Source organism: Oenanthe melanoleuca, linkage group LGE22, assembly GCF_029582105.1.
Source record: "Oenanthe melanoleuca isolate GR-GAL-2019-014 linkage group LGE22, OMel1.0, whole genome shotgun sequence".
Taxonomy (NCBI): Eukaryota; Metazoa; Chordata; class Aves; order Passeriformes; family Muscicapidae; genus Oenanthe; species Oenanthe melanoleuca.
The window spans coordinates 2823475-2889877 of NC_079363.1; the positions used below are offsets into that span (position 1 = coordinate 2823475).

The 66403-nt window shown below is 56.8% G+C and overlaps 5 protein-coding genes and 2 long non-coding RNA genes across 8 annotated transcripts in view; 3 read left to right on the plus strand and 4 right to left on the minus strand.

The window, feature by feature from the left end:
• Positions 1 to 9603: 9603 nt before the first annotated feature.
• LOC130265792 (keratin, type II cytoskeletal 80-like) lies at positions 9604 to 22087 on the minus strand. Its single transcript, XM_056515109.1, has 9 exons — positions 21304 to 22087; positions 17972 to 18186; positions 15168 to 15228; positions 14096 to 14191; positions 13164 to 13328; positions 12561 to 12686; positions 11818 to 12038; positions 11332 to 11387; positions 9604 to 10868 (listed from the first exon to the last, which is right to left on the minus strand). Exons 1-9 carry the CDS (start codon positions 21622 to 21624, stop codon positions 10759 to 10761), a joined length of 1371 nt encoding a protein of 456 aa, XP_056371084.1. The 5' UTR covers positions 21625 to 22087; the 3' UTR covers positions 9604 to 10758.
• Positions 22088 to 33412: 11325 nt separating this feature from the next.
• Positions 33413 to 44804, plus strand: LOC130265790 (keratin, type II cytoskeletal cochleal). Its single transcript, XM_056515107.1, has 9 exons — positions 33413 to 34015; positions 34859 to 35067; positions 38059 to 38119; positions 38642 to 38737; positions 39347 to 39511; positions 40546 to 40671; positions 41933 to 42153; positions 42786 to 42820; positions 43635 to 44804. Exons 1-9 carry the CDS (start codon positions 33662 to 33664, stop codon positions 43820 to 43822), a joined length of 1455 nt encoding a protein of 484 aa, XP_056371082.1. The 5' UTR covers positions 33413 to 33661; the 3' UTR covers positions 43823 to 44804.
• Positions 35113 to 36536, plus strand: LOC130265819 (uncharacterized). Of its 2 annotated transcripts, XR_008842682.1 has the most exons (4): positions 35113 to 35131; positions 35335 to 35507; positions 35588 to 35621; positions 35745 to 36536. It is a non-coding gene; the product is annotated as an uncharacterized LOC130265819 (long non-coding RNA). The 2 variants fall into 2 exon arrangements; XR_008842681.1 differs by lacking the exon at positions 35113 to 35131 and having other exon boundaries at positions 35294 to 35507.
• Positions 44805 to 45937: 1133 nt separating the features above from the next.
• Positions 45938 to 50133, minus strand: LOC130265789 (keratin, type II cytoskeletal 5-like). The gene is made up of 9 exons (XM_056515106.1): positions 49654 to 50133; positions 49064 to 49278; positions 48747 to 48807; positions 48560 to 48655; positions 48156 to 48320; positions 47801 to 47926; positions 46498 to 46718; positions 46231 to 46265; positions 45938 to 46128 (listed from the first exon to the last, which is right to left on the minus strand). Exons 1-9 carry the CDS (start codon positions 50131 to 50133, stop codon positions 45938 to 45940), a joined length of 1590 nt encoding a protein of 529 aa, XP_056371081.1.
• Positions 50134 to 53324: 3191 nt separating this feature from the next.
• Positions 53325 to 58444, minus strand: LOC130265903 (keratin, type II cytoskeletal 75-like). The gene is made up of 9 exons (XM_056515240.1): positions 57959 to 58444; positions 56862 to 57076; positions 56293 to 56353; positions 55994 to 56089; positions 55588 to 55752; positions 55285 to 55410; positions 54275 to 54495; positions 54008 to 54039; positions 53325 to 53916 (listed from the first exon to the last, which is right to left on the minus strand). The coding sequence occupies exons 1-9, from the start codon at positions 58442 to 58444 to the stop codon at positions 53720 to 53722; spliced, it is 1599 nt and encodes a 532-aa protein (XP_056371215.1). The 3' UTR covers positions 53325 to 53719.
• Positions 55615 to 66403, plus strand: part of LOC130265905 (uncharacterized) — a 24193-nt gene continuing 13404 nt past the window's right edge. Inside the window, exon 1 of the long non-coding RNA XR_008842706.1 lies at positions 55615 to 55683. This is a non-coding gene — a long non-coding RNA (uncharacterized LOC130265905). The remainder of the gene's footprint in view (positions 55684 to 66403) is intronic.
• LOC130265899 (keratin, type II cytoskeletal 5-like) overlaps positions 65834 to 66403 on the minus strand; it is a 17269-nt gene continuing 16699 nt past the window's right edge. Inside the window, 1 exon segment of the mRNA XM_056515235.1 lies at positions 65834 to 66403. This exon segment is cut by the window's right edge and continues 297 nt beyond it. The gene's annotated coding sequence lies outside the window, so the exon portion shown is untranslated.

Here is a 66403-nt window from a genome sequence, read left to right on the forward strand (position 1 = left end):
ATGGGAGCAGGAATTCCTGGGTCCTGAGCTCCCCTCTGGATGAGGCTTGGGAATGAACCAGGAATTCCTGGGGTCCTGAGCTCCCTTCTGGATGAGGCTTGGGAATGAACCAGGAATTCCTGGGGTCCTGAGCTCCCCTCTGGATGAGGCTTGGGAATGAACCAGGAATTCCTGGGTCCTGAGCTCCCTTCTGGATGAGGCTTGGGAATGAACCAGGAATTCCTGGGGTCCTGAGCTCCCTTCTGGATGAGGCTTGGGAATGAACCAGGAATTCCTGGGGTCCTGAGCTCCCCTCTGGATGAGGCTTGGGAATGAACCAGGAATTCCTGGGGTCCTGAGCTCCCTTCTGGATGAGGCTTGGGAATGAACCAGGAATTCCTGGGGTCCTGAGCTCCCCTCTGGATGAGGCTTGGGAATGAACCAGGAATTCCTGGGGTCCTGAGCTCCCTTCTGGATGAGGCTTGGGAATGAACCAGGAATTCCTGGGGTCCTGAGCTCCCTCCTGCCGAGGGCTGTGCTCTGGTGCTGGGGTGGGGTCTCACCTGGCCTGGATAACTGAGGAGCTCTCCCTGGGCTGCAGGAGAAGGGGAGGCCAGGTGTGGGCTGGCTCCAGGTTTCCCAGGAGATCCAACGTGTCCCAAACAGGGCCCTGTGCCTGGGGGGGAGGCAGAGCTGCTCCCTGCTCGCCCTGGCTGCGTTCCTCTGTCAGCAGCACGTTCCCAGAGCTGTGCCAGCCCAGCAGGTCCCAGCAGGTCCCTCTGGGGATGTGGCTGCTTTTTCCAGGCCCGGCTCCAGCTGCTTTGTGGGAAGTGCTGACTCGGGCGTTGTGCAGAGCTGACTCACAGGGACGGGCTCAGCCAGGAGAGGCTTTGCAAGGCTCAGCCAGGAGAGGCTGTGTGAGGATTGTAGGATCTGGACTCCATGGGGGAGCTGGGCTGGCTCCCCTTTAGGCTCCAAAGGAAGAGTTGTATGGATTTTTAAGGATTTAGGGATGTTTAGGATGGAGAGTTGGAAGGTGGAGGAATGTTTTCCTGAGTGGAAATGCCCATAAAGCCTCTGATCCAGTGGGGTTGTGGGCAGAGGATGGGACAGGGCACCCAGAGAGCCCTGGAACCTGCCAGGTCCCTCCCAGCCCAATCCCTCCTGGGATTCCCTGATGTCCCCCTGGGAAATTCCCGAGGATGGCCCCAGCTGGGTGATGCAGAACTTGGGCTCTGGTTCTGGGTGCAGGGCTGGGGGCTCTGAACCCACTGATCCCCGAGGGAGCACCTTGGGCAGGAGCATCCCGAGGGCTGCAAGGCTTGGGAAGCCCAGGGGTCCCTTGGGGGATCCCAGAGTGCCCCATCCCAGCCCCTGCCTGTGATTCCCATCACAGAAATCCAGGTTTTGGTGGGGACAGAGCAGGGAAAGGTCTCCCCATGACAGGAGCTGCTTTCCCTGGCATCTGAACCGGCTGGAAGAGCAGCTGGAGTGGGGACTGGAGGTGGCTGGGCCAGGGGGAAGGGGATCGTGGGATCCCCAAAATTGGGAGACACGCTCTGGATGATCCAGCCCCACCCCAGCAGCACCAGCGGGGGGACCCGGGCAGGGCTGGGCAGGGGTGGGCAGGGGTGGGGCAGAGCTGGGGCAGGGCTGGGCATCTCCCCAGGCTGCAGGAGCCCCCTGCCCCCCTGCCCTCGGTGTTTCTGTTCTGGGGCAGGGCTGGGGCAAGGTTGGGCACTTCCCCAGGCTGCAGGAGCCCCCTGCCCTCGGTGTTCCTGTTCTGGGGCAGGGCTGGGGCAGGGGTGGGCAGGGGTGGGCACCTCCCCAGGCTGCAGGAGCCCCCTGCCCTCCTGCCCCTCCTGCCCTCCGTGTTCCTGTTCTGGGGCAGGGCTGGGGCAGGGCTGGGCACCTCCCCAGGCTGCAGGAGCCCCCTGCCCCCCTGCCCCCCTGCCCTCAGTGTTTCTGTTCTGGGGCAGGGCTGGGCAGGGCTGGGGCAGGGCTGGGCAGCTCCCCAGGCTGCAGGAGCCCCCTGCCCCTCCTGCCCCTCCTGCCCTCGGTGTTTCTGGCCGCGGAGGCTCCGCTGCTGCCGGCGCTGCTGCGGCAGCTTCGCACGGCCGGGACTCGCCGGCTGAGCAGGACCTGAGCAGAGCCTGCCCAGGGCAGGACGCGGGAGGATCAGAGGATCGGGAGGGACCGGGACGCGCCCACGGCGGCTCCAGAAGCGCCCCCGGGCCGGGCGGAGCCTCCGCAGCGCCCTCGCAGCCGGGCACGGGCGGCTGGAGCCCGGATCGTGCTGGACACGGGGATGGGCGCCCCGAGATTCGGGGATGGGCGCCCCGATTTTTATGGATGTGGCCCCCAATTTTCAGAGATGTGCACCCCGAGTTTCGGGGATGTGCACCCGGGGTCTCAGGGATGTGTACGCATGTTTTCTGGAATGCGCACCCCGGTTTTTAGGGTTGTGCACCCCCGTTTTCAGGGATGTGCACCAAGGGTTTTCTGGGATGCGCACCCCGGTTTTTAGGGTTGTGCACCCCCGTTTTCAGGGTTGTGCACCCGAATTTTCACGGATGTGCACCAGGGGTTTTCTGGGATGTGCACCTCGAGTTTCAGGGATGTGCACTCCGAGTTTCGGGGATATGCACCCGATTTTTCAGGGATGTGCACCCCCGTCTTTAGGGATGTGCACCCCAATTTTCAGGGATGTGCACTCGAATTTTCATGGATGTGCACCCCGGGTTTCAGGGATGGGCACCCCCGTTTTTAGGGATGTGCACCAGGTTTTTAGGGATGCTCCCACACAGAGATGCTCCCCAAGATTTGTTTTACAGATGCAGGTTTAGCCCCAGAAATTCCATTCCCACACGTGTGTGTGATCCTGGGTCTGATACCCCTGGATTCCCCCTGCTAGGGCAGTGTTTGCTCCCTGAGCCTGTTTTCTCTCAAATTCCAGTCCCTTGACACTCGGAGCCAAGCACATCAGGAGCAGGGAGAGGTGAGGGGAGGGAGCTGGGTGGGATCTGGACGTGATCCAGGACTCCCTGTCAAAACATCCCCACCCCATTCCTGGCGTGGTTGGGATGGTTGGTGAAAAACTCCCAGTTCAGAGTAAAAAACACAGGAACTGGCACAGGGGAACTGTTAAAGGGGCCCAGCTCCCACAGAATCCACAGGGATTCACCCCGTGTGTGCTGGAGCTGGAGTTCTGGGTTTCAGCTGGCAGGGAAGGGCAGCTCTGTCAGGGTCCACCTGGATTAGTCCCAGAATCTCAGGATGGTTTGGGTGGGAAAGGACCTGAAACCCATCCCATTCCTGACACCTTCCACAGCCCAGGCTGCTCTGAGCCCTTGGCATGGGGATTTTGGGGGACTCAGGAGCACCACGGGGATGTCTGTGCTGCCCTGGCCTTTTCCCTGGAGCACCCAGCACAGGGGGAGAATTTGGGGCTGGGGGAGAGTCTGGGGCTGTTTCCTGGCTGGAGCAGCTCAGCCCTTTGGGAAGAAGCGGGGATGCTGCCCCTCCCCAGGAGCAGGGGGAGCAGTGCCCAGGCAGCTCCTGGACTGGACTGGGTTTGGTCCGGGGCAGGGGCTGCAGCCCCTGTGATAGAGCCAGGCACGGGACCCTGAGCTGCTCCCTGCTCCCCTCGGCGGGCTGAGCTCTGGGGACCCTGGGCCAGCCTGTCTGGGACCCCCCGCTCCTGCCCGGGCGGGCGAGGCGCTGCCAGGGCGGGTCCGTCCCGCTCAGGTCCCAGCCTGTCCCCGGGTGGGGCCGTGCCGGGAACTGCCGGGGATGGGGAGAGCCCAGCTCCATCCCGGGCTCCAGCTGCTCCCCGAAATCAGCTGCGGGAGCTCGGACAGGGCTGGGAATGAGGGGAACACTCAGCACTGCTCAGCTGCCCCTTCCCAAAGGGCAATTCCTGCACACCTGGGCGCCCAGTTTCCCTGCACCCCTGATTCCAGAGGGATCTTTGTGGTGCTCCTTTATTCCCAGAGCAATTTCCCTGGGAGATCCAAATCAGACCAGGCTCCCCGAGGTGCTGGAGGAGCCAAATTTGGGAGCAGCTTTGCTGTTTGCTGCTCACCTGGGAGACAGTCTGCCCTTGCAGGGTCAGCTTCCCCTCCCCAAACTGCTCCTGCCCCTCTCCAAAGGGAATTCCTGCACACCCGGGCCAGCTCCATCCTGGGCACCCCCATTTCCCTGCAGCCCTTCATTCCACAGGGCCCCTTTTGGGTCACAGGTGTTTCCTGGTCCCCTGGGAGATCCAAAGCAGCCCAGGGCCACCCAGGTGCCACAGGAGCCAAATTTGGGAGCAGCTCTCTGGGCCCAGGGCAGGGGATGGCAGAGGATGTTCCCATCTGAAGAGGGAAATGTCTCATGCTCCTGAATTTCACATTCCCAGGCCAAATCCAGGGCTAGATGAACTCTGGGATTTTTTGAGTGTCTTGTGCTCCACAGAACTGGATTTATTTCCCTGGTTTAGTCTGGGTTTGGGTCCCAGCTTTTGAGGGTTTTCCATTGCTGGTTTGAAGCAGGAGAGCAGCTGGGATCCCATGAGCTGCTCACTGCAGGAGCTGGGACTGAACTGGTGTCAGCACTGGGGATGAGCTGGTGCAGAATGAGCCAGGGAATGCTGAGGGAGTGCTGGATTTACCCATTCTGGGGCAGGGGTGTCAATCCCCAGTGGGGCTGTTTGACTCCTCCACTCACAATTCCAAACCCCAAACCCCCAAACCTCCTCATGTCAGTGCTGGCTCCTCATCCCTGGAAGTGTCAGACCCACGACAAGGCTCTGGAAGCGCTGGAAATGGAGCTGCAGGTGGATTTTATCCCCTGTTCTCAGGGGTGAATTGCCTCTCTGGGGCAGGGGCTGCTCCTGCTGCTGCACTGGGGTTGCCCCAGCACGGGGAGCGCTGGGACAGAGGAGAATTTGGGGTTGAGGTTGGTTGTGAGGAGGTAAAGTGGGTGTTGGGAAGTGCTTGGAGCAGCTTTGCTGCAGCTGCAAACCCCCCATGGGCTGTGCTGGTCCCAGCCTGGGCCCAGTCTGGGATGGAGGGGATGGGAAGGACACTCCAGGGGAGGAAAGAGCTCAGTGCAGCTTCCCAGCCCGGCAGGATGGGGATGGGGACTGTGGTCCCAGACTGGGATGGAGGGGATGGGAAGGACATTCCAGGGCAGAGGAAAGAGCTCAGTGCAGCTCCCCAGCCCGGCAGGATGGGGATGGGAACTGTGATCCCAGTCTGGGATGGAGGGGATGGGAAGGACATTCCAGGGCACAGGAAAGAGCTCAGTGCAGCTCCCCAGCCCAGCAGGATGGGGATGGGGACTGTGGTCCCGGTCTGGGCCCGGGGGCAGAGGGGCTGCCTGGCCCCGGCCCCCGCCCCATCCCCAGCGCTGTTTGCTTCCTGCGTCAGAGCCTGACTCACCGGGATTCCTCCCCTGCCCAGGTGCTGAGGGTTTTTTCCGAAGCGCTGAATTTCTGGGTGTGCCCCGCAAACACGGCAGGTCCCGGCAGGAGCTGCTCCGCTCCTTCCATTGACAATTCCTGGCGTGGCTCCCGGGGCTGTGCCGGGAGGTGGCCCCAGGGCCACCTTGTCACTGGTCCAGGAGGGTCTGGGGGGAGCGAATCCCGATCCCAGCCGGGTTTAGGGAGTGAATCCCGATCCCAGCCGGGTTTAGAGGGTGAATCTGGATCCCAGCTGGGTTTAGGGGGAGTGAATCCCAATTCCAGCCGGGTTTAGGGGGAGTGAATCCCAATTCCAGGCAGGTTTAGGGGGGTGAATCCCAATCCCAGGTGGGTTTAGGGAGTGAATCCCAATTCCAGTCAGGCTCAGTGGGGGGAATCCCAATTCCAGGTAGGTTGAAGGGAGTGAATCCCAATCCCAGACAGGTTTAGGGGGAGTGAATCCAAATCCCAGGTGCATTTAGGGGGTGAATCCCAATTCCAGGCAGGTTTAGGGGGGTGAATCCCAATTCCAGGCAGGTTTAGGGGGGTGAATCCCAATCTCAGGTGGGTTTAGGGGGTGAATCCCGACCCCAGCCGGGCTCAGGGGGTGAATCCCAGCACTGGGATGGCCGCAGGACACAGGGAGAACTGTTCACCTCCCATGCTGGGGAGAATGGCTGGGAACGGGGAGGGGAAGGAGCCACCCGGCCTTAGAGCTGAGCCAGCGTGGCCACTTTGGGGTCTCTGGGTCTCTGTTCCCAGGGCGGAATTCCCAGCGCGCCCGGGCCCGGGTCCGTGCCAGGCGGGGAGGGGCGGCGGGGCGGGCTGAGCTCACCTGGGCGGGGCTGAGCTCACCTGGGCGGGGCTGAGCTCACCTGGGCGGGGCTGGGCTCACCTGGGCGGGGCTGGGCGGGGCTGGGCTCACCTGGGCGGGGCTGGGCTCACCTGGGCAGGGCTGAGCTCACCTGGGCTTGGCTGGGCTCACCTGGGCGGGGCTGGGCTCACCTGGGCGGGGCTGAGCTCACCTGGGCGAGCTGAGCTCACCTGGGCGGGGCTAAGCTCACCTGGGCGGGACTGAGCTCACCTGGGCGGGGCTGGGCTCACCTGGGCGGGGCTGGGCTCACCTGGGCGGGGCTGGGCTCACCTGGGCGGGCTGAGCTCACCTGGGCGGGGCTGGGCTCACCTGGGCGAGCTGAGCTCACCTGGGCGGGGCTGGGCTCACCTGGGCGGGGCTGGGCTCAGGTGCTGCCGTTCCTGGCCTTATACGGGCACGGAGCAGCGGAGCCGCTCCCCGGGATGGGCTGGCGGGGCCGGGCTCCCCCCTCCCTCCCTGGACACAATCCAGGGGTTTGTTCGCAGCCAGCCCCGGGATCTGGGGCTCCCGGAGGGGTTTGGGCACCCGGGTGGGGCTGGGGGTTCCCTCGAGCCCGGGGAGGGGGACAGGGACAAATCCCTGCTGAGCCCTTCCCTGCTCTGTCCTGGTTTCATTAGGAAAAGGAAATTATTCCCCCTGAATTCCACCCTCCCCAAGCTGCAGGTGAAAAACCGGGAGCTGAGGCAGGGTTTGGGCCAGGATGGTGCAGGAAAGGGAAATCCAACCCTTGTCTTCTCCCAATGGCTGATTCGTGGGATGAGCCACTTCCATCCCTGCAAACAGCCGTGCCAGGCCAGGGCAGGGCCTGGGGCGTCCCCCGTGTCCCCCTGCGGTCACTCAGGTGCTGCTGGCGGGGGACAGCTGGAGAGGAGCCCAGGCCACCATTCCCAGCCCAGGGTGCTCCCACCTCCCTTCCCACACGTTTGTCCCCAGTGAGGGGGGTGGGTTTGGCTCTCAGCTGTGCTGGTTTCTCCAGGCTCTGTGCACTGGGAGGGACTGGGAAAGGCCTGGCTGCTCCAGCCCTGGAGTGCATCCCTGATCTGCTGGGGAGGGAAGGAGAGGGGGAGAAGCAGCAGGAGTGCCCCAGCTGCAGCTGCTTTGGGGAGCAGAGATTGCAGATGGGAAGGGGTTTGTTCCCTGTAAAGATGTTCTGGGTGTGTTCCTGGGGGGTTTGGCCCTCAGAAGATAAAAAAGTGGAGTCAGGAAGGGTCCAGGGGTATTTTAGAGAGGGATTGGTGTTAGCCAGCCCCGGGGAGGGGAGGGGAGGGTCACAGATCCATCCCCTCCAGGCGGGGGGTGAGCTCCTCACCTCGGGAGCTGCTTCACCTTCCCAGAGTGATTCCAGGTGTGGGGGGCTCTGGGGGCTCTGAGCAGCCAGGCTGGGCCCCAGCAGCCGTTCCCACCTGGATGGGAGCTCACAGAGGATGAGAAACACCCGTTTGGATCCCAGAGTCGTGGAGTGGCTCAGCTGGGATGGACCCTAAAGCCCACCCGGTGTGCAGGGACAGTCCCACCCTCCCGGGGTGCCCCAGCCCCCAGCCTGGCCAGGACGGGGCAGCCACAGCGGCTCTGGGCAGCAGGAGCCCCTTTGGGGTCCCCCTTTGGGGTCCCCCTTTAGGATTTCCCTTTAGGATCCCCTCTAGGGTCCCCCTTTAGGATCCCCTTTAAGATCCCCCTTTGGGGTCCGCTTTAGGATCCTTTAGGGTCCCTTTGGGGTCTCCTCCATGCCTCGCTCCCCGGGATCTGTTTCCCTTTCTCTGCAGGCCGGGTCTGTGGGAGGAACCCGGGAATTGTTGGGGGTTTGGGGAGGCTGCAGCGGCCTCACCTGCCCGCCAGAGGGAGCCCGGAGCTCGTTCCCGGCCGCCCCAGGTGTGCGAGTCCCGGGCGCCGCTTCCCCAAAATCCCCGAATCCCCGGAATCCCCAAATCCCCGAATCCCCGAAATTCCGGAATCCCGAAATCCCCAAATCCCCGGAATTCCCGAATCCCCGGAATTCCCGAATCCCCGCACCAGCTCCCGCGATCCGCCCCCGCCGTGCCCCGCATCCCGTTTCCCACATCCCGCGTCCGGCCCGGGAGAGGCTCCAGCGGGGCTGGGACCGTCCCGGGTGACACGGAGGCTGTGCCGGGCATTCCTGCCTGGCCTGGCCGATAAGGGGGATAAGATAAACATCCCTTGATCCCGCAGATCCCCCAGCAGCTCCCAAATCCCCCGGGGAATGTGCCCCGGCTCCCCAGGGGTTACTGATTGTGATAAAACACCATTGTGGAGCCATAAAAGGGGGAATGCTGTTAATTATCCCATTTATTCCCATTCATTAGTTAATTACCCTCCCTAATCCTGGTTTTCCCAGCAATCCTCAGGCCCTGATCCTTTTTTACACGGATCTGAGAAGGTGAGCGATACCTCAACCCTCCCCGAGCACCTTCCAACCATCACACAACTTCCCTTTTTCCATGAACCCCGAGCTTTTCCACCCCCTCCCCACCCCCTGCCCAAATTCAGGATCCTTTGAGTTCTTAGGAACTTTTAGGAAGCAGCCAGGTGGGATTTTGTGACATTTTGAGCCAAAACAGGGGCATCAAAATCCTGGCACTTTCTGGGGCTGCCCTGCTCTGTTTCACCCCTTTTTTCTTTTTTCCATTTTATCCCTAAAATAAGGTAAATCTGGTGCATGCCTTGGGCTGACATGATCCAGTATTCTGGATTGTCAGTGCTGATCTGGACAACACGGGGGTGCAGCCAGCACCTTTTGGGGCTGGGATAGGGATTATTTGTGGGGTCCTGAGCTGAAGATGCAGCAATTCCCTGGGGAATGTACAGCTGGAATCGGGGCTGGCTGTGACTCTGGGAGGAGAACAGCAATGGGAATTTGCCCTGAGGAGGAGGCTGGGCCCTGGAGAGGGGGCAGGGTGGATGATCCCAGGCGAGCTCAGCCCCCTTAGGGGAGGCAGGAACTCAGGACGGACAGTGGGACAGGGCAATGCTGGCCCGGGGCTGCCCCTCCCGTGTCCCAGAATGGGGACCTGAGCCAGGAATGTGCCCAAAATCCCAAACCTCAGGTGTGCAGGAGTTGCCCTTTGGGAAGGGGAAGCTGAGCAGTGCTGAGTGTGCTCCCCTCGTTCCCAAAACTGTCCCCACGCCTGGGATGCTGCACCCCGGGGAAGTGCCCCAGCCCATCCCTGGAAGCAATTCCAGCCTGCCCTGGCTGCCAGGACTCAGAGCCCCAGGTGAGTCCTGCTGGGCAGAGCTGCTGCTCCAGGTGCCTGGGCAGGGGAGCTGGGAGAAAACAGCACAGGAGAGATTCTGACAGAACTTTATTGGAACAGCCAAACCCAGCGAGCCAGAGCTGGCTTCCTACCCTACAGGAATGTGGGAATGGGGAACCTGGGAACTGGGGGCTGAGCCAGGAAGGGAAATGCTGCAGGATTCTGGGGGAGGCTGCAGGGGTGGCTGTGCCAAGGCCACAGAATCCCCCCCTGTGGCACTGCCAGGGCTGCTCTGGGAGCTCTGGAGCACCAGGACTGGGGCTGGCCAATGGGGGCAGCTGGGCAGGTACAAGCTGAGGTCAATAAATACAAAGGCAAGGGAGTTTTCCAGCTTTAGGCTGAAAGAGGGGAGGTTTGGATTTGATTTTAGGAAGGAAATTCTTCCCTATGAGGGTGGGGAATGCCCTGGAATGGAATCCCAGAACAGCTGTGGCTGCCCTGGATCCCTGGCAGTGCCCAAGGCCAGGCTGGGTGGATTCTGGAGCAGCCTGGGACAGTGGGAGGGGTCCCTGCCATGGCAGGGTGGGAAGGGATGGGCTTTGAGGTCCCTCCCAACCCAAACTGGACTGTTCCCAGTGCAGTTAAATAGGAACCAATACCCCAATTTTAGGAGCTGAAACTGCTGCGTGGAGCCTGGAGAGAGGGAGGAATTATGGAATTCAAGAGTTGTGAGGCATTTTAGGCAGGGAAATGCCCTGAGGTGGCCAAGGGTCCCCCAGACTGTCACCAGATCTGTCAGTCGAGGTGACAAATCCATCCCTGGGGTTGTTTTCCTCCCTCTCCTGCAGCGTGGGAACCTGGATGGTGCTTTCCTTGGAAGCCCCATCAGGATCACCCTCAGAGCAGGGAAAGGGTTTGGAAACACCAGTGAAGGGACCAATGGCAGCTGCTGAAACTGGGCTGGGGACACTGCTGGGAACATTCCAAGGGGTGGCTGCAAATCCCCTGGGAAGGGAGAGCTGGAGAGGAAGGTGGAGGGGATGGGAGAGTCCCTGAAATCCTGGAGAGGAAGGTGCAGGGAATGGGAGAGTCCCTGAAATCCTGGAGAGGAAGGTGCAGGGAATGGTTCCTGCTGTGACTGGGAGTGGAGCTGAACTGGAATGGTGGACAGACGAGGGACAGCCTGGACAGGATCTCATCCTTCACGCCTGGGGTGAGGGCTGGAGCCGAGGAGGAGCTGCCCAGGAGCCTCAGACCCGTGTCCATCCATTCTCCTGGGAGCACTGCCCGGTGCCCGGCGCCTCCTGGGCTCTGCTGGGCGCCGAGAAGAGCCGGGAGCTGCGCAGGGTGCTGGCAGAAACTGGGGAAGGACAGGGTTAAAACCTGGCAGAAACTGGGAAAGGGACAGGGTTAAAACCTGGCAGAAACTGGGGAAGGGACAGGGTTAAAACCTGGCAGAAACTGGGGAAGGACAGGGTTAAAACCTGGCAGAAACTGGGGAAGGGACAGGGTTAAAACCTGGCAGAAACTGGGGAAGGACAGGGTTAAAACCATGGCAAAAACTGGGGAAGGGACAGGGTTAAAACCATGGCAAAAACTGGGGAAGGACAGGGTTAAAACCTGGCAGAAACTGGGGAAGGGACAGGGTTAAAACCATGGCAAAAACTGGGGAAGGGACAGGGTTAAAACCATGGCAGAAACTGGGGAAGGGACAGGGTTACAGCCCTGGGGAAGGACAGGGTTACAGCCCCGGGGAAGGGACAGGGTTGCAGCCCCAGCAGCCTCCCCCAGCCCTGCTCAGAGGGATGGATGGCAGCACTTACGGGGCCTGGTCCGGGAGTGCACGGCGCTGATGACGGTGGGAATGGGCTGCTCCATGCTGGAAGGGAAGGACAGAGTGAGGACACGGCTTCAGCTCTGCCAGGGGGCTGCAAAGGGCTGGAATTTGGCCTGGGAGGGTTGGCACAGTGGTGGGACCGAGGGTGTGGATGGAGCAGGGAAAGGTTCAGCAGCTCCTGGGCAAAGCACCTGGAGAAGGTCTGGAACCTCAGCCTGGGAGTCTGAGGAAGACTCGGGGGCAAGAAACGGGACTGAACTGCTGGGAGCCACCAGGATTTGCTCCTTCTTGGACCAGACTTCAGCACCTGACTCAGACCTTGGGATTTGGGCAAGCTGGGCTTTGGCAGGTGCCCCTGCCCATGGCAGGGGCTGGGGCTGGCTGGAACCACCCCAAAGCATTCCCTGATTCCGTGATGTCTCCATCCCCCAGGTGTCTGCTGCATCCCTTCCCTGCCTGAGGCAGGGCTCACCTGTTCTCCTCCCCTTCCATCAGCTTCCTGTAGGTGAGGATCTCCACGTCCAGGGCCAGTTTGATGTTCATCAGCTCCTGGTAGTCGCGCACCAGCTGGGCCACGTGCTCCCTGCTGCGCTGCAGGGCCTCCTCCAGCCCGGCCACCTTGGCCTTGGCGTCCCTCAGGGTCCCCTCCCCCTGCTCGCCGGCCTCACGGATGTGCTCCTCCAGGTACAGGCACTGCAGGGCGGGGCGGGGTCAGGGGGCTGGGGGGGTTCCACACCTGTGCTGCTCTCCCAGCACAGCACACACCTGGGCTGCCATCCCATCCCAGCACACACCTGTGCTGCTCTCCCATCCCAGCACACACTTGGGCTACTCTCCCAGCACAGCACACACCTGTGCTGCTCTCCCATCCCATCCCAGCACTTACCTGTCCTGTTATCCCCCCCAGCACACACCTGTGCTGCTCTCCCATCCCATCCCAGCACTCACCTGTCCTGTTATCCCCCCCAGCACACACCTGTCCTGTTCACCCCCCAGCACTCACCTGTCCTGTTATCCCCCCCAGCACTCACCTGTCCTATGTCCCCCCAGCACTCACCTGTCCTGTTCACCCCCCAGCACACACCTGTCCTGTGTCCCCCCCAGCACTCACCTGTCCTGTTTCCCCCCAGCACTCACCTGTCCTGTGTCCCCCCAGCACTCACCTGTCCTGTGTCCCCCCAGCACTCACCTGTCCTGTGTCCCCCCAGCACTCACCTGGCTCTTCTGGGACACGATGCAGGAGCGCAGTTTCTGGATCTGGATGTTCAGGTCAGCGATTTCTCTCCGGCTGTCCAGCAGGTGCCCCCCGAAGGAGCCGGGCTGGGAGCTGCTGTCTGTGAGCTGTGGGGAGAGGGGAGGCTGCCTGGGATCCCCTGGATTATCTGGGGAATGATTTGGGGATTGTTCCCATCCTCCCTGGCTGGTGTGCCTGGGATCACCTGGATTATCTGGGGAATGATTTGGGGCTCTTCCCATCCTCCCTGGCGGGGCTGCCTGGGATCCCCTGGATTATCTGGGGAATGATTTGGGGCTCTTCCCATCCTCCCTGGCTGTGGCTGTGCCAGGCTCACCAGGGATCGGTCACGTTTCTGCTCTTTGGAGAGCTGAAGGACATTTCCAAGTCCACTGGGAGATGTCCTGGATTCCTCCAGTGTGGAAAGCCCAGAGTGACAAAACTCTGGATTTACTGTGCAGAGCTGACCCAGGACAGCACCTCTCCCTCCCTCCATTCCCAGAGCCATCCCTGCAGCTCTGGCTGTTCCAGGCCATCCCTCCTGCCCTCTCCGTGCCTCCCCAGCCCGGGCAGGGCTCTGGTACCTTCCTGCGGGTCAGGGCTTCAGCCTCCTCCCAGCTGCGCAGGGCCAGGGCCTCGTACTGAGCCCTGACGTCCTCCACGACCCTGCCGAGCTCCGGCCGCGAGCAGCTGTCCACGCCCAGCACCACCGAGATGTCCTTGATCTCTGTCAGCAGCTCCTCCAGCTCCTGCAGGGCCAGGGGGCACAGCAAAGGGACACAGAGCTGGAGATCCATGGAAGGGTTTGGGCTGGGAGGGACAGCAAAGCTCATCCATCCCACCCTGTCCAGGCTGCTCCAAAATCCACCCAGCCTGGCCTGGGACACTGCCAGGGATCAGGGGCAGCCCCAGCTGCTCTGGGAAATCCTCTCCAGACCTCCCCACCTTCCCAGGATCTGCAATATCCAAGATTCCCAGTAGTCAGAGAGAGCTGGACCCTCCACTGGGCTGTGCTTGGCAGAACAGCTCCCATGTGGAGAATTCCTGAGTTTTCACTCTCTGGAGCTGGGGATCTGGTATTATTTGCTCCATAGAACCCAGACTCAGGTGAAGTTGGGGTCTGGGATCCTTGAATACAATCTGGCAGAACTCTGACACAGTGGAGCCTTTGGACTGCTCCAGGAGCAGGAGAATCCCAGGATCCTTCAGGCTGGAAAAACCTGCAGGATCACCAGATTCCAGGTGATCCCCAGCAGTGCCTGTGTCCCCACAAGGAGCTGAGCCCAAACAGCCAGTTTGGGATGAGGCTGGAATTCTCAGCTGCTCTGGGGCAGAAGGAATGTTCTGGCCCAAGCCCAGTGTTGTTTTTAGGGGAGGGATCAACTCCTCAGGCCCAGCCTGAGCCATGAATGGCTGTGACACCCTGGCCAAGCTGCCACGTGGGTGGAAATCCAGGATCTGTGCCCGAAATCTGTTTTTCCCACAGCATCCCAGCCCTCTCCAGGTATGTCCCCACCTGCTCATAGATGGTTTTCTTCAGCTCCAGCAGCTCCTGGAGCCCTTTGAGCTTCACCTCCAGCTCTGTGCGGTGCAAGGTGCTCACATCCAGATCCTGTGTGGGTGCAGAGGGGCTCATCAGCCCACAGTGGGATGGATCCTGGCATTCCCAGTGCCCCCTCCCCAGGAGTGCCCTGCTTGGAGCCGTGGAGGGGTGGAACAGGGTGAGCTCCCTCCCACCCAACCCATTCCCAGATTTACTACCAGGGACCTCTGGAGCTGCTCTCCAGGTGGGGAGGCTCCTTTGGGGACCTTCCCCTTTGTTTTGTGGGATTTGTTGGTGGCAGGATCCCTGGGCCAGGCAGGGCTGGGCCCTTCCCTCCCAGCTTTTGTTCCCATTTATAGGAAACTCGAGCAGCCCATGGAGGTGTCCAGGAATGCCTCTCCTGGCTGGGGAGTGTGCCAGGGAAAACATGAATGGGCCAGGGTGGGTATCTGTGGGGGACATTGCCTCTCTCCAACACCCTTATCCAGCCCCCAAACTGGGGGTTTGATATAAAATCCCAGCTCCAGCTGACTCCAACCGAAGTGGGAGCTTTGCCTGGGGTTTGCTCAGGGCGTGGCCCCTCCGAAGGGAACAAAGCAAATCCTTTATCAATTCCAGCCCTTCCCAGCCCTGGTGGCACCCGGAGGGAACAGGGAGGAGAGGACAGCCGAGGAAGGGTTTGGATCCCTCGGGCAGGGAAATCCCAGGGTGCAGGGATGGGAACAGTCTGACAGGAACCCCAGGGAGCAGGGATGGGAACAGTCTGACAGGAACCCCAGGGAGCAGGGATGGGAACAGTCTGAGAGGAGATCCCAGGGTGCAGGGGTCAGGATGCTCTGACCCCCAGGTGCTGCCAGGGGATTTTCAGGAGCCACTCCAGGCTGACCCTCCTGTGGAACTGGGACTCATTCCCTCCTGTCCTCCTCCACACCTTGCTATCCCAAACCAGCTGACCCTGGATCAGCTCCAGGCCCTCCCCTGACTGTGCAGGGCTGGGTAGAGCCAATCCAGCTGGAAATTGCCCTTCCTTTCCCTTCCCCCTGACCTTTTTGAGCTCCATGAAGGTGAATTCCATCCCGCTGCAGAGGCGAATTTCATCCTCGTACCTGCAGGGTGCCCAAGGCACGGGATCAACCACAGGGACACTCAGCCCCAGTTCCTGGCACAGCCCAGTCCCAGTGGAGCAGAGCCAGCCCCAGTCTGTCCCAGTGTGTCCCAGTCCGTCCCCAGCCCAGTTCCCAGTTCCTGAGCTGGCCCCAGTGTGTCCCCAGCCCCGGTTCCTGGCACAGCCCAGCTCCAGAGCCGCCCCAGTGTGTCCCAGTCTGTCCCAGTGCGTCCCCAGCCCCGGCTCCTGGCACAGCCCAGCTCCAGAGCCGCCCCAGTGCGTCCCAGTCTGTCCCACTCCATCCCCAGCCCCGGCTCCTGGCACAGCCCAGCTCCAGAGCCGCCCCAGTGTGTCCCAGTCCATCCCCAGCCCCGGTTCCTGGCACAGCCCAGCTCCAGAGCCGTCCCAGTGTGTCCCAGTCTGTCCCAGTCCATCCCCAGCCCGGTTCCTGGCACAGCCCGGCTCCAGAGCCGCCCCAGTGTGTCCCAGTCTGTCCCACTCCATCCCCAGCCCGGTTCCTGGCACAGCCCAGCTCCAGAGCCGCCCCAGTGTGTCCCAGTGTGTCCCAGTCTGTCCCACTCCATCCCCAGCCCGGTTCCTGGCACAGCCCAGCTCCAGAGCCGTCCCAGTCCATCCCAGTCCATCCCAGTCCGTCTCCCGAGCCGGCCCATCCAGCCCAACGCGCTCCTGCCCCGCTCCGGCCGTGACTCAGCCGGGGCTGGAGCATTCCACAGGCACATCCCAGCGTTTATCTCCCGGCAGATAACCCCGGGGCGATCCAGCCCTTCCTGCGCTCGGAGCACCGAGCGGCGTCTGCTCGCCCCGGGCTCGTTCCGGGGAGCAGAGCTCAGCTCCCTCTGGCTGTGCCTGTCCCCTCTCCCTCCATCCCTCCAGAACTGAGCCGGGAGTCCCAGTGATCCAGCCAGGTGGGTCTGGGGTCAGTCCCTGCTCGGGACCCCCCAGGCACATTTCCCATCCTGGAGGATTTGGGGTGTCCCTGCGCCCCTGCCACAGCCTGGCTGAGCCCATCACCCCAGTGGGAAATCCAGCTCCTTGTTCTTCCTCCCCAGGAATTCCCTGGGGAGAAGAAACCTGGATTTCCCTGGTTTGTCCAGAGATTTCCCCCAGAAGTGCCCCTGGGCTGGGGCTGGATGGGGCCGGAGAATTCCCTCCCCGTGAATCACTTTGGGGGATGAGGCATCCCAGCTGTGCCTGATCCCAGTGTCCGAGGCACTGGAAAAGTCACAAGAAACGCAGTGGGGAAACCCTCGGGCAGCCCGTCCCTCATCCCGAAGGAACCAGGCTGGAAAAGGCTGGAGTGGCAGGAGCTGGGAATGCCTGCAGCATTCCTGGGTGCAGATCTGAGCACAGGCTGCCCCATCCCTGGAAGAGCCCACGGGATGCTGGAAGGACCCATGGCTGGGACCTTTCCCACCCAAACCAGTCTGGGATTCTGCTTCCCCAGGGGAGTACAGGGATGGCCAGTCCTGACCTTTGCACCTCCCATGAGGATTTTAGGACTTTTTAGGCACCTGGGTGTCACCTGAAGGACTCCAGGAGGATGATTTCAATGTAAGGTGAAGAATCAAACTCCTGCTTCCTAATCCTGTCAAATTCCTCACAACATTCCCTGTCCTTGGCACTGCTGAGGCCTCTGGAGTCCTGGGGTTTGGGTACCTCACAGCAGGAAAGACCCTGAGGGGATGGAGTGTGTCCAGAGATGGGAATGGAGCTGGGGAAGGGGCTGGAGCACCAGGGAAGGGTCTGGAGAATTCCTGAGGGAGCTGGGGGGCTCAGCCTGGAGAAAAGGAGGCTCTGGGGGACCCTTGTGGCTCTGCACAACTCCCTGACAGGAGGGGACATCCAGGGGGGATTCAGGATCCACTCCCATAGAATAAAGGAAAAACGGCCTCAAGTTCCACCAGAGGAGGTTTAAGTTGGGTATTTGGAAAAATTTCCATGGAAAGGGTTGTCCAGCCCTGGCACAGGCTGCTCCCATCTCTGTGGGATGCAAATGAGCCCCATGATGGGGGAGGCATTGTCTGCCCCCTGACCTGGGGCTGCTCTCCCTTGTCTGCTCATCTCTCCGGAGACAAGAGGAGCTCCCAGAGATCAGAGGCAGCTGCAGCTCCCCCGACCTTTGGCTGCCTCCCCGCTCTTGGTCAGGACCATTTGGGACACAATTCTGGCCTTTTGGTCAAAGCAGAATTTGGCAGAAATGCTTTGGGTGAAGGGGGAGAGGAAGAGATCCCACAGTCATGGACACGGACGGGGATGGACATGGATGGGGATGGACAATGGACAGGGAAGGACAATGGACAACAGACAGGGATGGACACTGAATGGCCAATGGACAGGGATGGACATGGATGGGGATGGACAATGGATGTGCAACGGACAATAGACAGGGATGGACAGGGATGGACAATGGATGGACAATGGATGGACAATGGACAGGGATGGACACGGATGGGGACGGACACGGATGGACAATGGACGGACAATGGATGGACAATGGATGGACAATGGACAATAGACAGGGATGGACAGGGATGGACAATGGATGGACACTGGATGGGGACGAACAATGGATGGACAATGGATGGACAATGGACGGACAATGGATGGACACTGGATTGGGATGGACATGGACAGACACTGGACAGGGATGGACACTGGGCAGGACACTGGGCAAGGACAGACAATGGACAGGGACAGACACTGGACAGGGACAGGACACCTACTTGCTCCTGAAGGCGTCCATGGTGCTCAGCACCTTCGCCAGCTCTGACTCCAGGTTTTCCTGCTCGTAGTTGAGCGCCTTCATCTCCTGGTTCATTTTGCTCATGTACTGCTCGTAGATGGCCTTGATGTCCGAGTCAGAGTGGGAATTGTCCTGGTCCTTCAGGAAGTTCCACCTGGTCGTCAGGACCTTGTTCTGCTGCTCCAGGCTCTGGACCTACAGGAGAGGTTCAAGAGGTGTCAGTGACACTGAGAGCCACAAGCAAAGCAAGGCAGGGCAGGAGATGTTGGAGACCTTCAGAGGAGCTGCTGGAACCAGCAGATTTCCAGGCAAGAATGAGAAATCCCAGCAAAATTAGGCCTGAGGATGGAGGATTATGGAATCATGGAATGGTTTGGGTTGGAAGGGACATTAAAGATCACCCAGATCCACCCCCTGGCCTGGGCAGGGACACTCCCTCTTTTAGGGGTTTTAAAGGCTACCCACTAATTAATTTCTCAATAGAACATGGTGACATCAAAATAAACTCGGTGACATTGGAATGCAGGAGTCACTGACAGTAGGAATGGTCTTTCTGTCCCTTTCTGTGACCGTGGGCTGCTGGAAACTCCTCAGGATCCCAGGTCCAGGTGCTGAGTCCAACGGGGGCAGCCAAGGCTGTGGGTCCACCCCAGGTCAGGCAGGGACGTGCAGGGTCAGCAAAGGGCAGATTTCCTACCCAGAGAGCACAAAGAGAGGGAACCCTCTGGACTGCCGGGAATTTCAGCACGGAGAGCTCAGGAGTGAATCACAATTACTGCAGAGCAGCTCAGACAAAGCTCTGGAGCACATCCCAGGTAATTACAGACTCCAGGTGAGCTCCCTGCGCTGGCTCTGAGGAACCTGCTCCTCTTTCCCAACATTCCCAGTCTCACCAGTAACGCTCAAGTTTAACAGTCCTCATCTTCAAAGCTCTTGGCCAACCCCAATTAATTGGCTAATTGCTACCTCTGGGAGCAGCCCCAGTCACGTTTTGGCCGGAGATGCCGGAGTTGTCTCCAAGTTTCCTGTGCTGCATCCTGGGATGACTCAGGGCTGGGGGCACTGGGAGCCATCAGACTTCCAGCCTTGGCCTGGGCTCCAGAGGAGAGGCAGAATTCCAGCTGCTGACCCAGGTGTGCACCATCTTCCTCCAAACTTTTCTTGTCCAAGCAGAGAGAGCCAAGCAGAGCAAAACCATTCCAGTGCTTGGGAGTTTGCAGCAGAAGGGATGGAGCATTGGGATGTTCCTGGAGACCTCATCCTTCCCTCCTGGGGTGAGAATGGTCTGTGCTGGCTCTTGTTCCAAATCCATCTTTTATCTTTAATTAATTCCTGATCCTCAGCTGCTTCTTTTATCCCTCACGTTCCTGTTCACAAACCATCACTGGGCTGAACTGGTTCCATCTTGAACTGGATGATCTTTAAGGTCCCTCCTGACCCATTCCATGATTCTGTGACTCCTGCAATGTCTCCCTCAGTGGAAATCCTCCCTTGCAGAGCCTTTCAGCAGGAGCTTTGCAGAGGGATCCCCCAGATTCCCTGAACATGGCAGTGGCCAAAGTTTGGTCCTCACAAGCCCTCCTCTCTGGGCTGCTTGGGATAAAGGCAGGGCCTCAAACAGGGGCTCCTGGGCTTGGCTTCTCCCTGTCTTCTTTTCCATCTGTCTGGAAAATAAATGCCAGCAGATCTGGAACAGCTGGAAAACCACCAGCACCAAAAACATCCCTGGAATCACCTGCTGGGGATGGAGAACATCTGAATCCCTGATTATAAAGCCAAGTTCTCTTTGAGAGGAAGTTGTGCTTCCCTTCCTCTGGAATGAGGGCCTGGGGCAGGTGCCTGAAGCTGCCACTTGATGCAGCTCTTGAAGCCTCCAAAGGAGCTCAGGAGCTGCAGACAGACCTCAGCCCAGGGGGTGTCCCTGTCCCTGAGCCCCTGGCACAGGGGGTGTCCCTGTCCCTGAGCCCCCAGCCCAGGGGGTGTCCCTGTCCCTGAGCCAGGACCCACAGGGATCAGGAGGTTTGCTGGGGAATCTGGAGCTCTCACTCCTTCCCTCCCTGCTGTCAGGGAACAGCCTGGCTCCGGGGCTTTGCCCCTTTCCCCACTCCCATCCCTGCTCTGACCTGTCCACCTGGGCAGTCCCAGTTCCTTTCCCACACCAGGTGCTCTCCAAATTCCCAATGCCACGACCTTGGACAGCTGACACTGGCACTGCCAGCTGGGACTGTCACAACTGTCCCTGGGGAGCTCCACTGATGCTCCCCTGGCCTTTCCTTCCAGGTGAATCCAGAGTTGAGGTGAATCCAGCCCGGCTGGAGGCTGGCAGGGAGAGCTGCATGAGGCAATCCCGGAGATTACATCTGTTTACGGAGCAGGGCTCTGCAGGAACCTGCCTGCTCGGGGACTTGTTTTCCTTGGAGAAACTCCTGCTTCTGCCAGCTCTGCAGGGATGAAAGCAGCGCTGCCCTGGCCCCTCTCCTCAGGAGCTCCGAGTGTGGGTGGGGGGTCCCCCAGCCCCCCACGCTGCCCAGGTGCAGACGAGTTTCCAGGGATGAGTTTCCAGCTCTCCTCAGCAGCCGGAATTGGAGATTCCACCACTGTCAGCGTCACTGCCCGTGGCTGTCTGGCCACTCCAGGAGCCAAGGCCTCCCTGCTGCCCTCGGTACCTCCAGACCCTGCCGGGGCTGCTCTGGGGGTCCCCAGCAGCTCCCCGGGGTGACAGGCACAGCCCCGGGATGCTCCCTAACCTCGTTAGCTCGGGAGGAATAACTAATTGGGTAATTAGCCGGCTGTGGCCAGCCTGGCCGGGGGTGGCTGCGACCCGGCGGGTCCCCAGAGCTGGGCAGCGACCGTGCCCCCTCCCCAGCCCGGAGCGGTTTGTGCCCCCCTCCCCAGACCGGAGCGGTTTGTGCCCCCCTCCCCAGACCGGAGCTGTCTGTGCCCCCCTCCCCAGCCCCGGAGCTGTCTGTGTCCCCTCCCCAGCCCCGGAGCTGCCTGTGCCCCCTCCCCAGCCCGGAGCTGCCTGTGCCCCCTCCCCAGCCCGGAGCTGTCTGTGCCCCCTCCCCAGCCCGGAGCTGTCTGTGCCCCCTCCCCAGCCCGGAGCTGTCTGTATCCCCTCCCCAGCCCCGGAGCTGTCTGTGCCCCCTCCCCAGCCCGGAGCTGTCTGTGCCCCCTCCCCAGTCCGGAGCTGTCTGTATCCCCTCCCCAGCCCCGGAGCTGTCTGTGCCCCCTCCCCAGTCCGGAGCTGTCTGTGCCCCCTCCCCAGCCCCGGAGCCGTCTGTGCCCCCCTCCCCAGCCCCGAGCCGTCCCTACCTTCTCGATCAGGGTCACGAACTGGTTGTTGAGCACTTTGATGTCCTCCTTCTCCTGCTGCCGCACCGCCTGGAACTCGGTGTCGATGTCCAGGCGCACCGGGGCCGGGATCCTGCGGTCCGTGGCGAAGGGCGGGCAGCGCGGGGAGCCCAGGGAGCCGCAGCCCTCGCTGGCCCCCGGCCCCGGCCCGTCGCTCGCCCCCCGGCCCGGCCCCTCGCCCGCCCCGCCGTCGGGGCTGCGGCGCTCGGCGCTCGGGCCGATGCTGGCCGGCGCCCCGGAGCACAGCGAGCCGCCGGAGAAGGCGCCGCTGGGGTGGGTCATGCCCGGCTGCGGCTCGGGGGAGGCAGAGCTGGGCTGCAGGTTCGGCTCTGGCTGCTGCTGCTGCTGCTCCGAGCCAGCGCCGGCAGCGCAGCCCGGCCGGAGCGATTCCCTCGCCTGGGCTCGTGGGCTGCTAATGAATTCCAAGCACCTGTTCTGCGATGTTCATTAAACGGAGGAGGGTGGAACCCTGGATGGAAATCCAGATCAACCTGTTGGCTTTTTTTTTTTTTTTTTTTTGGCTTTTTTTTTTTTTTTTTTTTTTTCTTATTCCCTCCTCTGTCCTCTCCTTTCTTCAGGAGCTTGTTTATGTGAGGAGGACTCAGGCCCTCGCAGCAAAACCAAATCCTCCCAGGTAATTTCAGGCCCCAGCAGCTGCTTCCCTCATCCTTAAAAGGTGAGGAAAGGAATTGGAGGTGCCGGCCTTGGGAAGGAGCGCTCCAGGCACAGCTCTGCACAGGGACTTGGCACACGGAGCCGGCATCAGCCCCTGGCTGCTGTCCAGCCCGAATTTGCAGGAAGGAACGGTGATACTTTCTTTTTTTTTTTTTTTTTTTTTTTTTTTTTTTTTTTTTTTTTTAATACAGGAGGGTTTAAAGACATAAAAAGTCTGAATTGGTTAACGGAGGAGTTGGGAAATGCACCCCAAGCTTGGTGTGGCTGCAGCTGCTCCTGCCCTGTCACCACACAGCCTGGAAGGGTCTGGTGCTGGGATGGGTCTGGCTTTAGGGATGTCGGTTTAGTTTAGGCGTGATAGGTCTGGTTTTAGGGAGGATAAATCTGTTTTTACAAATGGTAGGTCTGTGTTTAGGGAAGATAGGTCTGGTTTAAGGAGGATAGGCCTGGTTTTGAGACCCCTGGCAGTGGGGTCCAAGAGTGCTGAGGTTATTCATTCATCTGCCCTGGCAGCACCAGAGACCCCCAAACCTCCAGAGCCTTGGGTGGATGTCAGGTGCCAGCACCGGCAGGGACAGGAGGTGGGCACAGGGGGACACTGCAGCCCTTCCTCCCCTGGGAACGGGAGAATGCGATGCCAGGCTGGGGGTGTCTGTGCCCCCTGGTTTGGGGTGGCAGGGGGGGCTCTGCCGCCTTCCCAGGCTCCTTCCCATCCCTGCTCCTTCTCACCTTCCCTTATTCCTGCTCCTCCCTCCTCGTGTCCCATTCCCACTCCCACCTCCTCCTTTCCTTGCTTTCTGTGCCTGCCTAGAGCCATCCACATCTCTTCCCTGCTTTCCTCTGGAATCCCAGACCAGGCTCTTTTTGATTTCTGGGTGAAACTCAGCCCCAAGCCGGCGTCAGAGCCCAGGAATGTCCCGCGGGGCTGGGCCGGCCGGTGGGACCTGCCCACGGCAGCTCCACTCCCACAAACCTTCCCCTGGCAGCTCAGCTTTGGCTCAGGAGCTTCCAGGAAACTCCACGTGTTGAAAAAACACCCGAAATAGCATTAAAGCCGGGGTGCAGCTGGGCAAGGGGCTGGGTGGTCCTGGCTGTGCCCAGCTCCGGATGGGGTCACACATGCAGCTGCCCCCAGAGGGAAGGGACATCCCAGCCCGTCCTGTGCCACCCCTCAGGTGGGGTCTCACCTGAGCAGAGCCCCCTCCCTGCTGCCCGCGCTGCGGGTGCTGAGTGGCTCTGCTTCAGCTCCAAACCCTCTTTTCTCACCGAAAATGGCCCCAAAGTCCAGGAGTGGTGCTCCCGGAGCAGCTGTGGCAGTGCCCGAGGCCGGGCTGGGCACTGGGGCAGGGGAGGGTCCCTGCCGTGGCACTGGGTGGGTTTAATGCCCTTCCAACCCAAACCATCCATCAATCTCCAGCTCTCTCTGTCGCCCATCATCTCCACCCCGGCTGAGCTGGAGGTTCCCAGTGTCCACAACCCGTCCTGTTACTTTGGCAAACAGCTCCTCCTTTCCCAACATCCCGCTAATAAAAACAGCAGGAATGAGAGCGCAGGGAGGGTTTGCAGCTTGGTGTTTCCCAATCCCCACCGGAGCAAATGACTTAATTCTCTTCAGACGGGCTCTTGTGTCACTTAATGAGGCTTTTGTTTGCTCTGGGTGTCACTCCCAGGCTCTGGAGCACAAAGGAGCTGCTGCTCTGGCTCTGGGAGCCTCTGGCTCTTTGGGGCTGTGAGAGGCTCAGGAACCAGCTCCCTGTTCTGCAACAGGTTCTGAGCGTTCACTAAACTGGGATCAGGGATTTTTGGGATAAAAAAGGGCCTGTGACATCCTAGTGACAGAGGAGGATGTTTGCATCTGGAATTGCAGGGACACCCTCTTGCCCCAGTTTGGGGATTTGTGGTCAGAGCAATCCCAGTGGCTTCTCTCCCAAATCTGTGCAGCAGCAGGAACTTTGGGGCTGGGATATCTTTGGGTTTGTTTTTCCTGTGAGGGGTTGGGCTCACGGACAAGCTGGGAGCAGAGGATGGTGGGGGTGGGAGAGGGGCTGATGCTGAGGCAGGAGCTGCGTGGGGACAAACTGTGGGCTCAGGTGGCAGCTCCAGTTTCCAGGGCCACATGCCCAAATCCCCAGGAAAAAGGTCTGGCTTTTCCCCCATTTTTTTCCTGATCACTTAAGGGAATTGAACCCAACTCCCACTTTTCCCCTTGTGCTGCCAGAACCTTTCTGGTCGTGCCCAGCAGGTTTGGCCATGGCCAGAACTCAGCACAGCATCCCTGGGGTGCCTTGTCCTGCTTCCTAAATCATGGAATTGTGGCTGGAACCACCTCCAAGATCAATGTTGGACCCAGTGCCCACAAGCTCGTGTCCTCAAGTGCCACATCCACTTTCTTTTTGAGCAGTTCCCAGGATGGGGCCTCCCCCAGTGCCCTGTGCAGGGCTGGGCAGCCTTTTCCATGGAGACTCTTCCCAAATCTCCAATGCTGTGCTGTGGCAGCCCAGACTATTCCTCTGGCTTCCCTGGGGGTTTGAGACCCCCCAAACACCCTCAAATGAGACCCAGGTGTCTCAGGGGCTGGATTTAGCTCCCTGGGACAATTTACCAACATTGAGAGAAGAAATGCAAACTGCAAAAATAAGCAGTGTAAATTAGACAGTTAGAATGTAGAATTAGCAGATTTCTAGAATGTTTATATTAAGGGACACATGGCCAAGAAGGAGATTTGGGGAGTGGATAATTCTTCCTCCTTCTTCTCCATGCCATCCATGCTGGGTGACACGCTGGCACTCTCAGATTGGATGGGGACACAGCTGGACAGTTTAACAACGTTGTATTGCATTGGAAAATAATTGTAAATACCTAGTGTGTAATTTAGAGTATAAAAGATCAGTCCTGCCTCTGCCAGGCAGATTCTGCCCTGGACGTCTGGCGAGCAGAGCGCTGTTCATGGACAAAGCATTCCTGAGATAAGGAACAATAAACAGCCATGAAAACCTCTAAGAACAGCTCCTGCAGCCTCTCATTGATGGGCCTTGGAAAGAGCTGGGCTCCAAACCACCTGCATGTCCTCCTGAGGTGATCCCAGCTCTGAGGAGACACCCAGGGCTGTGACACTGTGCAGGGTGCAGAGGGGCCAAGCCCAGAGCTGGAACTGCTGCCGAGGGGCTGTGGATTCCTGGAGCCCCCTGATGCACCAGGCAGGGCCTGGGTGGGTCTGCAGCCCGGGGTGCCAAGGGCTGGGGCAGGAATCTCCTCCTGCTCTGCTGTCCCCACGTGTGTGACGTGTGCCAGGGCCACCCTGCAATCCCTGTAAAATCAGGGACCAGGGTGAGTCATCCTGAGCTGTGACTCCTGGGCTCGGATTCTGAGGAGCTGAGTCACACCCGGAGCTCTCCTGCCTTGGAGGGGCTGTTTTACCCTGGTTTTGGGTTTTGGAGCTCTTCCCTGCCCTGAGGAGCTCTGCAGTGCAGGAAGGAACCATCCCCAGCGTGGAGCTATGGAGTGGTTGGGGTGGGAAGGACGTGAAAACCCACCCAGCCTCCCATCCCAGTTTGCTCCCAGCCCGTCCAGCCTGGCCTTGGGCCCTGCCAGGGACGGGCAGCCCCGGCTGCTCTGGGCATCAGCACAACTCTTCTTTCTCCTGGCGCTGCTCCTTGTCCTGCTGAGCCTCTCTGCTCCCGTGCAGGTGGGCAGTGCCACAGGTGGGGCTGGAGCCTGGAGCTGGTTTGGGGTGCACGTGGGTGTGGGGAATGAAATCCCCAGATGCAAGTTCTTCCCTACAAGGTGTCTACCCAGTCGTTGTTGATCTTTGTGTTAATGTGTGTCTACCCAGTTGACTATAAATGATGTTTGTGTTGACTGTCTATTGTTAATATTTTATGTCTTTGTAAATTGTTAATGCTCCCAGCTGTTTGTCCTTTCCCAAGTCCCAGTACCCACTCTTGTATCCATATCCCAATATCCACTCTTGTGTCCTCGTCCCAGTATCTATTCTTCTATCCATATCCCAGTATCTATTCTTCTATCCATATCCCAGTATCTATTATTGTATCCATATCCCAGTATCTATTCTTCTATCCATATCCCAGTATCTATTCTTGTATCCATATCCCAGTATCTATTCTTCTATCCACACCCACCTGCACTGTCCCCTCCAAAATGATGTGTGACGTGCTCATGGGATACCATTGAGTGGTAAAAACCCCAAAAAACAATGAGCCAGTGTAACATCTGAGACTAAAACATGGTACTGCCAGGTTGAGGAGACAGTGAGGAGGATGGAATCACCCACCAGAGTTTTTCACCTTGTTATGTCACCATGACTACACAGCGCTTGGCCAGCCTGACACCCCAGACAAGTCAGTAAATGTCTCCCTGGGGATGCCCACAAGGATGGAAGCCCCACTGCGCTGCTCAGCAAAGCTGAACTCCTCCTCCTCCTCCTCTGGCTCCCCCTCAGCAGTGCTGGGACCCCCGGGCCCCTCCCAGAGCTGGTTTCCAGTAAAGGCTGGGAAAGGAGCTGCTGTTCTGGCCGGTTCACTGCCCTGGGTGTGGGCAGAGGGCCCCAGGTGTGTCCCTGCTCCCGGAACGCTGCACCTGCTCATCCCTCCCCTCCCTGCCCTCAGCAGCCTGGGCGGGCCCACGGCAATTATCATTACAATTATAATTGTAATTATTGTTGTCAGCGCTGGTGCATTGATTAGGAGGTGCCTGGGACAGACGGACGGACAGACAGACGGGCCCCACCCTCCGCTCCCCAGCTCCAAGGCTGCAGTCCTGCCCTTTGCTCCCGCCGCCCTTCCTGGTTCCAGGTCTCACCCAGGAAAGCCAGAGCAGAGGCCGTGGCACCTTCCTTCTGGAAGCTTCCAGCTGCGTGATCCTCGGGCTCAGTCTGGCCCCGGAGCAGCTCCTGCTGCTGGGATAAACCCCCGACAGCGGGAAAGCCAAACCCCAGGTTGGGGAGCTCGGGTCTCCCCGTCCTGTCCTGGCTGCAGGACAGCCCCAGACCGGCCCCGAGGCAGGGAGAGCCCAGGGACTGCAGCAGCTGTAAAATCCTCATTAAATGTTCTTTGTTTGCTCTGCTGCCGTCCCTGCTTGCAGGGGTGACTCAGGGGTGGGAGCTCTGCTCTTTCCCCTCTCTCTCCTGCTCCTTCTCCTGCCCCAAGCTGGCTCTGGGCTCTCAGCTTGGAGCTCTTTGGGAAGGTCCCTCAGCCTCCCATTGTCACCAGTCACATCTCCTAAATTCCTGCCCACAGGAAACAACCGAGGTGAACAAAGCCCTGGGTCATCCCTTGTCCTCCTGGGCACGGGGCTCAGGGCCCCTGTGGCTCTGCACAACTCCCTGACAGGAGGGGACAGCCCCAGGGACAGGAGCAGAGGGAGTGCCCCAGGCTGGCCCAGGGGAGCTCAGGGGGGAACCAGCAGGAATTTCCCCATGGAAAGGGGCTCAGGGATGGAACTGCCCAGGGAGGGTTGGATCCCCATCCCTGGAGTGCCCAAGGAACTCCTGGATGTGGCACTCAGAGCTCTGGGGGGACAAGGGGGGATTGGGCACAGCTTGGGCTCCAAGCTGGAATCATGATCAGTGGAGGGATTTTCCCACCTCAGGACTCCTGGGATTCTGTGCTTGTAGCTCAGGGTGTTTGGACCCTGCTCTTCCCTGGGAGGATTTGCAGTTTCCACCAGATCAGCTGTGGAACCTGAGCAGACAAAGAGACTCCAAAGTCAGCTGGAATTTTGTGAGAACAGGAGTTTTCCATCCTCTCCTGTGAAGTGTGTTCTCCAGAATAACTGAGCCCAGCACTCCCAGTGCTGGCAGTTTCACCCCAGCACTGAGAACTGATGTTTTAATTTGTTTGTTTGTTTTTCCTTAAGGCTTGGGCTGTGGGAGGGACTCTCAACTTTCATGTTGAAATTATCCAGGTGATGGTGATTATCCATAATTATAACTATATTTATCCCTATTCCTTCAAGTTTTCTTGTAATCACAAGGTCTTGTAATTTGGGGGAGAGGGGAAAAAAACAGTTTTAGGCCCTTGTCCAGTGAGCTGGAGAGGGGAAAGTGCAGGGATGGGACACTGGGACACCTTCCCCGTGTGCCAGGCCACGTTCCATGTCCCTGGAATATCCCTGGGAAGGGGCCCAGCCCAGGCTGGGGTGTCCAGGAGCAGTGGGCAGAGCAGTGGGGGTGGGAAAGCTCCTTGGCAGGGAGGCCAGGGGGAATTTGGGGCTCCATGCCTGGGGAGGGGCAGCAACTCCTTGGGGGTCCAGGTTGTTCATAGAACCAGGAAAACCTGAGCTAGAGGGGACCCCTGGGATCATTGATTCCAGCTCCTGTCTCTGTGCAGCACACCCCAAATTCCCCCAGTCCCAAAATCCCAAATCCTGGGAGTGTTCAAGCACTGCAGGAGCTCTGGCAGCCTCGGGGCTGTGAGCATTTCCTGGGGAGCCTGGGCAGTGCCAGCCCCTCTGGGGAGGAGCCTGTTCCCAAATCCAACTGGAACATTTTCCCAAATCCAACTGGAACCTTTTCCCAAATCCAACTGGAACATTTTCCCAAATCCAACCGGAACCTTTTCCCAAATCCAACTGGAACCTGTTCCCAAATCCAACCGGAACCTGTTCCCAAATCCAACTGGAACCTTTTCCCAAATCCAACCGGAACCTTTTCCCAAATCCAACCTGAACCTTTTCCCAAATCCAGCCTGAACCTTTTCCCAAATCCAACCTGAACCTGTTCCCAAATCCAGCCTGAACCTTTTCCCAAATCCAACCTGAACCTGTTCCCAAATCCAGCCTGAACCTTTTCCCAAATCCAGCCTGAACCTGTTCCCAAATCCAACTGGAACCTTTTCCCAAATCCAACCTGAACCTGTTCCCAAATCCAACTGGAACCTGTTCCCAAATCCAACCTGAACCTGTTCCCAAATCCAACTGGAACCTTTTCCCAAATCCAACCTGAACCTTTCCCAAACCCAGCCTGAACCTTTTCCCAAATCCAACTGGAACCTGTTCCCAAATCCAACTGGAACCTTTTCCCAAATCCAACTGGAACCTTTTCCCAAATCCAACTGGAACCTTTTCCCAAATCCAACTGGAACCTTTTCCCAAATCCAACCTGAACCTGTTCCCAAATCCAACCTGAACCTTTCCCAAACCCAGCCTGAACCTTTCCCAAACCCAGCCTGACCCTCCCTGGCACAGCTCCAGCCACTCCCTGCCCTGTCCCTGGTCCCAGCTCCTGCTGACTGCTTTGTGCTGTATCCAGACATTCAGGATTTTGGCTGAGAACTCTTGTGGGTTGCAGCAAACAGGACAAGTGTGGGCAGCTCTGAGCTCCAGGAGCAGTTTGCCAGGGATGGATTTCATGGCCAGCAGCTTCCAGAGTGGCCAGGAGCCGAGCTGAGAGTTTCCCAGCAGGGTGGGCAGAACCAGAGGAGAGCTGGAATGCAGCTCCTGGAGGGAATCAGCAGCTTGTGGGAAGCTTTGGGAGCACAGAGCTGGATCTGTCACCCTGGGCACCCTGAGGGGGAATATTGAATGATTTAGTAAAAAACTCCTCCCTGTGAGGTGGGGAGGCCCTGGGATGGATTTCCCAGAGCACTGTGGCTGCCCCATCCCTGCAGGTGCCCAAGGCCAGGCTGGACAGGGCTTGGAGCAAACTGGGACAGGGGGAGGTGTCCCTGCCAGGGCAGGGCTGGCACTGGGTGGGCTCTAAAGACCCTTCCCACCCAAACCATTCCATGATTCTGTTCCCACTGGTCCCTGTGATAATTCATATTTGGGTTTTGCTGTGGTGCAGCAGGAGGAATGCCTGGATGAGGAATTCCTGGGGTGACCTGGCAGCCTCTGGCAGAGCCCTGGTTCCTGTCCAGTGCAGGGCTGGAAAGGTGGGGAGGAAAATGCAGTTTCCTTGTGTAAGTGCATGTGAAGGTGCAGCCTGAACAATGCACTGGCCTCTGCCAAAGGCACTGGAGCAGGGAATTCATTCCTCAGAAAAGCCACCTCATGGGATGGGAGGGTTTCAGCCCATTCAGGTGATGTGGGGTGGGGCTCAGGGGGTGGGACTGGGATGGTGGAAAGTGTCCCTGTCCCTGTCCCTGCCAGGGGATTGCACGGACAAACCCTGAGGTCCCTCCCAGCCCAAACCATTCCACGATTCCCATCAGTGGGGGGATCCCACCGGGCTCACAGGAATGGCTGCAGGGGCAGAAAACAAAACCAGGCACTGATTAAAGATCCAGCTCAGGGAGACAACAGGGCCTGGGTGCTGAGGGAGGGAGGGAGGGAGGCACCAACCTTTGGACCAGAAGATCCCTGTGGATCAGCAGCTGCTGCCAGGCTGGAGAGGGCACTCCCTGTCTCGAGCTCTGGGCTGGAGCTGCGTCACTGCCTTGGCTTTATGGCTGGCACACAGGAAATGGGGCTGGGACCCATAAAATCCTGATAAACGGCCACCTCATCCCAAAATCTGTGCATCAGACCGTGCCTCCAGCTGGGAATATCCTCAGCTGGATCCAGAGCCCCATCGAGGCCACTCCTGCCTGGAGGATTCCACCACCTGCCCCTGGGGTCCAGAGCAGGGTCCCTCTGAGCAGCCTCTGCTCAGGAATTATGATGAGATGGACATTTTGATTAATGTGGCTGCTTGGATCCTGGAGGGGGATCTGGGCTGGCAGCATGGGGAGATCTTCAGGATCTTGGAAAAGTGCTGATTTTGGGTGGGTTTAGCAGGAATTAGAGCAGTGCCATTGCGTGTTGAGGAATTTTTCCGTGGAAAGGATGGTCAGGCACTCCAGTGGTGGAGTGCCCATCCCTGGAGGTATCCAAGGAATGAGGTGGGGATTGGCCACAGCTGGGCTCCATCATCTGGGGGGACATTCCCAGCCTGGGAGCCCCATCCAGGAGGTTCCCACCTCCCAGAGCCCCCTGAGCTGGAGGCTGACCCCAGCCTCCATCCCCTGTGAGGTGGTGGGACAATGGATGTGGGATCCAGGCCAGAGCCAGGGCTGTGGCTGCTCCCAAAAACTGTCAGTCCAAACAGGGAAATCCAGGCAGGCAGAGGGAGGGATCCCTGGGATAACACAGCAAGTGTGGAAACCCCACAAGGACACATTCCCAACACGTAATTTCACTCACCTGCAAAGGTTTTCCTCTTCAATGACAATATTTGATTTTGTTAAATACCTTTTTGGGCACTTTCCAGCTGGAATGGCAGGCCTGGCTTGTTTTCCCAAGGATTCATGGAGGAATTGGTAATTTGTGGGGGTTTGGCTGCTCTGGGAGTCCCAGGTGTGCAGGGCTGGGGGGATGTGACTCCCAGCACGGCAGGCAGGGAAATCACTTCCCCAAAAAGCCAAAAGTGAGTTTGGTGTCACCAACCCCAGCCCTGGGGTCACTCATGAGCGCTGGGAGGAATTCTACCGGTCGGAGTGGTTTGTGGAACAATCCTGGGTTGCCATGGAACAACAACACAACAAACCCTGGGACACCCCTGTGGCCACGTCCTGCCCTGCCCCACCTGCCCAGCCTGGGCAAAAACGGGGAATGTCCACCTGGCATGGGGGCAGGGAGGAGAAAAACTGGGAGCAGCAGGCAGGGGATGAGATTCCTGATCCCACCTGGACTGCCCGTGGTGCAGGGAAGTTGGGCTTGGGATGAAGACAGGCTCAGCCTCTCCCAAATCCAGGTGAAGTCCAGTCCCCAGTGCCAAACTGGATTCTGGAGGCTGCAGGGAGCAGCTTTGCCTTTGTGGCAAATTGGAATTCACCTGCCTGGATGGATTCACCTGCCTGGACAGACTCACCTGCCTGGATGGACTCACCTCCCTGCCCTGCTGCTCCTGTGCCTCTCGTGGTGTGTAGGAGTCCCTGTGTGCTGGCCCAGGCTGGAATCCAGAGCAGGGTGGGAGGTGTTCCAGCCCCACACCCAGCACTGTTCCAGGAGCAGCCTGGCTGTGTGAGCTGGACACTGCTCCCAGCTGGGGCTGCTGGACAGACCCCTGTCCACCCCAGGGGAGGTGCAGGCCGTGTCTGCCACACTCAGTGCATTATTTTTATTATCCCAGAATCAATTAGGCTGGAAAAGACCTGTGAGATCATCGAGTGCAGCCTGTGGTGGTGGGAGCCAAGCCAGGTGCAGGGCTGGCAGGAGTCCTGCCCCATCCCTCTGCTCCTGGATTGAATTCCCCTTTTCCCTCTTTAAAAAGAGACTTTCCCTGCAGCAGCCAGGCTTCTCCTCTCCCTCAGAGCAGGATGGGTGGATTTTCAGCAGGCTGAGCCTGCAGCCTGCCTTATCTCCTGGGGACACAAAAGCTGAAGGGTGACACTTTCAGGCCAGACTTTGAAATCTCCTGGGGAATTTACGACCTGATAGTGAGGGGCTGAAGCTCTCTGAGAAAACCTGAAAACCCTGAAACTCCATCTTTTCGCTGCTTTTTCTTCATAAAACCCCAAAATTTAAGCAGAGACCCAGAAGGCTGAGTCAGGAATTTAATCCTGTCTGCTTTTGAGTGCGGACTAAATGTTGGGTGAGATTAATGCTCCTAACCCAGGTCAGTTTTAAGGATTTATCTGAGGGATTAACAGGAGAGGGAAGTGCAAACACATCCCCCTGGGGGAGGCTGTGGGCGCCGCCGGCAGGGCCCGGGCAGTGCCCTGGTTTATATTCAACAGGCAGGACCTGGCCGGGGCCCCGTTATCAGCTTTGGGCCGTGCCCAGGGGACAGCCCGCCCGCCTGCAGCGCTTCCAGACGCGAGCGCGTTCATTCCCTGCGTGCCCCCCAGTGCTCACTGCAGCCCCCGGGGCATCCGCAGGAGCTCGGGGCTCGGAGAGCGGAGCGGGGACACGGGAGGGGACACGTCCCCTCCAGGCGAGTCCCGTCCCCTCCAGATATGTCCTGTCCTCTACAGACGAGTCCCGTCCCCCCCAGACGTGTCCCGTTCTCCCCCAGGTGCGCCCCGTCCCCCCAGGTGTGTCTTGTGTCCTCCAGACCTGTCCCGTCCCCCCCAGGTGTGTCCCGTCCCCCCCAGGTGTGTTACCCTCCCCCCACGCGTGTCCCGTCCCCCCCAGGTGTGTTACCCTCCCCCCAGGTGTGTCCCGTCCCCCCACGTGTGCCCTGTCCCCCCCAGGTGTGTCCCGTCCCCCCCAGGTGTGTCCCGTCCCCCCACGCGTGTCCCGTCCCCCCAGGTGTGCCCTGTCCCCCCCAGGTGTGTCCTGTCCCCCCCAGACCTGTCCCGTCCCCCCAGGTGTGTCCTGTCCCCCCAGACCTGTCCCGTCCCCCAGGTGTGTCCCGTCCCCCCCAGGTGTGTCCCCCCAGACCTGTCCCGTCCCCCCAGGTGTGTCCCCCCCAGACCTGTCCCGTCCCCCAGGTGTGTCCTGCCCCTTCCCCGCCGCCGCAGGGTGGGAACGCAGCCAGGCACACCCAGCCCCGGCCGTAAAACGATCCCGCTGTGCCCTTGGGCCAAGCCCAGCCCGTGTAGCGGATAAAAGGGGAGCAGCGGCAGCGCCGGCACTGCCCTGGGCTCGGCTCGGCACATCCCGGCACGGCTCGGCACAGCCCTGCACAGCCCAGCACATCCCGGCACGGCTCGGCACAGCCCTGCACAGCCCAGCACATCCCGGCACGGCTCTGTCCCGCGGCTCCATGTCCCGCTCCGTGACCTTCAGCTCCCGCTCGGCCGCGGGGCCGGCGCTCGGCCAGGTGCGGGTCAGCTCCGTGTCCTCGTCCCGCAGCTCCGGGCTCGGCCGCGCCGGCGGCTTCGGCAGCGCCAGCCTGTACAGCCTGGGCTCGGCCGGCAAGAGGATCAGCCTGGGCGGCGGCGGCTCCTTCAGCCTGCGCTCCGGCCACGGCCCCGCCGGCATCCAGGAGGTCACCGTCAACCAGAGCCTCCTGACGCCCCTCAACCTGGAGATCGACCCCAGCATCCAGAGGGTCCGCAAGGAGGAGAAGGAGCAGATCAAGACCCTCAACAACAAATTCGCCTCCTTCATTGACAAGGTGAGGGCTTGGGCTTGGCTCGGAGATCCGGGGGTGCCGAATGGCACCAAAATTGGTTTAAGCACGAATGGGCTGAGGATCAGTTCTGGGGAATGTGGTGGGATTTGCCCACTGCAATCAAATATTCTTATTATTCGATGTATTGAAGGTATTCACCTTGCTCAGGCTGCCTTTGCAGCCCTGGTTTACCTGGGACTGCCTAAATGGGGGTGCAGGCTTTGCACCCCACCCCAGCACCAAATCTGGGGAGGGAGAGGTTCCTGGAGGGAGCTGTCCCGGGGGAGCAGCTGGAGCCGGGCTGTGTCCCGGGAGGGGCAGCTGGAGCCGGGCTGTGTCCCGGGAGGAGCAGCTGGAACCAGAGTCTGTCCCAGGGGAGCAGCTGGAACCAGGCTGTGTCCCGGGAGGGCAGCTGGAACCAGAGTCTGTCCCAGAAGGGCAGCTGGAACCACAACCTGCCCTGGGTGTTTATGCTGCCCTGCCCAATTTGGCTCACTTGCATTAACTGACCTTGTGTAAATCCTGCTCTGGCATCCCCGAAATGTGAGGAATCTGGCCGTGGAGCTGGAGCAATTTGAGGGTTTGAGGTTTGGGGCAAGTTTCTGTCAAATGTCAGCCCAGCAGAATCTGCTTTTCTTTAATTCATCCAAAGCCTCCAAGTCCCAGCCCAGGCCCCAGAGCAGCCAGGCTCTTCAGCCTGGCTCCCCTGTCCCTCCTCTGGTGCTTCCCACGCACACCCAAACTCCTGGTTCAGGATTCCCCCCTGCAGCCCAGTCCTTCCATTTTACCTGTGGTGGACACTCCCCTCTCTCCCACCACCCCAAATGAGCCCCGCTCTCCTCGCAGGTGCGCTTCCTGGAGCAGCAGAACAAGATGCTGGAGACCAAGTGGAGCCTGCTGCAGGAGCAGAAGACAGCACGGAGCAACATCGCTCCCATGTTCGAGAGCTACATCAGCAACCTGCGGCGGCAGCTGGACGGGCTCCTGGCCGACAAGGGGCGCCTGGAGGGAGAGCTCAGGAACATGCAGGACCTCGTGGAGGACTTCAAGACCAAGTGAAGTATCAGGGTCCCCCTGGCAGGGTGGTGAGAGTCAGTGTCCCCAGTGTCAGTGTCCCCAGTGTCTGTCAGTGTCCCCCTGACAGGGTGGGGAGCGTCAGTGTCCCCCAGTGTCAGTGTCCCCCTGGCAGGGTGGGGTCTGTCAGTGTCCCCAGTGTCTGTCAGTGTCCCCTTGGCAGGGTGGGATTGTCAGTGTCTCCCTGGCAGGGTGGAGAGTGTCAGTGTCCCCAGTGTCTGTCAGTGTCCCCCTGGCAGGGTGGGGAGTCTCAGTGTCCCCAGTCTCAGTGTCCCCAGTCTGTGCCCCCTGATAGGGTGGGGAGCATCTGTGTCCCCAGTGTCTGTTGGTGTCCGCCTGGCATGGTGGGAAGTGTCAGTGTCCCCAGTGTCAGTGTCCCCCTGGCAGGGTGGGGACTGTCAGTGTCCCCCAGTGTCTGTCAGTGTCCCCAGTGTCAGTGTCCCCAGTGTCAGTGTCCCACTGGCAGGGTAAGGACTGTCAGTGTCCCCCAGTGTCTGTCAGTGTCCCCCAGTGTCTGTCAGTGTCCCCAGTGTCAGTGTCCCCCTGACAGGGTGGGGACTGTCAGTGTCCCCCAGTGTCTGTCAGTGTCCCCACTGTCAGTGTCCCCAGTGTCAGTGTCCCCCTGACAGGGTGGGGACTGTCAGTGTCCCCAGTGGAGCTGCTGGCTGGGTATGAATGTCCCCAGCTTCCCCACCATGGAGGGAGGTGTTTTCTGGCCAGCAATGAGGTGTTTAGTCAGGCAAGCTGCCTGGATTCTCCTTGCTGGCTGTTTCTGGCACCTCGTTCCTGCATGGGTCAGTGCCTCCCTCCCCTTGGCTTTGCTCTGGAGCCTCCTCGGGATTGCAAGTGGCGTTCTGGGGCCTGCTTGGGGTTGGAGGTGACGTTCTGGGGCCTCCCTGGGGCTGCAGGTGGTGCTCTGGGGCTGCCTCGGGGCCAGGAGTGGCTCTTTGGCGTGGCTGGAGCCCCAGGAGCTCCTGGCTGTTCCCTGTGCAGGGAATGGAGCAGCTGCCTGCAATTCTTCAGTGGCTTTTCAGAGTCACCTGGGAGGAGCCCCAGAAGAAAGGTGGCCTTTGTCCCAGCCCAGCCAGGAAATGCCTCTGAGAAGGGAAGAATAGGATGGAGCTGGCAAACTGGATCAGGCAGGAACTGCAAACAAACAGAGCTGATAATCCCCAGGGTGTGTTCGGAGAGTCAACACCGAGATTCCCAAAGAGCTGCTTGGGATTGATGCTTCCCCCAGCCCTGCCCGCTCGTTTCACCTGCAGCATTTCATCCTCAGTCAGCCTTGGAATCTCTGCAAGGAGCTGGTTTGCAGCCTGAGGGATTAAACCCCAAATTTGGTTACATTTCCCATGGATTCAGTCCATGGACTCATGGATTTATTCCTTTAGCCTACAGATCCATGGAAAGCCAAGCCCTATGTGCTGGCAGAAGGGAGGCAGGAATTGGGATGCAATAACTAGAGTGCAGAACCTGCTGCTCCCCATTTCTATGGAGCAAATCTCATTTATAGGTGCAGAACCTAAACCATGATGTGCTCTGGGGCTGCCTGTGGCCTCTCTTCCACAGGAGTTCCCAGGTGATATTTAGGGGAGGAAAAGCTCCAGGGATGGGACCCAGCCCCTCCCTCAGGAGCTGCAGTGGCAGAGGGTGTGGAGCCAGCTGTGCACGGGGCAGCTCCAAGGGTGAGGGTGCCCTGGGCTTCCAGAGGGGTGTTGGGACCACACTGGATGATTTAGGAGGGTGTGGGAAGCCCTGGAATGGATTTCCCAGAGAAGCTGCAGCTGCCTCGTCTCTGGAAGTGCCCAAGGCGAGGTTGGAGTGTGCTTGGGGTGACCTGGGGTGGCAGAAGGTGGTGGAAATGGGGTGGGCTTTATGGGCCCTACAGACCCAGTGGTTCCCAGATTCCGTGCTTTGCCAGCTCGGTGGAGCTGCCCCCAGGAGATGAGGAATGTGGTGATCCATTCTGGAGGAATTCCGTGTTTTTCCCTCTCTGCTGATCCCCTGGGTGCGGAGGTGGCGCCTCTGCGTCATTTCCTGGGATTTGTCCCTCTGGAATAGCACTGACCTCCAGAGGGCAACGTCCACTGATCCCAGTGTGGGTGGGCAGGGATCCAGCTGGGAGCAGGAGGGAGAGGCTGGGAGGGTGAAGCAGCTCCTGCTTTGGAAGGCAAATTCCAGCTGTGGCCGTGTAAATAAAGATTCTAAACCTGGCAACAGCAATTCCCAAACAGCCAAAGTGCTTCCTGCTCTTCCCTTGGATGGCTTTCAGCATTCCCAGGTCCCCAGAGCAGGTTGGGGCTGGGTGTTTGGGTGGGTTGGGAGCGCACAGACAGGTCCAGGTGGGCCCCAAGATCCAGGTTTGCAAATCAGTGGTGTCCTGTAAAATCCATGGAGGGGGATTTTTGTCTGGTGGGGATTTTCAGGTGAGCCCCTCGTCTGAGGGTGAACACTTAAAGGAGTCACCCAGACTGGAATTCAGTGAGGCTTTGGAGGAGAATGAGGGTCATTAATTACCTTTGGCTCTCCTCAGGACAGTGCCATGTGTTCAACACCTGCAAAATGTTCCCAACATATGGAATAGGGAAGTGCAGTGGGAGCAGCTCGGCAGGTGCTGGGATCAGCCCAGAGGAGTTTGTGGGATCTGTTTGTGTCTCTCCTGCCTTGAGTTTGCTCCCTGAAGGGTTGGTGACAAAGTGGGTGCACAGCCTGGGCCCTCAAAAGGAGGAGCAGGAACCTCCTGAAGCACAGGAATTTTAGGGATTCTGGGGAGCAGGGAGGGAGGATTTCCAGGCGATGGTGCTGGTGTGGAGCAGCTCATCCAGAGCAGAGCTGGGGCACCAGCCCTGGGAAACTGCTGGGCTGGCTCCCAGGAAGTGGAGGGATAGAGAAGAGAGCTGGGATAACCTTTTGCTGGGATGTTTTCCCTTTTATCCAGGCTCTAACTTCACAGAAATCCCTTTTTTTGGCAGGTACGAAGATGAGATCAACAAGCGCACGGCGGCTGAGAACGAGTTTGTGGTGCTCAAGAAGGTGAATATCACAGGGGTGGTGGGGAGGGACCTTAAAGTCCATCCCTGCAGGGCAGGGACACCTTGCACGGGCCCAGGGTGCTCCCAGCCCTGTCCAGCTCTGGACACTCTCCCCACCCCTTGCCCCAGCTGGCAGTTCACTCTTTGCCCACTCACACTTTGCTCCAGCTCTGCTGAAGCTCTGAGGGGCAGAATTCCACCCACAGGCAGCTCAGGGGAGGTGAAGAGGTGTTGGGTCCCAGGGATATCAGAGATAATGACAGATCTTTCTTTGGGATCTTTCCTGAGGTCTCCATGCCCAGCCTGATGCTGAACTTGCAAACAGGGATCCAGAGGATCCCCAGGACTCTCAGGATCTGCACTCCAGCAGAATTCAGTGCCCTGGAAGATGATCTGTAGGCCCTGGGGTGCCATGGGACACCTGGAGCTGGTTTGGGGATCTCTGCTTTGGAAGGCACCAGAGGCTGGGTGGGCTCAGACGTCGAAGCTCCACAATCTCAGTGTTTATTCCTGGTTCCTGCAGGATGTGGATGCTGCCTACATGAACAAAGTGGAGCTGGAGGCCAAGGTGGATGCTCTGACAGATGAGATCAACTTCCTGAGGGCTTTCCATGAGGCGGTGAGGACCCTGGTGCTGCTTCAGAGGGGGAGAAGAGGGAATGCTGGCTGGGAAAATGAACGTGGAGCAGGCAATGGGTTCATGGAGCCTTCCCTGCCATGGGCAAAACTCTGCCTGCACGTGGAGTGATTGCTCTGAATTCCTGTGGCTTGTCACAGGGATTTCTCCCTGTCTGGGATGATGGATGGATGGCACACATAACAGGACAGAGGTTGTATTTGGGATGCTGTTTGAATGCAAACAAGGAAAACGAGTGGTTTGCAGGGATTTAGTGCTGGGGGAGGTGGTGCTGTGTGGCAGGAATGAAGGCAGGCTGCTTGTTCCAGGCTCCTTCCTCCTCCCCATTGGTTGCAAGCTCAGGGGTTGCCTTGGGAGAGGTGCTGGAGTTTGGCCCCTCCAGGTTCTGCAGCCAGCTGGGTTGTCCTCTAAGGAATGGGGTAACAGTGGGATAAGCAGCTCCAGCTCTGCTGCTGCTTTGCAAGGCTGGCTCCCTCCTCATTAACGACGATCGTGACGGAATCCTCACCTGCCTCCCTTCCCCTCCTCTCCCTGGACGGGTTTCCAGAGAGGGGCCCTGGGGCCTCGCTGACTCAGGGCCTCGTTCTGCAGGAGCTGAACGAGCTGCAGGCGCAGATCTCGGACACGTCGGTGGTGCTGTCCATGGACAACAGCCGCAGCCTGGACCTGGACAGCATCATCGCCGAGGTGAAGGCGCAGTACGAGGACATCGCCAACCGCAGCCGCGCCGAGGCCGAGGCCTGGTACCAGAGCAAGGTGAGCCCAGGGAGAGCTCACAGCCCCTGCAGAGCCTGGAGGGGCCCCAGGAGAGCTGCAGAGCTGTGGCAGCCCACAGTGTTCCTCTGGCTTCCCTGGGAGCTTTGAGACCCCCCAAAGACCCTCGAGTGAGACCCAGGTGTCTCAGGGGCTGGATTTAGCTGCTTGGAACAATTTACCAACATTGAGAGAAGAAATGCAAGCTGCAAAAATAAATAGAGTGTAAATTAGACTGTTAGAATGTAGAATTAGCAGATTTCTAGAATGTTTGTGATAAGGGACACGTGGCCAACATGGAGAATTGGGGGTGTGGATAATTCTTCCTCCTTCTCCGTGTCATCCATGCTGGGTGACACGCTGGCACTCTCAGATTGGATGAGAACAGATCTGGACCATGTAACAAGATTGTATTGTATTGGGGGTCATTTGTAAATACCTAGTAGGTAATTTAGAGTATAAAAGATCAGTCCTGTCTCTGCCAGGCAGATTCTGCCCTGGACGTCTGGCGAGCAGAGCGCTGTTCATGGACAAAGCATTCCTGAGATAAGGAACAATAAACAGCCATGAAAACCTCTAAGAGCAGCTCCTGCAGCCTCTCATCGGTGGGCATCAGAAAGAGCTGGGCTCCAAACCACCTGCATGTCCTGCAGAGGTGATCTCAGCTCTAAGGAGACACCTCAGGCTGTGACAGAGAGGGACTGAAGTGATGAGACACAAGGGGAATGGCTTCGCTCTGCATCCATCCCATCCCAGGGTGACGGGATGTTGGGCAGGAATTGCTCCCTGTGAGGCTGAGGAGGCCCTGGAATGGATTTCCCAGGGGAGCTGTTGCTGCCCCATCCCTGGGAGTGTCCGAGGATGGGGTTTGGAGCACCCTGGAGCAGTGGGAGGTGTCCCTGCCCGTGGGCTTTAATGTCCCTTCCAAGCCAAACCATTGCACGATCTCCAGCTCTGTCCAGCCTGTAGCCCTGTGCCATGAGCAGGGGGCTCTATCCCTCTCGTTCCCTCCCTCTCACCCCATCTCTCTGTCCCAGTACGAGGCGCTGCAGGTGACAGCCGGGAAACACGGGGACGACCTGAGGAACACCAAGAACGAGATCACGGAGATCAACAGGGTCATCCAGAGGATCCAGGGGGAGATCGAGAATGCCAAGGCCCAGGTGAGGAGCTGCCCCTCTCCTGTCCTTCCCTGGAGCTGGGGTCTGGCTCTGATCTCTCTGGGACCGGGGCCAGCACCTGAGGGAGCGGCTGGAGCTGTGCCTGCTGAGGGTCAGCTTGGATGTTGGGAAAAGCTTCTTGTCCCAGAGGGTGTCGGGCACTGAACAGGCTGCTCAGGGAATGGTCAGAGCCCCCAGGCTGCCAGAGCTCCAGGAGCCTTTGGACAAGGCTGCAGGTGCTGGGTTTCAGGGTTTAGTGGGGTTTTAGGGCTGTATGTGCCAAGCCATGGTGGCCCTTTGGGTCCCTTCCAGCTCTGTCCATTCCGTGACGTTAAGGAGGTTTCAGGGGTCTGGGTGACACACAGCACCTTGAACTTGGGGATCTCAGAGATCTTTTCCAACCTCCACAATTCGATGGTCTGTAAGAACCATTCCAGGATGGCTGCACTGCCACTGAAGGATTTCAGTTCTGCTAGGGGAGGGGGAGCAGGGTGACCCTGCCAGGAAGGTGGATTTGGGACAGGATGTGTGGAAATTGGGGCCCCCACACAATCCTCGTGCCCTCCTGCTCCTGGGATCATTGTCCACTCCCTTCCCCAGCAGGGAGCACCATGTTTGGGCACTCACAGAGACCTGGGGAGCTCTGTTTGCTCTCACTGGGGTTTTAATTCTTTATCAGGGCCTGGCCCGGAGCTCCCAAGGCTCCAGATAAACCTGGTGATTCATCCCGGATTGTTTGGTTTCAGGGCAGGGAGGCTCTGGCACCCGCTGGGTGCCCTGGTGGGGCTCCCTTGGACAAGGGATGGGGGCACAGAGCCTCTTGGGAGCCCTTCCTGCCAAACATGGGGGTTTGGCAGCTGTGGGGGCACAGCTGGATTTCCCTGGGGCCCCACAGGGCTGGTCTGGGTTGGCTCCAGGTGCACTTCAGTCCACACCTCAGTTAGAGACTGCCTGGCTCTGAACAAGCTCTGGGGCAATTAGGACACAAAACCTGAGCTTTCCTTAACCCCAAGAGATCTGTGGGATGTGGGGAGTTGGGGATCACCTGAAAAAAGTGCAGCCAGTGGAGAGAAACTTGCTCTTCCTTCTGGGAGACCTTGGAAGGAGAGGAGTTCCCATCTCCATCCAGTGCCCAAAAACCGGGTGGGGATGAAGTCCCAGCTGATCTCCAGACCCACAAAGGGGGCTGGGCAGCAGAGCAGGTTTGGGGTGCAGGATCCTGCCCAGGGTCAGGAGCCCCTGACGTGGCCGCTCTGTCCCGCAGCGAGCCAAGCTGGAGGCGGCCGTGGCCGAGGCCGAGGAGCGCGGGGAGATGGCCCTGAAGGACGCCAGGGCCAAGCTGGAGGAGCTGGAGGCTGCCCTGCAGAAAGCCAAGGCTGACATGGCCCGGCAGCTCCGCGAGTACCAGGAGCTCATGAACGTCAAGCTGGCCCTGGACATCGAGATCGCGACCTACAGGAAGCTGCTGGAGGGCGAGGAGAGCAGGTGGGATGGGGGTTGGTGAGAAAAGGGTCCCTGAGCCCCCTTTCCTCCCTTCGCCTGGGGATCCCAGTCCCCATTTCCACAAGGAAATGCAGCAAGAAAACCTTTGGGAAACTGAGTTCTGGTCCTGGAAATGCTTTGGCTGAGGAGCCGAACTGGCAGGTTCTGGGGGGAAAAAAAACTGGAGAAAATAAGCAAAAAAGGAAAAAATTGTTTTCCATCATGTTTGATGCTGTGGCAGAACATTTCCAAGTGGAATCCATTTCCACAAGGAAATGCAGACAAGAAAACCTTTAAGAAACTGAGTTCTGGTCCTGGAAATGCTTTGGCTGAGGAGCAGATTCTGGGGGGGAAAAAAAAAACAGGAGAAAATAAGCAAAAAAGGAAAAAATTGTTTTCCATCATGTTTGATGCTGTGGCAGAACATTTCCAAGTGGAAATCCCTGTGGAATTGGGACAGAACCTCTGTGCTCTGCCCTCCCCCCGTGGTGATACAGAGCTGTAAAGGCAGGGCTGGGCCCAGGATCGTCCCTGATCAGGTGCAGCTGGAGCAGCAGCTCCTGCCTCTCCCCCTCCTGGAGCCCCAGCAGCAAGGACAGCTCAGCTCACCCCTCCCCTTCCCATTGTCTTTCCAGGTTGGCCGGGGACGGAGTCGGCAACGTCAACATCTGTGAGTGGATTTTGTTGTTTGTACGGTTCCAAACCCATGGGAAGGGGGCTCAGAGTGTCCCAGTTCACCCAGTGCAGCCCCTCCGTAGTGGGAGCACCCTGAGGCTCCATCCCCAGCTCATGTGGATGAAATTGGACTTGGGGCAGCACTGACCTTCCTCTCCTCCCATTTTTGTATGGATAGAAAAGCCCTAATGGGAAATGCACTCCCTGGGAGGGGAATTAGGTGATGGCAGAGGGTGTTTTTCCAGCTTGGGAAGTGTTGGATCTCACCTGGCCCAGACCTTGGGCAGGAGCTGCTCTCTCAGGGATGCTCCAAACCAGCAGCTCTGACTTTCAGCCACTTAATTCCTGCTGGGAAATACAAAAACCATGTTCCCACAGTTTTGGGCCACCAGGAGATGAGCTGAGTGCGTTTGTGAAATGAGATTCTCCCTGGGTTTTCTAGGGGGTCTCCATGAGTTCTCCAAGCTCAGGGGATCCTGAGCCAGGTTGGGTGATGGAGTGACAAGAGGGAAGGACTTCAAACTGGAAAAGGGGAGGTTTAGATGGGATACTGGGAGGAATGAGGATGAGGAAGCCCTGGAATGGATTTCCAGGAAGATGCCCCACCCCTGGCACTGCCCAAGGCCAGGTTGGGTTTGGCTTGGGGCTTTAATGTCCTTCCCACCCAAAGTATTCCATGATCCCATCACCCTCACCTTTCCTGAGGTTTGCAGCTGCTGCAGCTCCTGTGCTCTCATCCCCTTTGCCCCTCACCTTTCCTGAGGTTTGCAGCTGCTGCAGCTCCTGATCTCACATCCCTTTCTCCCCAGCCGTGGTCAGCTCCAGTGGTGGTGCTGGATATTCCAGCTCCGGCGGGTTGCTGGCAGGAGGGATCGGAGGTGGCCTCAGCCTGGGAGCAGGAATGGGCAGTGGAGCCCTGGGCTTCTCCTCTGGAGGCTCCTCCAAGTCCTACACCATCACCACCACCTCGTCCAGCCGCAGGAGCGTCAGGAAGTAACTGCAGGGATGGAGCTCGGCGTTCCCAGCACCCCGGAGAGGGAAACCCTGGAAAGAAAAGTCTTGGTGCCTTCTGCAGGATGAATTGGCTGCAAACCTCCTGCAGTGCTGAGGCCCTGCCCCTGCCCTGCCACGACTCTGCACTCTGGGGTTGGAACCATCCCTCTGGGAGCAGGATCAAGCCTGTGGGGTGAAATTTATCCTGGGTGCAGGTGGGGGATCCCTGCTGTTACCCTTGTGCTTGGTGCTGCCTGCTCTGGGCTGGATTTCACCCCTGGAAAGGCAAACCCCCCATTTCTGCTGTGCTGCTGCAAAAGACCTGGAGATTCTCTCCCTCTTACTGGGTTTTGGAAGACTCTAATCCCTCTGGCTCCTCAGCCCCTGCCAAGGGGGCTGAGTTGGGTTTTTTAAATATACCAGGAAGAAAACAAGTTTGGGTCTCCCCTTATTTTCTTTGGAAATGGGCTCAGGCTTGGGATTCAGCATTCTCCGGTGGGTGAGGCTGTTTCTGACCAAAGGCAGAACAGACAGGTTGATTTCAGGCTCCTCGTAGCAAAATCACTCCTCAAGAACCTCCCACAGCCTTTCCCTCTCTTCAAAGGGAGCCCAAAGCTCGAGGGATCTAAAACTGCTTCCAAGTCCATGTGTCCCCCTGAACTGGGAGATAAATTCCCCATTTTTGGGTGTCTCTGTTTACCACTCCCTGTTTCAGGGTATTTAGTGATATCTGGAGTCTCCTGCAGTGAGGGTTCTGTTGATACCCCATTCCAAAACCTCCTTGTTCCTGCCAAAATGGGTCTTCAGCATGCCAGGGAAATTGTTGTTACTGTAGTAGGAAGAGATTTTAGGGAACTAACTCCAAGGACCTGCTCCCAGTTTTTGTGTTATGTTCAGCCCTGTCCTGGCAGTGTGGTTTGGGTTGGATTTTTTATGCTTTTTATGTCTCTCATGAGTCCTTTAATAAAGTTTCCCTTTCAACTGCATGTCCAGTCTCAGCCAAGTTCTTTGTGCTGCCCTGGGTGCTCAGGAGCTCTGGAAAATATCCAGGAATGCCCTTCAGAGCCTGCCCCAGCTGTGTCCCCTGGAGCAGGGGTTGGGGTTTGCTGCCTGCACAGAGTCTGGGCTGAGGGATGGGGTGAGATTGTTCAGGGTCACGGTTTGAGCTCAGCACTGAAATGGGATCTGGTTTTAATGGCAGAGGAGCAGGATTTTAGCCCTTCTTGCTCCTGGGTTCTCTGGTCCTCGTGTGTCCCTGCAGACCCTTCCCCACCCACGTAGCTCTGGATGAGCTCTGATGCTGGGCAGTGCTTAAAGAACAAACCCAGTTCCAGCTCTGCTGCTGCCAGTGGGATGTGCACTGGGGAGGCTGGAGAGAGATGAGCAGGTCATGAAGAGGACAAGCCACTTCCTTGCCAGTGCCCTGAGTGTCTTTCACTGTCTCACAACCTCCTCTGGGGACATTATTCCTCCCAAAGGGGGTTATTTTGGAGGTTTAATGTGTGTGTTCCATTTCTAATTATGGTAATGGCAGTGAAGGTGTTTTATCAGCCCCTGAAGGAGATGAGTGTTCAGGACAGATGAGCTGCAGCACTCATCTTCTTGGGAAAACCAGATTTATGTCCCTCTCTGACTCATCCTGTTTGATTACAGAGGTTTGGGTATGACCACTTTGGCACAAAAGGCTGAGATGTCATAATGCAGGAGTTAAGACAGAAGGACTTCCTCCTGTCCCCAGCAGGAAGGGCAGATATCTTCCCATGCAGATGTTCTATTCCTGTTGCATATGAGGTCCATGGAGTTGGAGAGGAAGGAGATGTCTCAGCTTGTGTGTGACTTTTTCTACCTTCAAAGCAGCAAAGTAACTCTGCTACAAGGACTCTTTGCCACAAGGTATGATAAAAGAATTGGGATTAAATAGAGGATGCTGCGTAATTAGTTCCACATGCCTTTTATTAGACAAACACTGGGAAATGAGGAATGCTGAGGGACAGACGGGAGCACAGCATCTTTTATATAAATAATGTCAGATGGGTTTGATTTCCAAATCTTTTGGAGAAGCTGGGTGAGGATTGGAGCCAAGAGGAGCCTCAGTGCTGGTGGCACTGGAGTCAGCCCCTCAATAACATCTCCTGCTGGAAGAGCTGCTGGAGCTGCTGCCTCCGACCGTGCCTGAGCCACCTGAGCTGTGTCCAGCTCCGGAGATGGAGCCTGTTCCCAGTCCAGCACAGACTCCACCTGCAGCCCCACCACTGAAGCTCAGGCAGTTCCCACTCCCATATCCTGTTCCTGAAGTGGTTCTGGTCACAGCTGCCAGAGGAAAACGCTCTTGTGAGAGGAATCCACAGGCAGTGGATGGGTGGGGCAGGAGGTAAATCTAAAACGTGCCAAATGTCTCTAAGAGGTACTTACAGATGTTCACTGAGCCAGCACCTTCCCCAGAGAGCCTGTCAGGGAGAAAAAGAGAGCCAGTGAGAATTCAAGGGGAGCCCATGAGCAGAACCTGCTCACAAAGGCAGGAACATTTCCTTGGAATGTTTTTGAAAGGTGGGAAGTTTGTATGAAAGGCTGCTGCTCCCAAACAGCTCCTCTTCACAGGCACTCACTGCTGTTTAAACAGGTTTAAACCTGGCCAGGATCTGGCTCCACTGCAGCTCTGGGGTGTGAACTCCCTCCCACCTGCTCTCCTCGCCCTCCAGCAGCTTCCTGTAGGTCGCGATCTCGATGTCCAGGGCCAGCTTGACGTTCATGAGCTCCTGGTACTCGCGGAGCTGCCGGGCCATGTCAGCCTTGGCTTTCTGCAGGGCAGCCTCCAGCTCCTCCAGCTTGGCCCTGGCGTCCTTCAGGGCCAGCTCCCCACGTTGTTCTGCATCAGCAATGGCTGTCTGCAGCCCAGCAACCTGCAGGGGAAAATCTGGGTTTCCATTCCTTATCAAGAGCATAATCCAGCTCTTGGTATCCTGAGCTCCTGATCCCAGGTCTGATGTTTGGGTTAACATCAATAGGTTGTGGTGGTAACCATCACTGATCCATGAATTGAATTCAACCCACTGAACTGATCCATGTTCTGAGCCAGGTCACAATCTGGATTTACCTCCACATCCCTCAGAATCTCCTTGGGGTCATTACACTGAGCAACTCTTGGTGATACCACTGCTCTGATACAAATCCTGTCATGTTCATTCCTGATGCAGCAGAACTCCCTTGGATGAGTTTATTAGTATTCTCTGGACACCCCAGAGGCCAAGGCACAGCAGGAGTCACATTTGCTGTGCTGGCAGTGCCCTGTACCTGTTTTAGCAGTGGGGTTTGCTGCCCTGTGCCTGTTTTGGCACTGGGGTTTGCTCCCTGTGCCTGTTTAGCACTGGGTTTGCTCCCTGTGCCTGTTTTAGCAGTGGGGTTTGCTCCCTGTACCTGTTGAGCACTGGGTTTGCTCCCTGTACCTGTTTTGGCAGTGGGGTTTGCTGCTCTGTGCCTGTTTTGGCAGTGGGGTTTGCTCCCTGTGCCTGTTTAGCACTGGGTTTGCTCCCTGTACCTGTTTTAGCACTGGGTTTGCTCCCTGTACCTGTTTAGCACTGGGTTTTCTCCCTGTGCCTGTTCAGCACTGGGTTTGCTCCCTGTGCCTGTTCAGCACTGGGTTTGCTCCCTGTGCCTGTTCTAGCAGTGGGGTTTTCTCCCTGTGCCTGTTTAGCACTGGGGTTTGCTCCCTGTGCCTGTTTAGCACTGGGTTTGCTCCCTGTGCCTGTTCTAGCAGTGGGGTTTGCTCCCTGTACCTGTTTTGGCAGTGGGGTTTGCTCCCTGTACCTGTTTTGGCAGTGGGGTTTGCTCCCTGTACCTGTTCAGCACTGGGTTTGCTCCCTGTACCTGTTTTAGCACTGGGTTTTCTCCCTGTACCTGTTTTAGCACTGGGTTTTCTCCCTGTACCTGTTTAGCACTGGGTTTGCTCCCTGTGCCTGTTCAGCACTGGGTTTGCTCCCTGTGCCTGTTTCTTCACGCTGTCGATCTCGGACCGCAGCCGCTGCACGTGGCGGTTCAGCTCCGAGATCTCCTGCTTGGTGCTCCTGAGGTCGTCCCCGTGCCTGCCAGCCGTGGCCTGCAGCTCCTCGTACTGCCACAGAGAGAACAACCACTCAGGGGAAATAAGCTGGATTTAGAGCCCAACAGAGTGTGGGTTTGGCGGTGTTTGTGCTGCAAAATGCGTGCATGTCCCCAACCCCAAATTAACACTTTAAATTTCATAGGTTCTTAAATATGTAGTGTGTTTCAGAATCCTGGTGGGAGCCGCTTCCCCAGGGGAATGTGGGGATGGGAGGACAGCTTTCCCCTGCAGAACTCACCCTGCTCTGGTACCAGGCCTCGGCCTCGGCGCGGCTGCGGGTGGCGATGTCCTCGTACTGTGCCTCCACCTCCGAGATGATGCTGTCCAGGTCCAGGCTGCGGCTGTTGTCCATGGTGAGAACCACAGAGGTGTCCGAGATCTGGGTCTGCATCTGGGACAGCTCCTGCAAGAGCAGCAAACATTCCTGAGAGTCAACAGATGTTGCCTGGAGGATGGAAAACCCCAGGGTGAGAGGGGAGAGCTGGGTAACAAAGGGATTTTTCCAAGATAGCTTCATGCAGAAATGTGAAATGGAAAATTATTGAATTATTTAGAGCAGTGAGGAGAAAATAATCAGCCCTGAGGCTCTGGAATGGGAAAGGAAGGCAGGGCTGGGAGGAGGAGATCAGCTCTGGTGCTCACGGCTTCGTAGAGGGCTCTGAGGAAGTCGATCTCCTCTGTGAGGGAATCCAGCCTGGCCTGCAGCTCTGTCTTGTCCAGGTAGGCAGTGTCCACCTCCTGGGAGAGGAGACACATCAGCAGAATGGGGTGAGTCTCAGAGAAGCAGAGGAAAGCCTGCAGAGGGGTTTCCTTCAGGCCAGGCACCCACCTTCTTCAGGGCCACCAAGTCGCTCTCGGCGGCCGCGCGCTTGCTCAGCTCCTCTTCGTACCTGTGCAATGAGGAGGAGGGCTGCTCTAGGCTTCTGTTAAACTACTTCACATTTTCACAATTTCCAATTTTTTTATATGTACAGTTCTGCACCTTGGTCTTATTGCCCTGTAATTTTCTGCCTGTGGCTTTTCAGCCATACCTTGTATTAAACTCGGGCCTTTCTCAGAAGGTAAAATCAGCAAAAAGACTTTTCCCCTGGTTTTCTGCATCTGTTGCAGCCCACCCAAGCCCAGGCAGACCCTGGGCAGACTCACTTGTTCTTGAAGTCCTCAGCCAGGCTCTGCATCTTGCTCAGCTCCCCTCCCAGGTTCTCCCTGTCTGTCATGAGGCTGCCCAGGTGCCTCCTGAGGTTGTTCAGGTAAGTCTCAAAGAGGGGCTCAATGTCCTTTCTCACTGTTTTGTTGCCCTGCTCTTGCAGAAGGGCCCACTTGGTCTCCAGGACCTTGTTTTGTTGTTCAAGGAATCGGACCTGGAGAGAGAAGGGTGATTGAGGATGGTTTTCCTTGGAGATGTGAGGGATTCACAAGGGTTGGCCTGATGGAAGGTGGAAGGTCTCAGCCCTTGGGAACAGCTGGCAATTAAACACTCCTGCTCTCTTTCCCAGCTCTGCTTCCTTACATCCAGAACCACCACTTTGTCCCTGTTCTCTGGTCTCACCTCAGCATTCCCAAAAGATGTAAAGGGTCTCAAAGCTGGGAACCCTCAGGATTTGTTCCCAGGCTGCTGTGATGTTAGAACTGGCAGCACAGGAGCAGCAAAATTGTGGCTAAAGATGTAATTCACCCTTGTTCGTGCTTCCCCACCAAAGAATCAGCACAGCATGACCAGGAATCTCAGGTCTCACCTTGTCGATGAAGGAGGCGAATTTATTGTTGAGGGTTTGAATCTGATCCTTCTCCTCCCTACGGACGCTCTGGATGTCGGGGTCAATCTCCAGGGCGAGCGGCTTCAGAAGGCTCTGGTTGACTGACACCTCATGGATGCCCCCAGCTGGGACAGCAGGGAATCCAGGGCCACCCCCAAACCCAAAGGGACCAGCAAGTGCCCCTCCAAGCCCGCAGGAGGTGCCAGCACCAGCACCAGCACCTGCAGGTCCGCGGAAGGCGCCGCCTCTCCCAGGCAGGGCGATCCTCTGGCACCCGCCGAGGCCGTGGAGGCTCCTGCTTCCAAACCCTCCAGGGGCCCTTCCGCAGCCAGGGGAGCCCCCAGGGCCCCCAGCCCGGGCTGCAGGGCGCAGGCAGGGGCTGCAGGCGGGTGGCAGGAAGGCAGAGGCGGCGCTGGGGGCAGCTCTGCCCTGGCTCCTCGTGGCGCACTGGCGGGACATGGCAGCGACCCCAGGAGTGACCCCAGGAGTGATCCCAGGAGTGCAGGAGGGAGAGGAAGAGGCTGGAGGTAAAGATGTGCTCCCCAGATGGGACTGGCCCTTTATACCCTCCTGAGGAGGGGATGGCTGCGGTGTGGGGCTCATCCCCCTGATTAACCTGGCACACCCACGGTGAGTTCAGCATGAGCACCTGTGGAGCTCTCAAAAAATGCAGGGTTTGCGTTTTTTGGTGTTGAAATATCTGAGAAAACCTCGATAGTGGCTGCTCAGCTGCTGTTTGCTTTGCCACTGCTGCAGGAGATGGTTCCGTGTTGGGCAAGCGCTCGCTCATCTCCAGTCCATGGATGAATCAAGCCGGGTTGTGTAAGGTTAATTTGGTTGATTTTGGAATATTGGTTCCTGGTGCAGGACTTCTGAGAAGTCTCTGATCATGGGCTGTGGTTTTGAGCAAACTCCAGAGGGGCTTCAGCACCTCAGGCCCCAATCTGATGGGAACTGTTCCCTTGTTGTCGTGCCCAAATGAGAGTTCTTTAAAGCAGAACTGGTACAGGAGAGGGAAATAGTGATGGAGGAGGGCCAGGGTGGTGATGGGGAGTCTTGGAGCACCCAGTACGAAAGAACAGCTGGAGGGTGGGAAGGATGTGGAGGGAATTTATGAATGGTGTTCTCAGACCTTTTCTGTGAAAACTGCCCATGTTCCACAAAACCATCAGGGCTGAAAGAGACCTTCAGGGTGACCCAGTCCAGCTGCCAGCCCAGCACTGCCACCCTAAAGCACGTCCCCAAATGTGCTAAATCACCCTGATTTGGGCTGATAAGGATGGTGAAATATCAGAACTCAGAAGGGAGTTTCTGTGATGCTGCAAACCCTGACTCGGCGATTTCTCAGGGCTTCACCTGTGCAGGTTTTTGATCTGTTTCCTGACTCATGGGATGACTTTGTGTCTGCACAGCGTTACCAGGCTCCCCTCCCCACCCCTGTTTGTCTTTCCCCTCTGAGTTCCCTCACTCACCAGAATTCCAGTGCTGACCACGTTGCTGAGACGCCTCTCCTCACTCGGACCTGTGGCTTCCAGGAAAACCAAGAGGGCATTTCCCTGGTGGAGGACGAGGTCTCAGCTCTGGCACAGGATTGTCCCAGAGCAGCCAAGACGCTCTCAGGTCTCTCCCAGAGCCCTGTCTGCATGCCCAGGGGTGGGAATGCTTTTCCCAGCCCCTGCAGCCCCTGGGTTTGTCACCTTGGTCTCTGCTCTGGGTGCCCAAGCTGAGCCCCCACTCCTTGGAGGAGCTGGCACCATCCCACAGAGATTCCTGGCAATCCACAGCTTCCCCAGCCACGTCCAGGGATGTGCACAGGAGTCTGCAGGTGCATCTTTCAGGAACTAGTCCTGGCACACGTGGCAGCCAGACAGAAAAGTGAGTGTGACCAGAAGGTGTCAGGAGGGAAATGGGCAGTTTCCCATCATCTCCTTTTATTTTCATCCAAGTTTTTAAATTTTTATTTCTGTTTTTCTCTCTGTTCTTGTAACATTTGCATTACACACCCTGTAATGACAATAACTGTCTTGGGAGTGTTTCAGCTCCCGTGTGTAGCAACAAGCAGCAGTTTTTCAGAGAGAGGAGCTGCTGTGCCTGAGCCTCAGGCTGCCCAAAGGACTCTGTGAAATCCTTATGGGCACCAACCTGCAATCAGCTCCCTCCACACGCTGCAAATCCAGGCCCTGAGTGCCAGCACCATCGTGTCATTATGACTAAGGCTTTAATCTGGGCTGGGCTGAATTAATGGGGATCATCTTCTGCTGCTGAAATACTGGCCCCAGGTCATGGCTGCAGTCTGAGGGGAGGCAGGAGGTGACAGCCTGGACAAGAGCCCTGCCCTTGAGCAGGGACAGCTGGAGGCTGGCTGGGTATCCAGAAGTGTGATGCCCTGGAAGAAGGAATATTCTGGCCCTGGCATTTCCTGGGCTGGATGAAAGGCTTTGTCCTCTCTGTGCTGTGCCCCAGCTGTGGGTGGCATCTTCTCATGTCCCTGTTGGACATGGGACCAAGTGTTTGGTGGTACAGACAACAGAAACTCCCTTCTGAGGCAGGTTCTGATATTTCACCATCCTTGTCAGCCCAAATCAGGGTGATTTGGCACATCTGGGGACGTGCTTTAGGGTGGTCATGGCAGTGCTGGGCTGGCAGCTGGACTGGGTCACCCTGGAGGTCTCTTCCAGCCCTGATGGTTTTGGAACATGGGCAGTTTTCACAGAAAAGGTCTGAGAACACCATTCATAAATTCCCTCCACATCCTTCCCACCGTGAGTATTTTCCTAAGAGGGCCTCTCTACTCATTGTTTGAACCTATTAAAATCAGGGAGTGAGGGCTGGGATGTTTTTTCCAGTCACATCTGTTCATGCAAGTGGCCCAGCAGTGAGATCTGCCACTGTAGATGTTTCTCTGCTTTTACTTCTGCATTAATTTCTCCCAATTAGTCAGAACCACATCTAAAATCCCTGTACCTCCTCTGGTTTTAATTCCACCTTCTCAAAACAAGACCTTGTCTCCAACATGTCCTAAAAACCCGAAGAAATGCTGGATCTTGAAGACTTTCACTTTTCATTAGTGAAATAAATCCCTCTCTTGGGTGTTTTTATAGCTATGGGTAAGTGACATTTAATTCAGTGTGGGACCTGGCTCATAACTCCTGTTGACCAGAGTCAGGAGCTGATCCTGCCCCTCTGTGTGGCTGGAGGGAGGGTCAGCAGCAGGAGCAGGCTGAGCCCTGAGCCAGGGAGGGCTCCCAGCCTGCTCAGGCAGATGTGGCACTGCTGGCTGCCAGGCGTGGCTGAGGCCAGGGGTTTGGGAGGGCTGACTCACCTGAGCAGGCCAGGGGGATGCTCTGGCTCCCTGGGAATTAATTCCCTCTCGTTTGAGGTTTGTGCGAGTGCTTCACACACCTGGCACGGGGATCCCACGCCCGGATCCAGGCTCTGGGATGCTGGAAGCAAATGGAGCTCAGACCTTTTCCCCTGTGCCCAGCTCCTGCCTTGGCGTGCCCTGGTGTTTGGCTTCCAGGTGTTTTCCCTGCACGGTGGGGAGGGAATGTCGAAATCAACACCAAACCTCCCTCTGAGGCTCTGCTGGGCTGGGGTGTTTTGGCTGCTGACAGTGAAATTCAGTAAAATCTGAGCGAGGAGCAAAAATCTGAGCCTTTAACTGGTCAGGGCCTAAGGGAAAGTTCTTGTTACCCGTGTTTGCATTTTCTCCTGCACCTCTTTAATTAAAAGGACCGCAAAATAGAATAAATTACATGTGCATTTTTATTAGACAAACCCCAGAAAGTGAAGAGAGACAAACAGTCACGGGACACATTTTATATACAAAATCCGGCCAAAAAGTTGCTGAGCTGGAGCAAGCGAGCTGCAGGTTTAACCCGGTGAGACTCAGGGCTGAGCCCAGCAGGATGTGTGCGAGACAACACAGCTGAGAGAGAGTTCCTAAGGAGGGGCTCCCGTGGGACAGGACTGGGGCTGCAGGTGGCCCTGGTGGCGCTGGCCCTGCCACGCTTCAGTAAAGGACCAGCTTCGGTGCTGGAGAGTTTTAGCTCCTGTAACTTCTTCTGGTGGAGGAGCTGGAGACAAACTTCATGCTGGAGCTGCTGCCAGCCCCGAAGGTGCTGCTGTTCACCCCGGGAACGCTGCCACAGTTGAAGCTGTTCCCCAAATTGCAGATCCCCCCTCCCATGCCGAGGTTGCTCCCTCCTCCGTACCCCGACCCCACCGTTGTTCTGGTGACGGCTGCAAGGAGGAGAAGGAAATGTTTCAGCATCTCTGGTGCAGAGACACAGGAACGTTTAAACAAGGTAATTATTATATTTTTGAGACTTACAGATATTCACCGGGACCCCATCTCCAGCCAGCCTGTTCAGGGATGGAACACAAGGAAGAGGATTAGGAGTCTGTTAATATTGGGGGGAGAACAATAGGATACATTTCCCAGAGGCCTTTGTGAAGAAAATTAAAATCACAGCATAATTCACGGATTTTTGTTATTTCCATTATCTGGGACAATCTCCCCGCTCTGTGCCCCTGTTGAGCATTCCAGAAATGCTGAGCTTCTCCTGAGCAATGCCCAGGGCTGATGTTTCCCACCCACCTGCACTCCTCGCCCTCCAGCAGCTTCCTGTAGGTCGCGATCTCGATGTCCAGGGCCAGCTTGACGTTCATGAGCTCCTGGTACTCGCGGAGCTGCCGGGCCAGGTCGGCCTTGGCCTGTTGCAGGGCGTCCTCCAGCTCGGCCAGCTTGGCCCGGGCGTCCTTGAGGGTCAGCTCCCCGCGCTCCTCGGCGTCGGCGATGGCGGCTTTCAGGTTGGCACACTGCAGGACACGGAGCTCTGCTCAGAGCCCCCACCCACACCCAGGCTGCTCCTCACCTCCCTGCAAACACAAGGATCTACCCAGCACCATCAGCCCACCAGTTTCACTGACAGTTCTCTGGGAAAGGGTCAAACCCAGCACTGCTGAGGTTGCTCCAGCCTTTTCCTTCCTCTCCCCTACAGGGTACGTTGGTTAGCACTGGGGTTTGCTCCCTGTGCCTGTTTTAGCAGCGGGGTTTGCTGCTCTGTGCCTGTTTTAGCAGTGGGGTTCACTCCCTGTACCTGTTTTGGCAGTGGGGTTCGCTCCCTGTACCTGTTCTAGCAGTGGGGTTCACTCCCTGTACCTGTTCTAGCAGTGGGGTTCACTCCCTGTGCCTGTTTTGGCAGTGGGGTTTGCTCCCTGTACCTGTTTTGGCACTGGGTTTGCTCCCTGTGCCTGTTTAGCACTGGGTTTGCTCCCTGTGCCTGTTTTAGCAGTGGGGCTTGCTCCCTGTACCTGTTTAGCACTGGGGTTTGCTCCCTGTACCTGTTTAGCACTGGGTTTGCTCCCTGTGCCTGTTTAGCACTAGGTTTGCTCCCTGTACCTGTTCTAGCAGTGGGGTTTGCTCCCTGTGCCTGTTTAGCACTGGGTTTGCTCCCTGTGCCTGTTTAGCAGTGGGGTTTGCTCCCTGTACCTGTTCAGCACTGGGTTTGCTCCCTGTACCTGTTTAGCACTGGGTTTGCTCCCTGTGCCTGTTTAGCACTGGGTTTGCTCCCTGTGCCTGTTCAGCACTGGGTTTGCTCCCTGTACCTGTTTCTTCACGCTGTCGATCTCGGACCGCAGCCGCTGCACGTGGCGGTTCAGCTCCGAGATCTCCTGCTTGGTGCTCCTGAGGTCGTCCCCGTGCCTGCCAGCCGTGGCCTGCAGCTCCTCGTACTGCCACAGAGAGAACAACCACTCAGGGGAAATCCACTTTTTTTGGAATTACCAGGAGCCTGAGAACCCCTTCTCAAGCCCAGATCAGCAGCTGGGAAGGATTTCTTGGAAGAGTCAGTCTTTATCTGTTGCAGACAAGATTTGAAGGTGAGAGAAGGGACAGCCCAGGTCCTTCACCTTGGTCTGGTACCAGGACTCGGCCTCGGCGCGGCTGCGGTTGGCGATCTCCTCGTACTGCGCCTTCACCTCCGAGATGATGCTGTCCAGGTCCAGGTTCCGGTTGTTGTCCATGGTGAGAACCACAGAGGTGTCCGAGATCTGGGTCTGCATCTGGGACAGCTCCTGCAAGAGCACGGGAATGAGGTAATTCCCTTGGGAGATGGCTTTTCACCTTCCCAGGTGAGCTGCAGACCTGGGAGAGGCTGCTGCAGATCGTTATCTCAGCAGCTCAGGTGTTGGTGCAACTCTGCAGAGGGGAAGGATTTAGCGTTTCCTGGGGGAAGGAATTAGAGGCTCTCAGAGGAACGGAGGGAGAGGAGCTCTTCACTGAGAACCGGGATGTTTTGGAGCTGGTTGTACTCACTGCTTCGTAAAGTGCTCTCAGGAAATTAATTTCTTCATTCAGTGCATCTGCCCTGGCTTGGAGTTCCACCTTGTTCATGTAGGAAGCATCTACATCCTGGGGGATGAGAGATTTTTGGGTGGTTTGCACCCCTATCAGTAAATCAGGAACATGCATTGTGATAACAATCCAGGGAAGAAATCATAAAAAATAAATAAAAAAATAAAGGGGTTGGAACTGTAATGGATGGATTTGTGACTGAGTGGGTGATCAGAGCTCTGCAATGAGCCATCCCACAGTGCCCTGGAATTTGCTCTCACCTTCTTGAGTGTCACAAATTCGTTCTCTGCAATGGTCCTCCTGTTGATCTCATCTTCATACCTAAGGGAGGACGGCACAGGGGGTTTTTGTTTGGGCAGGTAACAGAGAGACTTGAGTTTGCTGGAATGAATTTCCTTCAGAGCATTTTGCATACAATGCTCTTTTCCCTCAATGAGAGACCAGGAGCTGGACCAGTTATAACAAGTACATCAAAACCATTTGAACGAATCCATTATTTTTTACTTATTTCTGGCCATTAGTCATCCTCCTTCTGCTGTTTTAAGCAAATGAAACGTGCTGCCCTGAAACTTTCAGACCTACTGTGTAATTTTCCCCTCTCAGCAGGTAATTTAGTTAATAAGTCTTTGATCATGCTCCAAATTATTCCCTAAATGTTGGTGCACTTGGATCTGTTACTTTGCTACTGAGAAAATTTCTCCTTGAGAAAATATTATTACTGCAAATTCCAGGATCCTGGACTCTCCTGGATTCCCCAGCTGGTTTAAGGATGTGGAGAGGAGAAAGGCTGCACCTGCCCAGGTGAGTAGAGCATTAGCTCAAGACTTACTTCTTCTTGAAGTCCTCGACCAGGTACTGGGTGTTGACGAGCTCTCCCTCCAGCCTGCCCTTGTCGCTCAGCAGCGAGTTCAGCTGCACTCGCAGGTTGTTGATGTAGGTCTCAAAGAGCGGCTCCAGGTTGTTCTTCACTGTTTTCATTCCCTGCTCCTGCAGCAAACTCCACTTGGTTTCCAGCACTTTGTTTTGTTGTTCGAGGAATCGGACCTGGAAGGAGAAATATCCTGAAGGGGCTTTGAAAGAAAAGAAACTGGGGAGAATTTCCCTGCAGATGGGAGGGTCTGGCTGAGAGGGTGAAGTGCTCAAATTCTCATCTGTTGGGAGATTTGACTGCAGGGATCCTGTTCAGTGTTACAAACTCTGGAACAACCCTTGGTTTTCTGGTTTTCTGTTCATTCTTTAAACTGAGACCAGGTACAGGAATTTTGAGTGAAAAATGTGAGTAAAATCCCATAAGGATCAAAGCAGGGGTTGCTCTTTAATGAAAATAACATTGTTAAGGTGTTGCTTCTCCTTCCCTTCAGTAGAGCTCCCCTACCCCACTAAACATCCAAAATATTGCAGCGTTTTCCTTGAAACCAAGGAGGAGCAGCTTGACCTGAGGAGATGTTCTTCTGCATCAGTGAAATGTGGTGGGCAGACAGATTTGGATATTTTGAACTGAAAATCCAAACATTTTGGTGACAGATTTAAACGCCTTTTAAGGAATTCAAGCATTGAGAAGCTGCTTCTCCCTTGTACCAATTTCCTGCTCATTCTAGGTGGGTTTCTGGAATTCATTTAATCATCCAGAAAGCTGTTTCCAAGACTCCTGAAATGCTCACTGGAGGAGCCTAAAGTCTCCAGAAGGGTGGGATTTGTCCTCTGGAGATTTCTTTCCCCACTGCCTGTGAGATGAGGAGCAGCAAACAAGGAAGAACTCGAACACTGGATGATTAATTCATGGCAACCGCTATAGAACAGGTGCCATTCCCTGGAGCTTCCAGGGCATCTTCCCATCTCATTCCTCACTTCTGTTCCTCCTCATCAAGCAGAAAAGAAAGTTGTCCCTGTCAAACAATCAGGTATTTAGGAAAGCTCAGATCTCACCTTGTCAATGAAGGAGGCGAATTTGTTGTTGAGGGTTTTGATTTGCTCCTTCTCCTCTTTTCGGATCCTTTGGATGTTGGGGTCGATCTCCAAGTTGAGCGGCTTCAGGAGGCTCTGATTGATGGAGACTTCGTGGATGCCCCCAGCTGGGAACCCAGGGGATCCCCCAAAGGCCCCGTATCCGTAGCCAAGGTTGGCTGGGACGCCGAAGCCGCCCCCGTACACGCTGCCGCCAAACCCCGCCGAGCCCAGGAAGCTGCCGCCCCTTCCAGCCACCGACACCTTCTTGCAGCCGCCAACATTGTAGAGGCTTTTGCTCCCAAAGCCGCCCCCGACCCTGGCAAAGCCGCTGCCAGCGTTGCAGCTGCCCAGGCGGGTGACGGAGCAGGAGCTGAAGCTGGTCCGGCAGGTGCTGGGCACCACGGCCGAGGCGGCGCTGAAGCCGCTTCTCCCCCTCTGAATCCGCACGGTGGACTGGCGAGACATCGCTGGGGCTCTGCGGGTCGGGGTGGGTGCTGCAGCTAGAACGGAGGAGCAAAGGAGCTGGCCTGGAGCAAGGAGTAGGAGGGAAAGCAGAGAGGTGAACCTGTGCTCTGCAAGGGCTGGGAGAGCCCTTTTATGCATGTATGAGCCTGGGATGGGTTGGATGAGGTGGATCATCTTTCTGATGAATTAGGCTTGGCATGTCCAACAGCATTCTGGAGAGTGAACTCACTCTGCACACACGCCCTGCTGAAATAATACAGCCCAGGTTCTCAGCAACAGGGAATTGTTTGGGAATAACTGTCGCCGGTCTTTGTAGACAGCCAGACTCGTCCCCATTTCAAAGCTGGAAAGTGCTGATGAGTCACTCTGGGCACCAGCAGCAAAACACCAAGTGCCTGTCACTCAACACCTCTGTCATTGGAAAATTTCATCCCTCAGGATTGCTTTTGCCCCTTCTTTTGTTCACAAGCAGGGCTTGGGAAAGTTTAAATCCCTGTGCTTTAGGAGTGGTGCCAGTCCCGCAGCCAGCCCTGCAGTCAGTTGTTTTATCCTGGGGTTTCAGGATATCTCTGTGATAGGATTCTTGTGAAATCTGCCCACAGAGGTTGTGGTCTCCCCATCCATGGGAGTGTCCAAGGCCTTGGAGCAGCCTGGTTTATGGAAGGTGACCCTGTGCATGGAACTCGATGATCTTTAAGGTCCCTTCCCACCCACGACATCCTGTGATTCCCTGGACCATGGGGTCCCCTCTGAGCCACCACAGAAATTGGCAGATACAGTTTTACTCCCATGCCTAAAAAGCTCAGGTCCCTCTGGAAATCCTGCTGGAAATCCTGTTTATTCCACGGTCTTAAAAAGTATAATTACACTAATAAAAATGGAATATTTTGACAAGATCTTCTTGTTCTTTTGTGGATTTTGACAGCTGCCACTGAGCTCTGTCACAAACATGTGTTGCTACCTGAGGTTTGAGGGTTTGGACTTTATTTTAGCAGGATGAAAACAAACAAGCAAACAACTCAGAAATAAATACATAGGAGGAAAGATTGTGGGAATAGGAACTGCTTTGACTCCACTGGCTCGGTGGAAATGGAGCGCTCCGGGGCCATTCCCAATGCACACTTAATAAACACAATGTCATTTCCCTAGGATTTAATCAGCTCTTTCAGCACATCTGGAAGTGTGATCCTGCCTGCTGAAATCCACTGGAAAGTGCTCCTATGGGATTGCCTCTGCCCAGATCCACAGGACACGCTGGGACATCCTGGACCTTTCCCACCACAGGTACCACCACAGCCCTTTCCATTTAACAGGTGGTCTTAGTAAAAATAAAAGGTAAAAATGTAAAAAATAATTGATTTTGAGGGACAAAAAGTGCTTGTGGTGTTTTGTGTTATTCGGGAAAATAGGATTTATATTTATTTATACAAAAGGCTGAAATTGTAAATGTATAAACCCTGAGCAGCTTCCCCTTGTGCTGGCTGCAGACCAGACCAGGTGCTGCTGCAGCACAGGAATCAATGGAATAATGAGGAATCAATGCAATAATGAGGAATCAGTGGAATAATGAAGAATCCCCGTGGTGGGGGCAGTTGTGCTTCCATCTGCTCCTGCCTGGTGACGTATCCACGTGCAGGAAATTCCCAGAAATTGTGTCCCTGTTGTTTCCCAGCTGTCTGAGGCACGATGTTTGCAATGGAGGTTTTAAATTCAATGTTATTCTTAGGCAGGGTTTGTCAGGTTGGTTTTGTGTTTGCTGCCAGGCTGAGCCTGTGTTGCAAGGAAGGGCTGAGCGCTGCAGGTTTTGCACAGTGGGGCTCTGTTGCTGGGTCTGATTCTGCACCCCTGGGAGCTGGAAGCAAACAGATTGTAAGCAAAGTCTGTGTGCAAAGGGCATTGCTGAAAGGATTATTGATCAGTCTGGGGGCTTTGCCCACCAGCTGACAGCTATCAGGACTTGAGGTCATGAGATTCATTCCCACATGCTGGATTCCAGTCCCAGGCAGAAAGATTTCTGACTGAAAGAGGGGAAAATTAGATTGGATGTTGGGAAGAAATTCTCCATGTGAGTGTGGTGAGGCCCTGGCACAGGCTGCCCAGAGCAGCTGTGGCTGCCCCATCCCTGGAAGTGTCTAAGGCCAGGCTGGAGCAGGCTGGGACAGTGGGAGATGGGATGGGATAATGGGATGGGCTTTGAAGCCCATTCCCACCCAAAACCACTCCATGACCAAGATTCTCAAAAGCAGCTGGAAGTTGCCAGCCCATGGTTCCTTTGGGAATCGCTCTCTCAGCTCTCTCCATCTCTCCTGAGTACCTGAAAGCAGTTTTAAGTGGAGATCAGCACCAAAGGGCAGATCCTCCCTCCCCAGGTAGACACACAACGTGGGGAGTCTGGGTGTGCAGGGCAGAGCCCCCCCAGTTCTCCCAGTGGGATGTGTCAGTGCTTTCCTTCTTCCCCTCAGGCTCCCTTTACATCTGAAACTTGTCTTTTTTTGGCAAAGGAATCCACTGAGTGCGTTGGAGCCCATGGTTAATAACAGCAGTAATAAAGCAGCTCCTCCAAGCAACTGAGAAGGAATTAATTTCTTTCCATTCCTCGTTTTGCCAGGGCGGAGGTGATGTGGTCGTCACTCATCCGGAAGGAATTTCAGAGATAATTACAAAAGGCAGAACTGGGAGCACAAGGAACTGCAGCTGCAGGTTTGGGGAATGGGCTGGTGGAAAGGGGGTCCCCACCCTGCTCTGTTGGCGAAACTCAGGGTTTCCAGGCAGCTCCCAGGGGAGTGTCTCCCGTGCTCCTGCAGCTCCAGACAGGGAATGGATTTGCTGCTCTGGCACAGGGACCTCCTGATACAGAGGATGGAGCTGGAGCTCACCCACTGCTGGGAGCTTTTCCTCCTGGTCCTCAGGAGCTGTGTCGGGGCAGGTCCCCGTGGGCCAGAGCCCCGCTGGTGTCAGAGGGGCTGGGCAGGCTCTGGAGCCCCTTCCCTCCCTCCCCTCGTTTCTGCCCTCCAGGACAAGCTGCCAGCCCAGAGCGAGAGGCAGGAGAACACTGTACAAACCCTGGGAGTCAAGTCGTGGCTGAATTTGCGTCTGGCACCGTGTGCTGTCAAGGTAAAAACCTCTCCTTTGAGATTAGGGAGCTCTGCCTCTGTCAGAGCAACAAATGCAACTCCAGCCCCCTTAGTGATAAATCTGAGCCATTTTCCTGTGGCTTGGTGAACAGGGATGTCTCCAGCAGCTCATCATCACCTCCTCTCCATCCATTTGCTCTGCTGCTCCTGTCCAGAACCCACCTCAGAATCCTTCACCCGATGCAACTTCTCAGGCTGAATTTTTTGGATGTTCCTCTTTGTGTTTTGTTTGCTAAAATAACCATATTTGTAAAACAAGAGCATGTCAAACTACTTTGCATTGGTTCACCTGTGCTACCTAATCTCAGTTTAATTATCAGCAAAGTCAAGGCTGTAATTTAGGTTAATTGCCTAAATTAAAGCCTTTGGGTTAAACTTGGGCTTCCAAGCTAAACTCAAACCCGACTCATTTCGGGTGCAATTTTCTATTTCATCCTGCATTAATGGAGCCCAGCAGGACTGAGGTTTTTCCACGGAGACCACTGAGCTCACAGCATCCCTGTGCTGAGGGGCTGTGCCCCTCAGAGACCCCTGGGTGGAGGCGAGTGTCCAGAATCCCATTTCCTGAAGGGATGAGTTAGGATGAGCTCCTCACAAGTTTTCCCACAGGTGTTGCCCTGCTCTGGGCCCTTTGAGCCTGTTCCCAGCAGTATCTGCAGGCCAGTCAGCTCCAGCTCCTGGTGACTTTGAAGTGTAGGTGTGACCTGCTTTCCCCAGATGATTGTTTTCTGTGCCAGCAGGGAGACTCCAGTGCAGCCCAGGCTTTGCAAAGAGCTTCACTCCATCCTGCTGCCTGGCACACGCCTGGGAGGGCTTGTTCTCACGGCTCTGCTGCCTCTTGAAGGAGCCTCAGGCTTTTGGAGGGGTCTGCTCCCTCCTTTACCCTGCTCTGGTGGCACCTGAAGGAACTGGACCCTCCCATCTCCCTGTGATGCCTTTGGAGAGTGCCCTGCCCGGGGCTGTGACCCCACGTGGGAACACAGCTCCAAAGGCTGAAGGTGCTCTCAGGGTATTTGTCCTATCCCAACCTTTCTCCTGGCCCTGAGGCATGTCTTTTCTCCCAGCACAGAGCACAGAGCCCTGGAAATGGCTTTGCTGGGAAGTCCCACAGCTTTGGTGATCTCTGTGCCCGTTCCACATCCCTCAGCTCCATCCTGCTCCTCCTTGGTTTTCCTTCTGAAGATCCATGGTGCTGGTGTGGTGTCGCTACTCGCGATGTATTGCGCAGAATAACGACACGGACTCCTCTAGCTAGGTGGCTAAAGAAGAGGTTTATTGAACGGCGGACCACATTCTTATAGTGTGGTCCACAAACTACAAACAGAACAGCAGTCTATTGGATAATTGAAGAAAATAAAACTTTCTCACAAACCGTGAGAACTGTTTATCATTGAAGCCCAGGTGTTAATCTTGTTATTAATTCCTTTTTATTTTTCCCCAGTGTTATCATCCTGGGAAAGGCTCAGGCTGGAACTGAGAAACTGTCTCAGCCTGGGAAATCCTCCTCTGCATGAGAGAGAAATTGTCTCAGCCTGGGAGCTTCCCCTGCATGAGAAAAATTTCAAGCCCTTGCCATTTTCAGCCTGACGCTTCAATGGCGTCCACAGTGTGGTGTTTAGTTTTTCCCTGTTAAAGCAGCTGGATTGGCACAAGGAGCTGGGGAGATAAACAAGGACTATCCATGTGTCCTGGAAAGTGGGTCCAGTCACAGGGCAGCGATTCCAGGGGCCCTCGTGTTTATTTTCCACTCCTGAAGGGCTGGTTCCATTCCTGACCTCCAACTGCTTTGGGCAGGATATTGCTCCAGCTGAGCAGCTGGAATATTGTCCCACTCTGGATTTGCTGCATCCTGTGCTGCCTCTCCTGCAGGCACTTTGTGTAGTTCCATTTGCAGCCTGTGCAAATGAACAATTTGCAAATTAAAATGATTTTCTTTGATGGAAATTCTGCTTTTGCGTCAAAAAAGCTGCAAAGTTTTGTTTTGGAATTGTTAAGGGCAGCTGGTTCAGTGTTTCAGGACAGGGTCATTCCCATGGAAAATATTGAAACCGAATATTTGGTTTCAGAAAATGTTTCACCCCGTGTTTTGGTGGCAGCTAAAATCACATGTCAGATTTTACTTGAGTGTATCAAATTTTCCAGGTGTCTGCAAATCAGGAGGATGGAAGCTGAATGCAGCTTTTTGCATCTGCTCTGCAAGATGCAAAGGAGGTGTGCCAGGATGGGCTCTTAGAACATTCACTGGAAACACAGAACAGAGAGCATAGAGCTGCTCAGGGCTGATTTTGGCTGCATCCTCGCCCTCAGCACTGGCTCAGGAGCTCTCCTGCTGCCGTGGGGATGAGCAAGGATTTGGCAGAGGTGTTTTACTGGCTCACAGAGGCTCAGGAGCTCTCCTGCTGCCGTGGGGATGAGCAAGGATTTGGCAGAGATGTTTTACTGGCTCACAGAGGCTCAGGAGCTCTCCTGCTGCCGTGGGGATGAGCAAGGATTTGGCAGAGATGTTTTACTGGCTCACAGAGGCTCAGGAGCTCTCCTGCTGCCGTGGGGATGAGTAAAGATTTGGCAAAGCTGTTCCTTGGAGGGTTCATTGGTGGTGGAGCCATGTGTTGATGAGGCCGATGGTCCAGTGCGTTGTGCAACTTGAGTTAAAAATCAAAAATCATCAGATCTGACATTTTCAATATTAAACCCAACAAACTGGGCTGCTCTGCTTCAGCCACGACCTCGGCTCTGGGAGCCATTCCCTCAAATCGGTCTGAGAGACAAGGCCAGATGAAAAGTGGATAAAACCCTTCAATTAACGGAGCCCAACCATTCACCCGCCACAAAACCTCCTCTGGTGCAAACAGGCTGCCCCAGCTTTCCCAAGACATCAGTCCCCTGGCCCTTCCCAGTGCTGCAGTGGATCTCAGGATGTTCATCCCACCGTGGGGCGGGACCATCCCTTTCCCTGCTCTGGGTCCCCACCTGCTGGAGGTGCTCGGCTGGCTTGGCTGGAATTCTCTCACCTGCTGCCAGGTGATGGGTGAGGGGTCCCCTTGGTGTGGGAGCTTGGAGGCTTTTCCCCAGAAAACTGCTCTGGAATGTTGCACGAGGGGTTTTTCCTGGCAGACCCAGCTGACACCCCCTCTCCTCTCTGCTCCCAGCTGGGGGTTGCAGGGATGGGTTGATGGGCACCGTCCTTCTCCCTTTGGGACCAGCATTCCCAAAGGGCTCCGGTCCTTTCTCATCTGCCCTGGCTCGTTCCTGGCCCTTGGTTCTTGTCCTGCCGTTGGGGCTGGATTCCCACCTGGCCTGGTGCTGCCCCATTCCTGCTGGGACCCACACCTGGCACAGGTGGGGAGTGGGATCAGGAGACACCTGTGGAGCCACAGGAGGAAGCCCTGGGGGGACTGGTGTGGAATCTCAGCTGAAATCCCCCAACCTGCCAGGCCATGAGAGCCTCCCTGCAGCTGGGTGGGAGCTGGGAGACTGAAGTGCTGTGGGCACCTTGGAAGACATCGAGCTCATCCCAAACACGGCCCTGAAACTGCCCTTGCAGAGGAGCAGCCAGGTGTTTAATGGGATATTCACATGTCCCAGGGAAACCTCCAGTGTGCAAAAGGTGCAGATTTTGGGTGCCTTGCCCTGTGCCTGCCCCTGCAGCTGCTCTTCCCAGCCAGGGCAACGTCCACCTGCTCCATCCTCTTCCTGCTGGGGTCAATCTCGCTGTGTCCTCGCCAGGGTGCTGATGCCACAGGTGGGCTCTCTGTTGTACAATTTACTCCTGCTTGTACAAAGCTAATGGCTGAGCCCATGCCCTGCATGAGCCAGCCCATGAATCCCAAATAAACCTTTGGGAATCACCTTTCTTCTCCCCACTTCCCTGTGCTTCCTCCCTCCTGCAGTGACAGGAGAAAGTGCAACTTTGCAGGTAACCACCACAGTGGGATTCATCCAGCTTTTGGCTCAGTTCTGAGGCAGCTTTTCCTTCCTGTGCCTCAGTTCTCCATCCATAGAATCATGGAATAGTTTGATTGGAAGGGACCTTAAAGCCCATCCAGTTCCACCCACATGCCATGGGAAGGGGCACCTTCCATAGACCACATTGCCCATCCCACCCTCTTCCCATTTGCCCCGACTTGTCCTAGGGCCCAAGTCCTAAAACTGAGTTTTGTTTCCTCAAGGAGCCAGTCCTGTCTCAGGAACTGCCCTCAGGGTGTCCCCAGTGCAGCAGGGACACGGCACACACCAACACCCACAGCAGGAGGAGGGAAGAAAAGCCAAAACACAGCAGTTTAAAAATGAGAAATGCTCTTTTATTGGACCTTACAGTAGGTTAGGCATGGAAGTGAGGAGGCTGCAGCCATGAAGACAAGTAGTTAGAAATCTTATACACACAAAGCAAAAACCTTTCCCACAAGTGCCAGAGAAAACAGAAGGGGCTGGAAGAAACCTTGAATTGCAGACAAAACCTTTGGAGGTTGTAACGTGTTGTGGGGCAGAGGCTTTTAGAGCCTCTTGGAGGTGTTTCCACTGCTGAGGACCTGGGCCTGTGGTCCCACAAGGCTGTGGGAATGGGATGGATGACACGGCTGTCGCCGTTGCACACAATGCTTCCATTTCCCCGAATTTGAGGAGAGACCAGGGCCTTGCTGACAAGGGGCACCCTGGGGTCCGAGCAGCCGCGACCTGTTACAACCTGTGCTTCAGCCAAAGGTGCTCCGGATTCCCAGGGAGGGGCCCTGGTCCCCCCGCTGCCCCAGAGCTGAAGGACGGAGGAAGGGGAGGCTCTAGCTGCTATTTACACCACGATCTGCGGGGCAGAGCCGGCGCTGCCGAC

Bases quoted from the DNA above. Each gene is read 5' to 3' on its own strand.
- LOC130265790 (XM_056515107.1), top strand. From the start codon at position 33,662: ATGTCCCGCTCCGTGACCTTCAGCTCCCGCTCGGCCGCGGGGCCGGCG. The intron at 34,016-34,858 runs GTGAGGGCTTGG...CTCTCCTCGCAG, and splicing joins TCGCCTCCTTCATTGACAAG to GTGCGCTTCCTGGAGCAGCA. The intron at 40,672-41,932 runs GTGAGGAGCTGC...TCTGTCCCGCAG, and splicing joins TCGAGAATGCCAAGGCCCAG to CGAGCCAAGCTGGAGGCGGC.
- LOC130265789 (XM_056515106.1), bottom strand. From the start codon at position 50,133: ATGTCCCGCCAGTGCGCCACGAGGAGCCAGGGCAGAGCTGCCCCCAGC. The intron at 48,321-48,559 runs GTGAGCACCAGA...CTGCTCTTGCAG, and splicing joins TCAGAGCCCTCTACGAAGCC to GAGCTGTCCCAGATGCAGAC. The intron at 46,266-46,497 runs GTGGGAGGGAGT...TCTCCCTGACAG, and splicing joins CTGGAGGGCGAGGAGAGCAG to GCTCTCTGGGGAAGGTGCTG.
- LOC130265792 (XM_056515109.1), bottom strand. From the start codon at position 21,624: ATGACCCACCCCAGCGGCGCCTTCTCCGGCGGCTCGCTGTGCTCCGGG. The intron at 18,187-21,303 runs GTAGGGACGGCT...CCTCTCCTGTAG, and splicing joins TCGTGACCCTGATCGAGAAG to GTCCAGAGCCTGGAGCAGCA. The intron at 15,229-17,971 runs GTAGGTGTCCTG...GGCACCCTGCAG, and splicing joins ATGGACGCCTTCAGGAGCAA to GTACGAGGATGAAATTCGCC.
- LOC130265903 (XM_056515240.1), bottom strand. From the start codon at position 58,444: ATGTCTCGCCAGTCCACCGTGCGGATTCAGAGGGGGAGAAGCGGCTTC. The intron at 56,090-56,292 runs GTGAGAGCAAAT...CTCATCCCCCAG, and splicing joins AATTTGTGACACTCAAGAAG to GATGTAGATGCTTCCTACAT. The intron at 55,753-55,993 runs GTGAGTACAACC...GTGCTCTTGCAG, and splicing joins TGAGAGCACTTTACGAAGCA to GAGCTGTCCCAGATGCAGAC.